The following is a 72089-nucleotide window of genomic DNA, read 5'->3' on the forward strand; positions in this document are numbered from 1 at the left end:
CAAGGAACGTCAGCAGTCTCTGAGAGATATGGGCCTCAGTTTTACAACTATGAGAACATGAATTCTGCCAACTTAAATAAGCTTAGTAGAGGACCCCAAGATTCAGATGAGAATGCATTCTAGACAACACCTGGATTTCGGCCTTGTGAGATCAAGCAGTCAATCCAGCTACATACCATGTCTAGATTTCTGACCTACAGAAACTGTGAGGTAATAAATGGATGTTTTTAGCCACTAGATTTGTGGTAATTTGTTACACAGCAACAGAAAACTAGTATTAAAATTGTCAAGGTCATGAAAGACAGGAAAAAGTGAAAAACTTACAGACTGAAGGAGACTATGGAGACATGACAACTAAAAGTAGCTTGTATTCTTGGAACAGAAAACAGATGTTAATGGAAAAAACTGATGAGATCTGAATAAATCCTATAGTTAACATATTGTACCACGGCGAATTTCTTCATTTTGATAATTGCTCTATGATTATGTAAGATGTTAACATAAGGGGAAATCAGGTGAAGGGTATACAGGAATTCTCTATACTATTTTTTGCAACTTAATTATAAATCTAAATTTATCTCAGAAATTGTCTCTAAATATTATTTCCACTAGACGATAATAGAGCTCTTTGGTATGATGGCTGACTCCAGGTGTGAAGCAAGAAATTTACAAGATGAGCCTTGCATTAGCCAGAGAAAAAGAACAAATAGGATAATGAATCAGCTCAAGTGATTCCCAAGATCTGAAGGGTGAGTCAGAAAGCCAGAAGCCCAGGAGAGCCAGCGGCTTAGCTCCAGTCTAAGCACAAAGGCCTGAGAAACAAGAGAACCAATGGTGTAGAGTTCCTGTCCGAAGGCTGACAGGCTTGAGACTCAAAACAAGCCAATATTTCAGTTCAGATGTGAAGGCAGGAACAAAGCTGATGTCCCAAATTAGAAGGCAGTCAGGAAGGAGCAGTTTCCTTTCATTCAGCCATTTTGTTCTATTCAGGCCTTCATCACCCACATTAGAGAGGACAATCTGCTTTACTCAGTGTGCCAATTTAAATGTTAACCTCATCCCAAAACACCCAGGATAATGTCTGACAAACTATCTGGGCACCCCATGGCCCAGTCAAAGTCAACACACAAAATTAACCATCACTAGCCGGGAACATTTTGTTCTGACAGAAAGCAAGGAAGCTATCACAGATTAAGGGAATCTTGTCAGAAGGACACAGAACCAATAAAGGCATCCATTGGCCAAAGACGGGGCAACTTGAGCCTCAAAAAGGATAATAAATGCAATTAATTCAAGTATTAAAGACCCATGAGTCCATAAAGATTTTTTTAAAAAGGAAAAAGTCAAAAACTAAAGAAAATTTTAAAAAACAACATTGACAGACACCAGTGGAAGTGACCAGAGCACCAACTCTGAAAATTAAGTATATATCTCCCTTTCCAGTAATAACTATATTTCAGGGTACCAAATAACCCTAGTTGATGTAGGAAAGTTCTTTACAAAGGAATTTCAGCTAATTAAATGTGAAAGGAATAACAAAATTAGAAAATCAGTGTCTTGCAACCCCTAACAAAAGGAAAGATTCATTAGCAAAACCACAGATGAAAGGCTGATTCGTAATTTTACAACAGAGGAACCAGAATGCCTCGCCAGAGGTACCAGAATGTACATGTTTATCAACACTAGCATCACTACAAGTGGACCAAGCAGACATCATGTGCCTGCAGATGTGGTACAATATCAAGGATAGCATTTCCTATGGAGTGACTGCCAAAACACTGTACCTAAATCTAATCATGCCTTTAGGATTAACTTACATTTTGAGGAAATATAAAAATTAGGGAAACAAGCAAACAGGTAAATTCAGAATACAGGATATCCTATAAAACTGGCCTAATTTGACAAGTTAAAAACATGAAGTTAAAAAAATAAAGGATGTGGGGGCACCTGGGTGGCTCAATTGGTTAAGCATCTATCTGACTTGATTTTGGCTTGGGTCATGATCTCAGGGTTGTGAGATTGAGCCCCACATCAGCTCCATATTAGGCATGAGCCTGCTTAAGATTCTCTCTCACCTTCTCCTTCTGCCCCTCCCTCCAGCCTCTTTCTCCCACTCTTAAGAAGGAAAAAAAAAAAAAAAAAGGATGAAGGTGGGAGGGACTTTTTAGATTAAGAGGTACCGAACAGACATGACAACCAAATATACTGTATGAACCTTATATTTGGATCTTGATTAAAACAAACCAACTGTAAAAGCAGATTTTGACACAATCACGAAAACTTGATTATGGAATGGCATTAAATAATGCCTAGAATTTACTGTTAAATCTATTAGTTGAGACACTGGCATTATTCTACTACTATGTAAGAAAATGTCTACATTTTGTAAGATACATACTGAAGTATACAGAAAATAGGTGCCATGATATCTGGGATTTTCTTTAAAATTAAAGAAAAAATAAGAATAAAAAGAATGGGAAAAAAATCTAATCCCTATGATCTTATTGCTCAGAGTTGAAAAATCATGTCTAAGCCTTATGAATTTAGAACTCAGAGGGATGGACACCTCTTTTAAAAGTTGCTTTTGCCATTCCTCACAATATCCTACAAAATGATGAACATACAGCAGGAACTCAAATAATTTTGAAATATCAGAAAACCCTTTTCACATTTATGAGAACTCATTTCTTATTGGTTTCCCCTTTTTACTACCCTCATCCTTTAAAATATTTAGAAGTTTCCACAGAAAAATTATCACCATATTTTAGGAATATATACATACTGTACCTGAATTCTTCAAGGCATTTCAAAATCAAAACTATGAGTATATTCATACCTAATACATACATGTTCATTTTCTACCACTGAATAACATACATGTTTAATCTCAGTAAATTCAAAAAAGGTACACTTAAATTTTTGTCTTTCGAATTTTATGGAAAGCAACCTAATTTCACTGACATGAATAAAACTGTGGAAGTCAGTAATTACGGATTTCATATTTATGAAAACAAAACAAAACCCTGAGTCTTACTCTGTTACAGGCACTATTAAGTGCTTTTCATGTACTAACTCATTAATTATTAAAACTCCTACAAAGTGGGTACTATTAATAATTGCTATTTTATAGATGAGGCAGAAAAGTAAAATCAACTTACCCAGGGTTCCACAGCTTGCTTACATACAGCGGTACTAGGATTTAAAGTCATACAGTCTAACGCCAAAAATCCACCTCTTTACCACTACACTGGGCTGACTTATGATGAGACATCCTTTACCTGATGTTATTATCTATCTACTCAATTCCAGTATCAGCAGCTGGATCTCATTTCCAACGAGAAAATGAAGAAAAAAATGTCAGAATGAATAGTAAAATGTACCTTTTGAATGGCCTCTTCCATATCCAACTCAAATTGTTCATTCTGTAATAATCTGAGGAATCTCTTGCGCTCCACGAGGTCATTATTTTCATTCTGCACCATTTGGTCCCTGATTTGATTTTGTATCTTTCTTATTGATTGGACATGCAGTTGTTTGCAGTAATTTATATCAACTCGTTTCTGATGCCTTTCACTGAAGCTCAAAGTTCGCCTTTTAGAAGCCTATAATGAGAGAAAAAAAAAAGTACGCATACTTTGGTGTTCCAAAATTTAATTTTTAAAAGTATACCGCTGCAAGCCCCAGGTACAAAAATAGGTAACAGTAATAAACAAAGGGCTTTTGGCTTCCTTCCTAAATTCAGAGAACTGTAACATAATAAAAAAAAGTACACACGGTAGATAAATATATTAGTATATCAATAAATTACTTTTATTATTCCCCATCTTATAGATGAGACAAGAAAAGTAAAAGCAACTTTATCCAAGGTTCCTTGGCTTAAATAAATAGCAGTACTAGGATTCAAAGACCGGCAGACGAGCTCCAAAGACCTAGCTCTTAACCACAACACAGGTAATACCTCCTCTCCTCATTCCCTCCCCCCCACCCCTGCGCCTCGCTTACCCCTAGGCCAAAAAGTGCCATTCTGAAAAAAGCTGGTCAGGTTTTCCTAATACAGATTTAATAGGTCAATCCGCTGCTACTTAATTTATTTGCTCTCTCCTGGACTCTTTTCCCCATTTATTTTTTCAACGTTCTTAATCTTTTCCCAAATTTCCAGAAATATGGCAAACAAAATTTTCGCCAGGCAGAACTAATAGAGTCTGGGGAGAATTTGAAAACGGCTGGAAGCCACCGTGAGCGTTGCTTCAACAGCACATGAGGCCTCTGAAAGCAAATTGAACGAGTCTCCCACTTAATTCTCAGATTAGGCACTCCAAATACTTTTTTTTTTTTTTTTTTTGATGCAGGGTGGCTCCAAACTACAATTAAATCAATAGATAAACAAGTAGTTTGGAGACCGCCGATGGACTCACCATCTTGGCAGAGGAAAATCCCCCTCTCGGGATCCAGCGGCCACCACCTCCCGCTGCAAAACCAGTGGCGGGCTGAGAGCTCCGATGTTTACGCGGTTTCCTGGCAACTGCTGCTGCCCTAGCGGGTTCAAGACCCGCCGGCGCATCTCATTGGGCGCAGCAAGAGCCAATCGGCACTGAGCTTCTTGGGAGGCTGGCAGGGAGGCGGCTTCTCCGGATCTAAGAGATTAGGCGGCACGTTCAGATCCCGTATCCTGGCGCGAGGTCTTTGCAGTCCTTTAGGGCGCTCGCGATTTCCCACAAGCTGCTGAATTCTGTGATTTGGGTGGGGTTGGGAGTCAAGGGAAGGTCTGCGGAAACGGTTTACACAGAAATACGCAAACTCCTGGGGCGCCTGGGTGGCTCAGTCGTTGAGGGTCGGCCTTGGCTCAGGTCACGATCGCAGGGTCTCGGAATCGAGCCCCGCATCGGGCTCCCTGCTCAGCGGGAGGCCTGCTTCTCCCTCTCCCACGCCTCCTGCTTGTGTTCCCTCTCTCACTGTCTCTCTGTCAAATAAATAAATAAAATCTTTAAAAAAAAAATACGCAAATTCCTGTCTAGTACATGGGGCCAAAGTCACTTTCCACTCACAGAACATCCTGTGCCCTCAATGCTGGTTCTGCATGAGTTCCAGACTGGTTTCATGTTTAGCTGTAGGAGGCACGGTCATCGTCCCCCTAACTGGGTAACTGGGAGGCTTTTTGGGTAGTGGGTGCTTGCAGCCGCCTTCACCTCTACCCCTAACAGATGCTGTTGGTAAACTCTGGTAATAAAATGTATGGGTCACCGGATCTTCTGCTGTGGAATACATGGTCCAGGTACCAATGAGAGGGCAGACAGATGGTGGCAGGATGTGATCAGGTTTATTTTATTGGCAGGTAGATGCTAAAGTCCATTTTAAATGGGAGTATTTAAGAATAGGAATGGGTCAGAGAAATTAGTCAAATACGTTGATTTTAGAGATGACAGAGAAATCCTTTAAAAACAACAAAATTAAAGATAGTGTGACAGGGGCGCCTGGGTGGCTCAGTTGGTTAAGCAACTGCCTTCGGCTCAGGTCATGATCTCAGGGTCCTGGGATGGAGCCCTCCATCGGGCTCCCTGCTCGGGAGGAAGCCTGCTTCTCCCTTTCCCACTCCCCCTGCTTGTGTTCCCTCTCTCACTGTCTCTCTGTCAAATAAGTAAATAAAATCTTAAAAAAAAAAAAAGTGTGACAACTTGACTTAGTTCGTGTTACCTAATTTGAAGTCCATATGCAGCAATATGTCTGCTTAAAGATTAATAACCAAGAGGACTTCCAGTTTTAGCTCTAAAATGTAAAAGCTTGAAGTTATCACTTCCATCCTCACTACCAGAAGAAGCTGAACAAACTAAAAACTACTGATTTTTCTTGGAGTCATTGTTGAACTGAAGTCACAGGACACACCACAACCCCGAAATCTGGAGAAGTGAATCCAGGGAGTCACATCCGGGACCTACTAACCTAGAGCAGAAGCCTCTGAAGCCAGAAAGGAGGAATACCTGAATGGTAAATTTGATGAACTCCTGGAGATTGAGTGAGGCAGTGTGAGTGAAGCTACCGGGGGCTGCAGTCGTGGGGGGCTGCAGTCGTGGGGGGCTCCAGTCGTGGGGGGCTGCAACACTTCCGTGGGTTTTGTTTCCAGGAACTCCAGCAAGTTCTCACCATGAAAAACCAAGAAAGATCTCTTGTGGCTCTAGTAAGGGGATAAGATTAATAATTATTGTCAAATATATCCAGAGCCTTCGCCTTAATAAAGGCCTACTTTCCAGAAGAAAAGACTTCAGCAAAACTATATCCCACCCAGGGCAAGGACAGTTCTCTGACCACAGCCTCCTCCAGCCTTCCCGTCTCTCCTAAGTAGAGAGGAGGGAGCGAAGAAACACTTGTGAAGGTCACAGCCCAAGGACACTAACAGAGGTTTAATGATAAAATTATAGAACACTTTTCTTCCCCCACTTTCCCACTGCACCAACAGTGCTTCCGTATAGTAACAGTGGAGGACAGCTGCAAGCCCTGCAGACACACACTAACAAGGAATGCTTGGGGAAATCCAAAGACAACAGGAGGCAAAAACACAAACACTAGAGGAATTTAAAGCTTCTAGAATGAACAGCTACAGCAAATATTAAACACAACCCAACTCCTAGTTGCAGAATAAAAACCCTCACATTAAAGCACTATTTACCTCAATCCCTGCCACCCAAGATACTGCAGCCAGTTTTCAACAAAAAACAGCAAGGCTAAAGGCAAGAAAAAAACTCAGTCTGAAAGGCGAAGTAAAGCATTAGATCTAGACTGAGCTATGACACAGATTGGAGGATTATTAAACAGTAATATAAAATAACTATACTTAATTTGCTAAAGGATCTGATGGAAAATGGGGACACAGATGGATAATGTATGCAGGGAAATGGAAACTGAAAGAATCCAAAGGAAATTCTAAAACTAAGAAATACTGTAACAAATGAAGAATGCCCTTGCCGGCTTATAGGAGACTGGACAACACTGTGGAGAGAATCAGTGAGCTTGAAGCTATGTCAAGAGAAACTTCCCAAACTGAAATGCAAGGAAATTAGCAATAAATAGATAATCCTATTGGGTTTGTGGACTTCACCTTAGAATCAAATTGTTTTCTACATTAGAAGAGAATGTGTGTGTGTGTGTGTGTGTGTGTGTGTGTGTGTGTGTGTGTGTGTGTGTGTGTTGGGGGCCATGGTAATTGTCAAGGTTTCTGTCCTGGGAGATCATATAAATCCAGTTACCACAAAAGTCAAATTGATCATATGGATACAGTGCAAAACATTTTGAAAGCATTTACTCCCATTTGGCTAGCAATTTTGACAAGAACTCTACAAAAAACATGATTTATGTATAGCTTCTTATAAAGTAGCCTCTAATTGAAATTTTGCTAGTTGAGCTGTTAGCAGGAATTTTTGTTTTGGTTTGAACACTGATTAGTGCCTAGTATATCATAAGTGATAAATATTTGTTAAATGAACAAATGATTAAAATTATATTACTGTTATGCACATAGGAAAAAGCTCTACCCAGAAGTCTCTTTGAAGAAGTATTGTTTTTCATCATTTAGAGTTTTATCAAATTTACTTATATTTTCAAAGAGCAAACTTTTGGTTTTATTAGTTTTTTTCTATATATATTTTTTTGTTTCCAATTCCACTGTTTGCTGCTCTTACCATCATTATTTTCTTCCCTGTTTGCTTTGGGTTTAATTTGCTCTTCTCTTTATAGTTTCATAATGCGGAAGCTTAAATCTTCATTTAAGACAATTCTTCTTTTCAAATATAAATGTTTAATATAAATTTCCCTCTAAGCCCTGCTTTAGCTGCCTCCCACAGATTTTAATATATTGTCCTTTCTCATTCATTCAATTCAAAATATCAAAGACTTGTTCTTTGACCCATGAATTATTTAGAAGCATTTGTTAATTTTCCAACTATTTCACATTTCCAGGTGTCTTTTGTTACTGATTTCTAGTTAATTCCATTATGGTCAAAAAACATACTCTGTATGACTTCAAATCTTTTAAGTTGTAGAGGTTTGTTTTAATCTGCAGAATATGGTCTGTCTTGGTAAATGTTTCACATGTCCTTGAAAAGAATATGTATTCAGGTACTTTGGGTGAGGTATCCTCTAAAGATCACTAAGGTCAAATTGTTTGAGAATGCCATTCAGGTGGGCGCCTGGGTGGCTCCATCAGTTAAGCGTCTGCCTTTGGCTCAGGTCATCGTTCTGGGGTCCTGGGATCAAGTCCCACTTCGGGCGCCTTGCTCAGAGGGGAGCCTGCTTCTCTCTCTCCCTCTGCTGCCCCCCCTACTTGTGTTCTCTCTCTCTGTCAAATAAATAAATAAAATATTTTAAAAAAAAAGAGAATGAGAGAGAATGCTATTCAGGTATTCCATGTCCTTAAAGTACTTCTATTTGCTTTGTCAATACTGAGAAAAGTGTTGAGGTCATCAAGCATCATTGTGGATTTGCTTATTTCTTTTCAGTTCTTTTTTTGCTGCATCTTTTAAAGTACTACTGTTAGGTATATACACCTGTAGGATTATTATGTCCTGATAACGTTTTGACATTAACATTTGAAACACCGCCTCTTTTTCCCTGGTACTATTCTTAGTTCTGAAGTCTATTTGATATCAATGTAACCACCCCAGCTTTCTCTTAACTAATGTTTACATGGCATATATTTCTCTATGCTTTTACTTCTCTATCTAATTATCTTTCTATTTAAATTATCTGCATCTTTACATTTAAAATGGCTTTCCTATAGATAGCATATAGTTGGGTATTGTTTTCTTATTTGATCTGATAATCTCCATCTTTTTAAAGTATAATTAGCATGCAGTGTTATATTAGTTTCAGGTTTAGAATATAGTGACTCAACAATTCCATACATTTCTCAGTGCTCATCAAGATAAGTGTACTCCCCCCTTTATCTAGTTCACCCATGCCCCACCCACCTCCCTTCTGGCAACCACTAGTTTGTTCTGTGTATTTAAGAGTCTGGTGTTTGGGGTTTTTTTTTCTTTGTTCATTTGTTTTGTTTCATCACTAATCATCAGGGAAATGCAAATCAAAACCACAATGAGATATCACTTTACACCTGTCAGAATAGCTAACATTAAAAAAAACCACAAGAAATAACAAGTGTTGGTGAGGATGTGGAGAAAAAGGAAACTTGTTGGTGGACTGTTGGTGGGAATGCAATTGGTGCAGCCACTATGGAAAACGGTATGGAGTTTTCTCAATGCATGTTCTGGGTGGAAGAAAAATAGAAGTAACCTCAGTTTTTCATGACTACAGAGCTACCACCCCAGCCCTGGACTGCATAACTCCTGACCTCACGCTGTATGAAAGAAGAATAAGTTCCTAATTTACCTAAACCTCTGTGTCCTCTTCTTTACTCAGGTTTCTATTATTATTATTAGCCAAGTACAATTCCTAACAAACCACCATCTCTGTTTAATCTCATGGGTGAAAATGATTAAGAATAACAGGAGCACCTGGGTGGCTCAGTTGGTTTAAGCGGCTGCCTTCGGCTCAGGTCATGATCCCAGGGTCCCAGGATTGAGCCCCAAATTGGGCTTCTTGCTCAGCAGGGAGTATGAGTCTCCCTCTGCCCCTCCCCCTGCTTGTGCTCGCTCTCTTTATCAAATAAATAAAATCTTTAAAAAAAAAAAACCAAAGCTTTTTGTAGCATTAATTGCCTTTTTAAATCAGTATTTGATTTTATAGATTAGAAGGTAGAGTAGAAAACCTCTGATTTCCTTTCTCACACTTTCCTCTCTCTCTTCTTTAATTTCTAGAAGCTTCTAGCCAGTTCCCTTTCCATAATCCCTGTGCTCTCAGAGTCTTATCACAACTTTTAATTCTTAGTTTTGATTTCCAAAATACCCATGTAACATGTGTAATAACTCCCAGAGTCATGTCTTTTACACATTGGATAATCGTGGCTTCTGTATTTTCAAATACTTCAAGGATAAAAATGTAGACAAGGCTACAAGAACACAAAACCTGACATACACCACTGAAGCAGCTTTCTGAGTGAAACTAGATCAGCAAACTTTGAGTATGATCAACTAGTTCCCAATGCATCAAGTTTACTAATATGCTACCAATATTTCCATACCTTTCTGTAAGATTTTACTGGGAGAATTCTCCAAAAAGACTCCACTAAAGTGTAGATACATTATGATTTCTTCATTTCCCTTATCTAACACAATCCAATGGACTGATTAGCAAATAAATGATTTTTTGGTTGCATAGATAGATTCAGGTTAACATTATTTATGTGAACTGCTTACAGATCAATAAATATAAATGTCTTAAAAACATTATCAGGGTACAAAGCTGATCATTAAATGTTTAGTTACGTGGTAAAACTAAATATAAACTCTCTCATATGCAATGGACTTCTAAATCACACCAATATGTTAGTTTTTGCAAGGAAATATTTGTAAGTTAAAGACTACTTCATTAACCAATACACAAAGTATTTCATTCATCAATACACAGATTATCTGTTTAGTTAGGCAGCTAAATAAATCAATGAATCCCATTTACTTCTTAAAACATACAATTAATATTTCAGAACACCAAACACACGTAAGCAATAGTTTAAGTGCATTACTAATTGTCTAAATTTACCTCAATGTGGCTAGCACAGAGCCCTGAACATATGGGTTAATAAATATACATTGAAGGGTGGACAATATTTTTAGAATGCAGTATATTTTGAGTGTTAGAATTTTCAAAAGGATAATTCAGATGGGGAATCTAGTGTGTCAGAGGAGGGAAAAGCTTTGCATTTAGTCAGCAGAAATAAACTAAGGTGAAACCATATAGGTGACCAAAAGTTATGAGATGAGAGACAAAAGAAGAATTTTGTGGAATGGTTGGCGGGTTTTAATTAAAAGAGGGGGGGGTGGGGATGCTGAAAAACCAACAGGATTCTGAACTGGAAGAATCCAAGTTCTTGGTCTAAGAGTATTCACACTGCACTCCCTGTTGCCCTGGCAAAGGGATCCCCTACCTTAAAGTATGGCATTATAGTAAGAACACTGTGTGCTGATGAAGAAAACAGTGATGAAAGGTAGGGCCATACACAAACAAACTAAAATATGCAAGATTCATGGGGTTTTTTTGTAGTTTTTTGTTTGTGGGGTTTTTGTTTTGTTTTGTTTTGTTACGACATTCATGTTGAAGGAAATTCTGGTGAGGAGTTTAAGAAAGATATGTATGTGGTAAAGACGGAGATGGTGAGGAAAAGAATACGAAACTCAAGTAAAAAGGTTCACTTGAGCCTTGAAAGAACTTCTGGGAACTGCAAACCTTTTTCTCCTCTCACTGTCCTTGGGTTATTGATCACATGGTTGCATATCAATATTATCTCTCCTGCTCTACTGGTTGGCAATATTGTCCGAGGTACAGAAGACACAAGTTCTTCCTCTTGGTGTTCTGTGTGAATTGACCTGGAAGGAAGAAAGCAGACAGCCTGCTGCACATTTCTAGATATAACCACTTCCCCAAAAGGTTAGGCTTCCCAGAGTGTGAGGGTATAACAGATTTATCAGAGTAGAATTTGCTAATTCCTAATAGCAAAATGTCATGTGGCATTGGAAAGTATTTTAGCAAATGTGCGCTTTTCATTATTTTTGCTTCTCTGAGGACTATTGGTTCTAAGGGGAATTTTAGTTATAACTTCTTATTTCCAGTCCACACATGGGTATTGTAGAAAGATTCTACAATAATTTATGTAATTTAGTCAGAGAGAAAGATTTTTGGCCCGAATGTTCATCTAAATTAAAGACAAATTTAATAAATTGCAACAATTAGCTGGTTTTACCTGAAAAATTAGACTGTTTTTTCAATTAATACTTTGCTTTTTAGAACAGTTTTAGATTTACAGAAAAGTTGATAGACTACAGAGAGTTGCAATATGTCCTCTCCCCACTGCACACTCAGGCAGTCTCTATCGTTAACATCATACAGAAGTGCAGTACATTTGTTACAACTGATGAACCAATATTGATACATTAACTGAAGTCCATAGTTGACATTCAGGTTCCCTCTATTTGTACAGGTCTATGGGTTTTGACAAATGCACAATGTCATGTATTCACCATTACAGTTTCATACAGAATATTTACATTGCTCAAAAACTCCCCCGTGGTCCACCTATTTATCCCTCCCTCCCTCCTCCCAAGGCCCTGGAAACCACTAATCTTTTCACTGTCTCTACAGCTCTTTTTTTCTTTTCCAGAATGTCATACAGTTGAAATCACACAGTATGTAGCCTTTTCAGACTGACTTCTTTCCCTTAATCTAAGCATTTAAGATTCCTTCATGTATTTTTGTATACTTTATATATTTTGATAGCTCATTTATTTTTATCACTAAATATTCCATTGTATGGCTTAAAAAATCATTATATTTAAAGATTATTTTTCCTGATAAATTATTATCATAAATGCTATTTTATTGTTGAGGAAGGATTTATGCCCTCCCAGCATTATTTCCCCTTGGAATATAGCTTTTCACCCACAGGTCTAGACTAAGGTCTAGTGTATGGAAGGGAAAGAGCTTTTCCTAATAATAAATGATGGGTTATATGATTAATATTTCCTAATAGTTATAACAGGATTGAACATAACATAGTTCCTGATCTGAAAGAAGGCATGTTGAAAGGTATACACTATAAGTTCAAACTGTACAGGAGAAATTATTTACAAAATTGTATTGCTTTATAAAACGAAGCAATTAAAACAAAGCAATTTTTCTTTCATTCAGAAAAATGCCCAAATCTAATCTAATTTGCTGCAGCTGGACACCACCTGCAGATGACTGTTTAAGTACTCTGAACATTACACACTTATCTTTTAAATATTGATAATGCCATTTTTCATTTCCTTGACATGAAATCCCACAGGGAATAATTATGCTAATAAACCATAATGATTCTTGCAAATAAATGATCAAACCAAATTGCTACTGTTGATTTATATTAATGGATGCCTTTAGGATGAGATTTGCCAGTACGGTGCTGCCTCTTGAATCTCAATTCATCTTATTTAGTTGAAGAGTGTACATAGTTTGTTAAATAGATGAAGTGTTTAAAATATAATGTGTTTGTGCAGTTTTCGCACTTCATAATGTTCAAGCATTACCATCTTGCCTTGTGGCAAATCTGCATTTAATGGTTTCATTGTATATAACTTCCTTTCTTACTTTGTCTCTCTGTGATATGCAGTTAGGAAGTGACTATTTCGGGTTGATTCAGAATAAGCCAGTTTCCATATGTTGAGTCTGATTGTTTCATTAAGACAGTAAAATCTGTTTCTGGATATTGTAGCCACCATAATCTGGGAATCACATTGACTAGGTGATGATGGGATCCAGAGCTAAATAATTGTTTGTGGGGGAGGAAAAGGACATGGTTAAATGCCTTATTTGTCACCCCATTTAAACCTAGATCAGTGGGTCCCTTCCTTCCCTGCTCTCTCACTTTTCATCCTTGCTCTTGCATCCTCACCAATTCCATTGGAAATAGGAAATTGCTGACTTGGTGAATTCGAAAGTAACTATAGACATGTTATATATGCATTTCCAAGGCTGGGGAACACCTCACAGAAGGAATGCTTATTCATTGTGGATATGAATAAAATTTTATCTGGGTAATTTTTTTAAAAGCCACTTTTATTTAAAATACCATGTAGTTCAGGGGCACCTGGCTGACTCAGTTGGTAAGGCCTGTGACTCCTGATCTCAGGGTCCTGAGTTTGAGCCCCATATTCAGCAGAGTGATTACTTAAAAAAATGAAATAAAATACTGTGTATTTGAAAAAAATTATAACCTTCATCTAGATAATTGTCTCAATCGCCCATTCTTGTGCATTTTGTCACATTCTAAGCATAGGAGAAAAACAGTTCAGACACAACAGGAACAGAACTGAATGAGAAGTGATACAAATTAGTATTAAAACAGGGGGTTGGCACATACATATCATGTATATATAAACAGGATATGCAACAGCAAGTAATAATTGCTTAGGGGTTTGTCATTTGGTGCAGAGAGACTGTAATTTGGTTAGTGGTGAAGCAAGGATGACCACGTTCAATTCATTGTAAAGAACAGAGGAGTCTCTTTCTGAATTATAAAGTTCTTACTGATTTTAGAAAATATGTATGTGCGTATTAATACATAAGTATATATATGTAAACTACATTTAGAAAGGTTTTTTTTTTCACTTCTTAACTTTGGAAAAACTACCTAATTTGACCAAATTTGGTATATTTGTGTCATTTTTTTCTAATGGAAAATTAATTAAACCAAAAATTGTAAACCACAAAATGCATTATTTTATTCATTGTGGAATTTTCCAATTTAGCAAAAAAAAAGGTGGGGGAGCAATGCAAATATGCAATGATAAGGAAATGATTAAATAAATAATAACAAATCAGCTATGTACCTAGAGAAATGTGTGTATGTCTGGAGGGCTAGAGGAGCAGCCCCAGAAGTGGTGATTTGCAGAGAGCCTGAGCAAGCTGGTAGGAAAGGAGAATGACTAGGCACTCGGAACCTGAGCACCCACTCTAGATCCTGGAGACAAAGAGGCACACAATAAACTTCAGGAGGAATGGCAGATGAAGACGACAGTTACTTTAGCAGGGAGAGCAGAGAACCCGAGCTGGCTGTGAACACTTGAAGCAAGGCAAAGCGTATTGGTGCAAGGCTATTTAGATTGTCTTAAGACCCAGCCCTGTTTGGTCCATTGCCAGAAAACAGAGAGGAATTATGGGGCCGTAGGAAGAGGAAGACAGGGAATAAGGGAGAAGAGGAAGGTGGGGGGAGAGAGACAGAAAGAGAGGCTTTATCAATTAACTAATAGAGCTAACAGGCAAGAATGGTCCAGAAATCTTGTAACAACCTTACCTTGACATGACAGATGACAAAGGGTAGAAAGGAAATACAGTGCAAACCATTTAGAAAGCATTTTCCTGCTGCCTTGTATCTATTTAGCATCTACCATATGCCAGTAACTTCATATATAATATAATCATCAGGACAAACCAGTTCATTTTACGTATGAAGAAAACAAGATTCAAAAGAAGCAACTTGCCAAATTCATGGAAGGGGTCAGTCGTGGGACAGAATTTCATATCAAGTCTGCCTCCCCAGCTCATGGTCTTTCATAAAGTCCAGTATTTTTCAAATTGTGGATCACAAATAAGATAAGAAAGATAGAAAAATGGAAGGAAGGAAGCAAGGAAGCAAGGAAGGAAGGAAGGGGAGAAGAAATTATTGAAATCATGATGAAAATGTGTTTCTTACTATGGGTCAAGGTCAAAAAACTTAAAAACTACTGAATTAATCACATTGCCTCTCTTTCCCAATCTTAGGGAGATGCTTCTAACTTCTGAATTACAGCAAATTTCTCATTTTATGGAATATTTTCCACAATGTCTAGGGCATCATTCCATACAAAAATCTTTTTTTTTCCAAATAATCACTGAATCTAAGATGTTTGAAGTATTTTCCATAAACTATACCCATCCTTCCAATAATTATGGTGTAGTATATCAAAGTGATCCCCATTTATTCTTTCCTAGGATTTTGGAAATATGGGGAATTTGGGAAATATGGGGAATGTTAGGGGAAACTGATCCAAGCATAAAGTCTACATGGAGAGAGAAAGGAAACAAAGGTTTCAATCCTAACTTTGGAGGCAGTCAGTGCCAGAGAATCCAGTTTTAGGTAAGCGGATACATTTATGGGGAACCCAGACTACAGATCCTTACATCTAACCTCTCTCCCTGGAGACTGTTGGTAAGCTTATTGAATTTGCTTGGTCCTTCACTTGGGATCTCTGACCATGTGTCAATGCGGGGTTCAACACATTGAGTGTCGAACACATAGGTCTCATTATACAAGACACTACTGGGAGAATGACAGAATAACCACAAGTCAGCTCTGGCCTGTAATGTTTCCTGTAAGGGAACATCAGTTGTAAAAGTAGCCGGAAGAACGAAAGAAAGAAAAAGAAAGAAAGAAAGAAAAGAAAGAAAAGAAAGAAAAGAAAGAAAGAAAGAAAGAAAGAAAGAAAGAAAGAAAGAAAGAAAGAAAGAAAGAAGGAAAGAAAGAAACGAAGGAAGGGGAAGAGTAAAATAGTAAATAGAGCCACAAGTGACAAGAGCATATATTCTTGTGTCCTCTGACTTTTTTTTTTTTTTAAGATTTATTTATTCACTTTGAGAGAGTGTGTGTGTGCAAGCAGGGGGCTGGGCAGAGGGAGAGAAGCAGACTCCCCACTGAGCGGCAGCCCAACTTTGGGGCTTGATCTCATGACCCTGACATCATGACCTGAGCCAAAATCAAGAGTTGGATGTTTAAGCGACTGAGCCACCCAGGCGCCCCTCCCCTGACATTTTTTTATCCCTCTTTGGATCTCTAGTTATTTCTGTAGTGATTTACCCATAACAATAGTTATCTACAGTGTACCTCTCCATCACATAATTCTGTTCCTTAGAATTTTCTTTCCTTTCCTAGTAGATGTATCTAAGAAATAGCCAAATAATAACCCACAAAAGCTAATCTAGCCCCTTAGACCTTTAGGATCTATAGTATCTGATGGCCTGAATTGAGCTAATGTTTCTTATTGAATCTATCACACCATCAGTAGTAGGATGCCCAAGTATTTCATTCATCAGTAAAGGGGGAAAAAAAAGCCCTTCAATTTAACTGTGGCACATTATCTATTTTAAGACCCATCCCAACCTCAGAAAGACTAAAATAAAATTTAAAAAAAGTATATTTTAGAGTCTATGAAACCTGGATTTTCCCCCCCGGAAGTAAATTTCCCTACAGTACATATAGCCTAAGGCGTGCCATCATAAAGGAGCACAGTGAAGAAATTGTAGTAATGATCACAACAACCAAACAGAAACCATTGCTATTAAACCACCCCTCAGCAAAGCAGGAGACGAATTTTTTTCTCAAGTCATTTTTTAATCCCTCCCAGACGTCAAGCAGGGCGATTGCTATACTCTACATCAGCTAGGGTCTTGTGTGACACAGATGCCAAGACCAAACCGGCTGGTCAACAGGTTTATTTGGGGAAAGGTCTCTAAAGGAGAAAGGGGGAGGGAGAAGTAGAGGGAGGCATGGAGAGCCTTTGGAACTGACACTGGTCTGACACCTTTAAAGTGAGAGAGGAAAAGAGGAAGAGCCCCAAACTGCAGCACAACTGAGGAAGTCTCTGCCAGGCCAGTGGGGAGTCTCCAGCAAAGCCTTCGCATTAGAGATGTCCCATGTGGGGCCCAAAAGTCCTGGCTCTAATCCCCTGGTCATGTTCAGGCATTGGCTTGGAGCAGCTCTGGCGGAGTATGGCCTCTGCACAAAGAGGGCCGCAGACCCCAATGTGCAGCTACTGGAGGTTCTCGCACCATTGCTTTCCTTGAAGCAGCTTCCCTGAAAGAGAGAGGGAGCAGAGCACCCCCATGACTGCTGCATTGACACGTGGAGGGCCACTCTGCTTCCCACAGTTACAGCGGCTGTCTCGTGTCCTCTGATCTTCTCATGTGTCACCTTTGTTATCACTGACGTCTGCTGCTGACATCTTCTCTAAAAAGACTCTACGTGCCCACTTTTTCTACTTACATCTTGGAACCAGGCACATTGATTCCTAAGAGATGATATAGCCTGCATGGTACCACCAGCATTCCGGGTCACTCCTAACCTGCCAAACTGGGACTTCTAGTTTTTCCACAAGTCCACACAAGGCTGCTCCTTTGTTTCCAGAGTGGCCCTGTTGAGTGTGCAGACTAGGACACTGCCCTCCCCACTCCCCCTTGGCTGCATAATCATTATGGAACAAGCTCCAAATTTTAAAAACTTTGAGGCTTAGAAACCTTTGCAAGGAGACATTCATGAGATGAGTTCCCAGGTATTTTATGAAATAAAAAAAACCTGTGTTCAAATAATATTTCACGATCCAATGCAAAGAAGCCCATAAAAGCTTAAAGGATGCAATTCTGAACCTATTTACAAGATGCACTGGCAAAGACAGAATCTTTGACCTTGAACAAGTTATTCGACCTCCCTGATATCTGTTTCTTCCTCTATAAAATGAAGAGGGTGGACTAGATAATCCTTGAGGCCTTTGAAGTACTAACATTCTATGAAATAAAAGTCAACTTAGAGATTAATTGGGTTTCTGAGCCTCGAGCAATTAATTACACTGTCGCTGCCCTTTAACAGACCCATCACAGAAGAAAATTAGATTCAACCGACAGATTTTAATCTTCACCAACTCATGTTGAATTGAAGTCCAACATTATTTTTTATGATTTGCAAAGTAATGCTTTCACAAAAGTTTCAATAGCTTTCTGGGCAAGGATTTTGACCTGATAGATGTATTATAATACCAAAACCATTCTTTTCCATTTAAAACATAGTCATTGTGCTGACTTTTTTCTATATTCAGAACCTCAGCAAGGCACTCTACCAGAATTTTATAAAATGATCAAGAGTGGTTTTGTGAAATTCTTTACCCATTTCTGAAGTGCTCAAGGGCATTTGTGACCAGGGACTCTAGTTTTGCCCACACCTACATCATCTAATTCCATTATGTTTTTCTTACTTTTGTTTTCCTGCTACATTGCCTTATTTTGGGTCAACATTGAATTATTAGTAGAAGAACATCTTGGTTAATTTTCTATCCAAAAAAAAATCTGTTTTGATTTCCAGTTAATAAGGAAGTATTTTACATTATCTTCTTTTAAAAATGCCTATTCATTTCAACAATGCTGATATTTTCCTATTTTTTCCTTAAATATAGCCATTTATATCTAGCTTAGATTTTAAAAATTAAATCCCACAATTTTGGGTTATTGGACTTTGATTTCTGATGTCTAGTTTCTACTTTTGTGTTCTGTCCACTTGCATTGGTACTATCTCGAATATAAAGGTATAGAGAATAATATGAACACCCATGTTTCCATAAGAAAACTGATCTAAGAAAAACTGCGGAAGCTATTTTTGTGCACACTGTACATATTCTGGTCTCATTTCTCCCTCTTGAGATAACACTATTCTATATTTAATAGCATTTCTCATTCCCATGCTTGTCTTTATACTTTTAATATCTCTAAAAATGTGATATTTTGCATATTTAGTAGGACTGAACCATACTTCCTAAATTGCTTTTCAATCCACATGTTTGTGAGATCACCACATGCTATTACATGTACACCTACTTTGTCTTCTCCAAGCTATGGCTTATATGTTTACTTTCTCTAAAATGACTTTTAATGCATGGAATTTTAAAATCCAATGTAGTCAAATTCATCAAATATTTCCTTTACATCTAATGTGGGGGTTTTGGGCCTTATTTAAATACTCTTTTAGAAATGTGAGATCATAAAGCTTTTCGTGATCCAACTATAATTCACCTGAGATTTATCTATTCTGTATAATGTGAGATAGGTGTATAATTTTATTATCCTTTTGCCCATATGAATAATCGTTGTCCCAGTACCATTATCTTTCCCTATTGATCTGTAATGTACCAATTTCAGTTTTAATTATTACATGTTTATAGTAATACTCACTACCTGCTAGAGCAAGGCTTTACCTGATTTATTGTTCTTCAGATTTTTCTTGGCTACTCTTTGCCCTCTATTCTTCTATATAAATTTAGATTACTGTTGCCAAATCCCATGAGAAAAAAGTATTGGGAATTTGATTGGCATTTCATCAAATCTATGGATCAATTTGGAGAAAAAACAATGTCTGCATGTACACGGTACATCTCAATAGCTTTTCTAAAATGTCCTTGAATTAAGCTTTAAATTTTTGTCTATAAATATCTTGTGCCTCCTTTCATTTATTTCCAGTTAAATTCTTTGTTGCTGTCATAAATAATATCTATATCTTGATGGTCCAAGTAGGAAACGCACCCTCATATTAGGTCATTTACAAAGACGTAGGCAGGGTTTAAGCAAACTACCAGGGATTATCCAGTACCTAGGGGACCGTAAGGTTAGAGAACCATTACTACTCCTAAACTTAAAGGGATGGGAAGAAGGCAATTTTCTAGAACGCAAAGACAGAAATAGCTATGTGGAGAGAGCCCTCTATGGGAGCTGTGACCTTTGATAGAGGGATATAGCCAACCAAGAACAACCCCACAGGGAGAGAGATGAGGTAATATAATCCCATCATCTTTTCCTCCTCCCTTGGATCTCCTGCTGGTGCTACCACTTACTGAACCTAATGAGAAATGGGAGAATAAGGGAGCCTGTTACAGCAGGTCAGTATCCCAAGGTACTGCCAGTGTAGAGAAAGGTGAAGAGTGAATCTGGAGAGGCAAATAGATGTCCAACACTGTGTCTTTTTCACAATTTTCTGTTTATTGCTGCTATATAGAAATGAAAATTATTTCTGTATATTGACTTTATATCCACTAGTCTTGCTGAATTCCATTTTAAATTTTAATCACTTATCTGTACATCTTCTTGAGTTTTCTATGTTCATAAACATCCTTTTCTTTCCTTATGCCATTTTTAAAAAGATTATTCATTTATTTGAGAGTGAGAACGAGAGCAAGAGAGAGCATGAAGAGGGGGAGGGGTAGAGGGAGAGAGAGAAGCACTGAGCCTGACATGAGGCTTGATTCCAGAACCCTGAGATCATGACCTGAGCTGAAGGCAGACGCTTAACCCACTGAGCCACCCAGGCGCCCCTCTTTCCCTATACCATTTAAAAAATTTTCTTCCCTGGGGCGCCTGGGTGGCTCAGTTGGCTAAACGTCTGACTTCAGCTCGGGTCATGATCTTGGGGTCCTGGATGGAGCCCCTTGTTGGGCTCTGTGCTGTAGATGTCTTATTCCCTTGTTTGTAAATTTTCATACTGAATGGAAATTTAAATATTATCAGTTAATTTCTACATTCAGAGAAAAAGCGTTTTTTCCTCATTAATCAGTTAGTTTCATCACAATATTTCTAATAATATTCTTACTTCATTGTTTTGTGGAAGTGGGTGTGGGTGGGCCTGTAACCTGAACAGAAAACTTTCTAGTTTAATTAACCTTGGGTACACCGATTCAAAACATATGGTGTTAAAATCAAAAACACTTTATCTTATTTTTCTTATTAAAGAAACAAAAGATGGAATTAAAATCATGAGTTTAAACAAAATGTATTGTATTTGATAATTTTATTATATAAAGTATACTAGATTAGATTTTTCTGCCACCACTTATACTTGATGAGTATTTCCTTGAATATTTATAATTTTGGATTGTGAGCTTATCTTTAAAGAAACTTCATTTGTGGGCATACTGTGGGACCTAGGTTACAGATCTGTCTCCCAATAGGAGGCTTAATTTTTGTTCCAGAGATGCAGCTATGAAACTAAGAACCACTTTTTATTTTTTTAAAGATTTTATTTATTTACTTGCCAGGGAGAGAGAGCATGAGCAGGGGGAGCAGAAGACAGAGGGAGAGGGAGAAGCATACTCCCTGCTGAGCAGGGAGCCCAACACGGGACTTGATCCCAGGACCCATGACCTGAGCCGAAGGCAGACACTTAACTGACTGAACCACCCAGGCGTCCCTCAGAAGCACTTTTTAAATGCTTATTTCTAGGCTTGATTTGGGGAAGGGGTTGGGGTACCTGGAACAATAGATGTGAAAGAAGAAAAAATAGGAAAATATAATCATTGTGGGTAGCAGTCATTTCACATTTTAAATTACCCCAAATAGTAAGCATAATCTTATTAGTGTATGTAAATTTTGTACAAGTATTTGTCTCTGTGCTTGCCCTTTTAATTTTTTTTTGCCACAAATGGATGACCTGATATTTAGAGAAGGGGTGAATTAGCTGGATATCACTGGCATAACACAGTGGTTCACAAACACCAGAAACATTTCTGGAACTTTAAGTACAGCTGCTACATGTCAAAGATTGAAGTTATATCCTTACTTCAAGTCATATATACCATATACAAAAATTAATCCAAGATGAAACAAAGACCTAAATCTAAGAGCTAAAACTATAAAACTCTTAGAAGAAAACATAGGAGGAAAAAAGTTTCAAGACACTGGGACATGACAATGACTTCTTGGAAAGGACACCAAAAGCCCAGGCTACAAAAGAAAAAAAGACAAACTAGACTGCATCAAAATAAAAATGTTCTGTGCAAAGGACAAATGCAAATCAAAACCACAATGTCACCTCACACTCATTATGATCACTCTATTTAAAAAAAAAAAATCCAAGCCAGAAAACAAGTGTTGGCAAAAATATATAGAAATCAGAACTTTGTGCACTCTTGATGGTAAGGTGAGATGGTACAGCCACTGTGAAAGAGTTTGGTGCTTTCTTAAAAATTAAAAATAGAATTATCATATGACCCCACAATCCCCTTCTAAGTATATACCCAAAATAATTAAAAGCAAGGTCTTCAAGAGATATCTGTACACCCAAGTTCATAGCAGCATTAGTCACAATAACCAAAAAGTAGAAGTGTCCATTGATGAATGAATGGATAAACAAAATATAGTATATACACACAATGGATATTATTGAGTCTTATAAAAAAAAAGGAATGAAACTGACAAATGTCACAACATGGATGAACCTTGAAAACATTATGCTAAGTGAAATAAGCCAGTCACAAAAGGACAAATACTATATGATTCCACTTATATAAGGCACCTAGAGTAACCAAAATCATAAAGACAAGGTAGAATGGTGGTTGCCAGGGGCTGGGGAGAGGGGAGGTGGGAGGAGTGGGGAGCTGTTGTCTAACAGGCACAGACTTTCAGTTCTGCAAGATGAAAAGAGTTCTGAAGGTAGATGGTAGTGATGGCTACATAACAATGTGAATATAGTTAATGCCACTGAACTGGACACTTAAAAATGGTTAAGATGGTCAATTTTGTTTATTTTATACCTCTTTTTAAAAATGTGTAGATGAATGAGAAATAATGTTTAACTCCTCAAAATTTGTTAAAGCTTGACGGCTGGAAAAAATATCCATGAATTGTATCATTTATTCAGACTGAGTTTATATCTGTTACTAACTTTCTTCAAATAAGAGAAACTACGTCATGGTAATCACATTGCCCTTGGGAGTCATTATCTCCACTACTGACTATAAAAATCTTCTAGCATCAATTGACAAATGTGTCAAGTGGATGTATGATACCGTGTCAGAGGTAGTGGAAATTTTACTAAACACCATAGAGATGTGTTCCCAACACTAAGGAAACAGAGTTGAGATCATTTGGACTCATGAATGCAAAGTAGAAAAAAATACACATATTTGATAGATTTTAAAGACATTTGCCTATTAACTTTTTTTTTTAAATCATCCTCCTTTTATCTTCACTCAGAATATCCACCTACTATATAGCTGGTTCATAGTGAGCATTCAATATATATTTGTTGAATAAATATGGAGCATAGTCAACTAGAAAAAGCAATATGGTATATAAGAAACTCCTCTCTAGTACATAAAAAAAAAATCAATAGGCATTCTAACATAGAAGCTTAAGATTTCCAAATTAAATACCTAAAATATGGAAGAGGAATGCTAGAAGCAGTCCAGAGACACATTCCTTCTGACCAATTATTAATACCTCAGTGGAGCAGAACCTCACTAAGCTGGCTTCCAGATCAAAATTTGAAATTCTGTTGAGTTTTTTGACAAATAAGGGAATTATTACTTACATAATTAATACTTTCTTGTGAGAAAAACATGTTGTTGAGTTTGGTGAGTCCACATCTTGTTCTGCTCAGCCAGGGAAGGTTTTTTGGTGTAGGGAAGTCCAATTCCTTGACTGATGTGTGTCTTCTGTGATTGACAGAAATAGCAATTCCTAGACTTCCATTGACAGCAACAGCCACTCCTACCTTAACATTTATTACCTTTGCCATGCTAAGTTGTCTAATACAGCTCCCAGGGACATCAAACTTTAAAGAGGGAATCTATCTCATTGGTTTCAACTCTGTATGGAAACCATTCTTTATTGCTATTTACTTAATTGTACATATTCAGAGACTTCTCAGCTCAACCAGGGCTAGCCGTCACTCTCTTTGTTCCAGAAATGTCCAAGTAATTCTTAACCTCATCTTATACCCATGAACTTATTCCTAGCAAATAATAACACCTAATGTTGATTATTTTTTTACTATGCACCATCAACACTTCACATGTATTATCTAATGTGATGATTTTAACAACTCTAGGAGTAGGAACTATGGTCCTTGTTAATTTAGAGAGGAAGAACCTAAGGACCAGAGGAGATAATTTGGGATGCCTAAGATAAAAAAAAAAAAAAACTTAAATGATGAAGCCAGGATTTGAGAGTTACATGCCAAGCCATTGGACCATATTGCCATCCAAATGAAACATTGAACATAGCCTCTTCAGCAATAAACTGGAGCTGCAAGGAAGCAGTAAACGTTCCTCATCATCCACAGGTGCTGGAAGTAGTGCAGGGAGAGGGAGAGGAGCCTAAGGCCTTACCAATTGGCACCAACTCTGAGTCCCAACCACAATGTCGGAGCTCCAGACAAGTACATCAGTTCTGATAAGAATCTATTATTTGCTTAATGTTTGCTCAGACCTATGCAGAATATACTAAGCGTAACTTCCTTGCTCTTTCATGTCCACGTTTTTTGCAGAGAGATGAATAAGATAAGGTGTAATTTAGTCCTATTTCAGAGACTAATCTTGCCAGCGTGAAGACCACCATAGAAAGAGGATTCTTTTGTTTGTATCTGCTGGCTAGGCCTGAGCAATAAAGCCTACAATCACGGATCTTATTGTCTCACTTACACAATAAAAATCTTTTTTTTTCCCTCATGTGGGCCATTTCAGTTTTATTTCCCACCTCTGAGGCACAGAACACATTAATTCTCAATTATGCTTACTCAGGACCCCAATCCACAGTCCTTACATAGACAAAACTGTAATGAGAAGCCTGAATAATTAGTTCCTTTGACATCATCCAGGCTGAGGGATTTATTTTGTTTGCTTGTTTGTTTATTTATTTTAAGGAAAACTCCTGGGACTTGGATTCAGTGGAGTATGCAGGATTAATGAGAGTGGAATTTTACCTTTCTAATCAGCCAGACTGGACACTGCAGATGGCTAAGAAATAATCCCGGGACCCTGGTGCATCCTGTGAATGCTTCACAAAATGTTAAATAAGAATGACATTGACAAACAACAATCTTATCTACATATGATTATAACATATGTTAGGAACAGAAAAGTTAAAGTATTTCAGAAGTACTGCATTAACAAGAAAAGACTTCTCAGTAGTAAAGCCAATTCAGTAGAGACTCTCAGTACATAATTTATCCAGCTGTCTTTCAATAGATACTAAGAATAATGTTAGCAACCAAAAAGTGATATCAACATGAAAGCACTAGGTGTAATGGATTCTGTGTGGTGTTGCCCAGACCTGTCTTCAGGTAGTCCTGTCAGCGGGCAGCACTCAGTGGTCAGGCTGGTCCAGAAATTGCCCTTGGCTCCAGAGCACCCTCTCCACCCAGGATCAGCTTGCATCCACTGTCTGGTTGATGTGAGAATATGAAAGCCTAGCCTCCTCACTGCAAGGGGGGTTGACTGTAAAGGGCCATTTCAGCTCCTCTGAAGAGCTCCCCAAAGGGTGAGCTGAGGCCTTCATTGAGACTGCACTGAGCTCAGCTTCTCTGGCTGCTCAGTTCTGCCTCCTTCCCTTCCCAAAATGTTGATCCCAAGGGTACCTACTTTCTAAAGCATACTCCGCATGCTAATCTCCATCTCTGAGTTTCCTTCCCAGAGAACCCAAATTTTAACACTAGGGAAATCAAATTCTTTGTTTCTAACATGTTATTAAAATATAAGTATTATAACAGGGAAATAGGTTTTTAATCAGCATTTAGTAACATATATTTTAGGCATTTTAAAATCCCTGGTACAGAACTACTTTCCTGCGGCTCTAGGTCGAGCTGGTTGTTTCACTGTGATAGAAAGACAAATCAGATGGGAGAAGAGCATTAGAGGTAGACTACCAAATTGTCAAGTCCCCACACTCGGGGAAGTAACACTGGGGATTGGGAATGGAACTGGAAGTACACAGGGGAGAGAGAAATTAGGAGGTTGCTAGTCCCAACAGAATCCAACAGGAAGTTTCTTGTTAAGGCTGATAGCCATTCAGCTTTCTAAAGGACCAGTTTCCTCAAATATCACTGTCAAATGTGTTACAGCATGGTGAAGAAAATTTAGTATGACAATCATCTGCCTTCCCTTTGTTCTTTGTCCCCTCAGCTCTTGGTCTGGTCTCTCAGAAAAATCTTCTCTCTCTCATCTTTTATTAGTCAATAGGCACATGCTGAGTATATTTGAATTTTAGTAGAGAATTCTATGGCAGGTGAACACCTTTCAATTCAATGAATCTGAATTGCCAATGGGAGAGTTTCAGACTCCAGGAAGAAAGGAAGTTTGAGGGGGTGGGGTGGGGGTGGGGGACAGTCTGCCCAAAGACTAAGCCAGATACTCTCCTAAAACACCTTTAATCGAGTCTTGAATTCATCATCCCTTGTGCTGAGATTATTCATCCACCTCACAGTGACTATTTGGTAGGACAATCTGCTTCACTAGCAGTTTGAATTTCAACTCTGGATTTAACAATTCACTCAGCAGATAATTATTGAGAACCTACCAAGTGCCGGAGAACCAGCAGACAAACAAAACAGCAACAAAACAGACAAGGTCCCCACTTTCTATGGGGGGGCAGAGAAATGAACACAAATAAATATTTCAGCTAATAAGAGAATAAAGCAAGGTTAAGATAGGGGACCATGGTGATCATTTTTGCCTTGAGGGGCTAGGTCAGTAAAAACCTTTCTGAAGAGGTAACATATGAGCACAGGCTTGAATGATCATCATCAAACTATGTGAAGATTTAGGTGAAGAGCATCCTAGGCAAAAGCTGTGTTCCACAAACAGCAAAAATGGTGTGTAGCAGGAGCAGAGCAAATGAAGGGAGAATGAGAAAAGGGTAAGAGTAGCAGCAAGGGAGATCATGAAGAACTTTGGAAGCCAAACTCAAGAGTTTGAATTTTGTTTTAAATGTAATAGGAAACCACAAGGCACATTTTTATGGATGAAGAACTAGAATATGATGTATATTCTTAAAGATCCCTCCAAGAGCTGTGTGAGGAGAAGCCTGTAAGGAAGCAAGTGTGAAATCAGGAACGGCTGGGAAGCCACAGCAGTAGAGCAGGCAATGGTTAAGAAAGGTGGCGGGAAGTGGGAAGTGGTTGGGTCTAGAATGTATTCTAGAAATAAAACTAGCTGGATTCGGTTGTGGATTAGATGTGGGGAGTGGCAGAAAGAAAGGAGGGGCGCCTGGGTGGCTCAGTTGGTTAAGCGACTGCCTTCGGCTCAGGTCATGATCCTGGAGTCCCGGGATCGAGTCCCGCGTCGGGCTCCCTGCTCAGCAGGGAGTCTGCTTCTCCCTCTGACCCTCTTCCCTCTCATGCTCTCTCTCTATCTCATTCTCTCTCTCAAATAGATAAATAAAATCTTTAAAAAAAAAAAAAAAGAAAAGAAAGAAAGGAGCTAAAGATGGCTGCCAAGTTGTCTTTGCCAGGACAACTGGACAGGATACTCTCAACTGAGATGGAGGAGACTGGGGAGGGATAGATTGGGAAGTGAGGACAAAAGTCAGGATTTCCATTTGCACCTGTTAAATTTGAGATGTCTGTACCCTAGTGGAGATCTCGAATAGGCAGTTATATATGTGAGTTTATAGTTCAGAGGACAAGTTGGGGCTAGAAGTATAGGTCAACATAATAAGGGTGCTCTTGAAACCCATCGGCCGAGGGGTATAACCAAAGACGGGAAGAGATTTAAGACTAAGCTCCGTGGAACACTAATACTTGGAACAGTGGTTTACAACACCACTGGAATCATTAAGAGAGCTTTAAATAAATATTGAACCTGGACCCACCCCTCAAAGATTCTAATTTAATTGGTATGGGGTGCAACTTGAGTATCAAGAGATTTTAAAAAGCTTCCCGTGATTCTAATGTGCGGCTAAGGCTGAGAATCATTGACTTAAAAATTGGGAGGAGGAGGCTGAGCCAGAATGACTAGAATAAACTGAGCCATCAGCAAGATAGGAAGAAATTCAAGTCTTGGAAGTGAAGGGAATATTCCAAGAATGAATTGGGGAGCTGTGTCAAATCCTGATGAGAAGTGAAACAAGAGAGGGGAGACAAGGGCAGAAGGGTGGAAATGATGCAAACATGATGAGGTTGTGATGATGTGGGCCTGCCCACATGAGTTACAGGGACTGCATAGTGAGGAAGTAGAAGCAGCTGCTATCTCCTGAGTTCCCTCTGCCCCAGGACAAGGACCACCCAAGTCCTGGGTTCAGAGACTCCGGCTGCCCCTTGTCCAGCAGCTGAGATATCCAGTACCCCTCAAGTAATACCATCACAACTATCTACTCATAAAGCTGCTCAACATTTACTGCACAAATGCATTTAAAACAAGCTGAGCACTTACATATGCTAGTCATTGTTAAGCAGTGGGGATATAAGGCCAACTAAGGTATGCTTCTTGCTTTCACAGGATTTTCAATCTATCGAGGAGGGTCACAAATAAATTACAACAAAATAGTGACCTTGATTCAACATCCACATTGTCAATCTACTTTCCATTCCCATTTCCACTAACCTGGTGTAGGCCTTGAAAATGATAATGGTGTTCTAGCCAGTCTCCCTGTGTGCAGTCTCTCCCTTGCCACTCTTGTTTAAAACTTGCCGCCAAGTTCCTCTTCCTAAAGCACAAGTATGTTCATGTCATTTGTTGGTTGAGGAAGCATTAATTGAGCACTTACTAAGCATAAAAAGAAATACAGGCTTGTCTTCTAGAACATAGGGCCAGTTTCTGGTTCAAAAATCCCAGGTGGGTAATCTCAATTCAAAGTGACCTTAGCAATTATCCAGTCCATGCATGAGACCTCTGTACAAATTTACTCAGAAATCATAAGTAGATGGCTAGATAAAAGCACATTGTGTACTTCAACACCTTCAAGGATGGAGAATTCACTTTTTAAAAAGGAGTTCAATACATGTTCAAGAAGTTAGATATTTTTCTAAGTTCTTCCTTCAGTAGGGCTTCCTGCTCACCCATTAGAGGGCAAGCTTCCCGGCTGGCATTCAAGGCCTGCTGTCAGAGGAACCTAAGGAATCCACTCAGCTTCTGATGTTCTTCTTCAAGCTTCCTTCCCCAAATGTGCTTTCACAACACTATACATTTCATCTATTCAAATCCTTGAAGATTGGGTTCAAGTGCTACCTTCTCCATAAAACCATCCTGAATCCCCCAGCTCACACACTACCTCCCTCACCTGAGATCCCTCAGACTTACCTTTACCTTCTTTATGGTTTCCACTTTTGGTGTTGGGAGCACAGGTCGTTTTTCACGCCTCACTGACAGGTGCATGAGAGATGGGCCCATCTGGTCAGCACCTCTGAGTCCTCCACAGCGCCCAGCACGGGGACTTAAAAGTTTCTGTAGACACTTGTGGAATGAATAATGCAGCTATTCTCTGGATCTCTTTCCCATTTTTCGAAAGGGGGGAAACTATATTAGCTTTGCTACGGAATCTAATATGCTGATTCCCCAATTTAAAGTATTAGGCACCTATTGTGTGCCTGATGTTATAGGTTTCCCATTTTCTTTTTTTTTTTTTTAAAGATTTTATTTATTTATTTGACAGAGAAAGAGAGAGAGAGTTCACAAGCAGGGGGAGAGGCAGAGGAAGAGGGAGAAGCAGGCTCCTGGCTGAGCAGGGAGCCCAATGCGGGGCTCGATCCCAGGACCCTGGGATCATGACCTGAGCCGAAGGCAGCCGCTTAACCGACTGAGCCACCCAGGCGCCCCATATAGATTTCCCATTTCAAAGACACAACTATATTTGCAACAGCATGGGTGGATCTAGAGGGTCTAATGCTAAGTGAAATAAACCAGCAGAGAAGGACAAACACCAGATGATTTCACTCATATGTGGAATTGAAGAAACAGAGCAAACAAACAAAGAGAAAAAGAGAAAAAAAAATAAACTCTTAAATACAGAGAACTGCTGGTTGCCAGAAGGGATGTGGGTGGGGGGATGGATGAAAGAGGTGAAGGGGAGTAAAGGTACACTTATCTTGGCACCTGAAACTAATTTTACACCTGAAACTAATACAATGTTAACTATACAGGAATCTTTATACAGAAATCTTTAAAAAATAAATTTAAAAAAAGAATTGTGATGGGGGCAGGGAAAACAATACATATGAAACAATTATCTTATAAACTGAATATAATAAAATGTCAGTTGTAAGCAACAGAAGATAACAGAGCTCATAGAGGGAGAAGTATGTGATCAACAGTTACCCTGGAGGGTAGAAGGAAGAGAACTAGTTGAACTGGGCTTTGAATCCTCATTTAATAGAGATGGTAGGTCCCAGACATTTTAAGGCTGAAACAAAGGTGGAGTCAGAGACACTAGAGGGAGCCAAGGCTTAAATCTGGAGAAAGCTTCCTGACAATCAGCCTTGGTTCTCAGATTCTAAAGCATTTGCTTAGTAGACGGAGAATATGCTTTCTCACACATTCAAATGCTTGCATTGGACAATTTTCAAAATTAAAACTATTTTGTGTCTATTTTCAATTTTTTACTGGTGTTAAACCTCTTTTGAGGAAATAAATATGAAGTACTTATTGTCTGTGCATTTTGTGTCATTTTTGCCAGTGATTATCTCCTGAATCTTAACTGTGAGCTTATCTAAGACATTTCACAACCCCTAACGGGGTCTTGAAAGTAGAAGTAGAGAAGGATTCTGTGGAACCACGTTCCAATGACCTCCCTGCCACCTCAGACTGGCCAGTGCTGGGTTGTCATGGGACTACTGGTTCTCAGAGCTCTGGGCTGTCCCATCATCAGAACAGGGGTCTAGAGGTTGTGGTATATATTCCCCAATACCAGGCCTCTGGGACCTATTCTGGCACTGAGGTCACCCCTCTAGCCTCTACACTCAGTCCAAATCCTCAAAAAGTCCTAAGCAAGGTGTGTTTTAAAATACTTGGAAGTCCTGGGGCAGCTGTGTGAGCTCAGGCTGGCCGCATCAGCCCTGTTAATGCTGGCCTGATGGATGGGCGGCTGAGGCCAAGGCCCCAACCATCGGCCCTTGACAAGAGGGAGGAGGAGTTGGAAGGTAGGAGAAAGTAAATTGGGCACAGCCCTGATTTGCCGCCCTACCTCAAACAGGGTGACATTAAACAATATGGAATCGCACATCTACCAAAGGGTTAGAACTGGACCATATATTTTGCTGCATATAAATGTTTATTGCACTAAATTTTGGGATACAGGAACTTAAATAAGAAGTGAAAAGGATATTACAATTCTAAAGCAATAGTGAATTAGAACTCGCCACGCCTAAGAGAGAAGCCTGAGGGCCAAGAGAGAACACTCTGGGAAACCCTGACTTGGAAGTTGTTCTCACATACCTACCCCTGGTGCCGTCAGACAGAAGTCTAAGGAATCAGAAGGCATGAGGCCCTCACCAGCTGCTGGAGTGTCCAAGAAGCTCCCTTTTCATCCAGATGCCACTTTCAGAATTCCTCTTGATGTGGCTTTCACCCAAGAGCCATCTGAAGGAAGAATGAGGGGGCTGGGCAGGGGCTGATTGGCAGAGAGGACTCAGAAGATTCTTGCCTGTGTGGTCTGAGTTTGCTTAGCCACCTGCAGCTTTTCCCAGAAATAGCCTGGCTTCCCTCGGTGGAAAATGCCAAGCCCAGAGGCAGAAAGAGAAGTGGGCAGCCCTCTGTTGTGTCTCCAGGGAAACCTTTTGAACCCTGTGATAACCAGGGCCAGGCCCAAGGCAGGGTGCTCAATGTGCAGCACGTGGGGGCAGTGGGGAGCTGGGCCCACAGGAGTGCCTTGGTCTATTGTGCTGGGGCTGGGACAAGACAAGGGCAGAGCCCCTGCCAACTGCCAAAGGTTAAGGGGTACTGCAAATTTCCCTGCACTTGGGGGTGGGGAGGGGGAAGTGAAACTGAGAAAGGAGAGGAAAGAGACAACCCTCTTCATGAGCCAGGAGCTGAGACAGTCACATCAAGAGGCGTTCCCATTCTGGTGGATGAAAGTGTTCCCTTCAGCAAACCCTCAGGGGGCTCAGCATGGATGGTAGCCACCATGACAGTGTTCTCAGCTGACTCCTGCAGGCTGTTTTTGAGCTGGATGTGAAGTTTGGTAAAGGCCAAAATACATTGCCACTTGTATACTCTTCCCCATTCCCACACAGCGAATCCTTCATCAGGTTCAGGGTCCACTGACTCCCCAAACCAGCCTTCAGTTCCTCAGCTGACCCATTACCTCCCTCCCGTGAGATCCCTCAGGCTCATTTTGCCTTCTTAATGGATTCCACTTGTGCTAATTAGGCCACACATCCTCTTTCTCACGCGTCACTGGCAGGTGCGTGAGAACTGAGCCCTTCTCTGTCTCCTCCACCGGGCCCAGCATGGTGACTCGAAAGTTTCATGAGACGCTTGTGGAGTAAATAAAGCAGCAATTCTCCAGATCTGTTTCCTAGTCTGTTAGAGGAAGTTTTCTACAAGCTCTTCTTTTCAGATTCCCAGTTTAGATTAAGTATGAGCCACCTGCTGCCTGTCTGATACTGTGTGTCTCTCATTTCAAAGAAGACACAAATGTGATCTTGTTGCGGTCACACAACATACGAAGAGTAATTACATTATGAGACTGAATATAATAAAATGTTAAATTGTAAATCACAAGAGGAGCTCAGAGATAGACGGGCGTGGTCCAGCGAGAACTTGGAGGGCTGACAGGAAGAGTAGTTAGTTGAACCAAGCTTGGAGGAAGATGGCTTTGCATGGGTCAGCAGCCCATGCATGTTTCGGCCCTTGCCCTTGACGTCTTGCCCGTGGAGCTCTTCATTGCTGGTTTTATCACTGAGTAAATTAGAGGCAAGACGGGAGCCAGGAGCGGCCCCTGGCAGAACAGGACACCATCTGCCTGGCCGTCCAGTCTTCGTGCTGATATTCTGCCTCCCAGGCAGAAGTTGCAGTCATTGTTGAGGAGGATCTTCAATTTCTGCTACCCAGACCTTGGGAAAACTGGGGTGTGGGGTGGGTGGGAGTCCTCCTTGACTTCATCCCCCTTCTCAGCTAAGAGGGAGTGAGCTTCCCTGTAACACTTTCCACATAGATCTTGCCCCGATCACCCAGGATGGAAGTTTCCACCTTCTTTTGGGGCTGTCCATCCCTTTACCCTTGCCACAATATGTGGGGTGTCTTTTACATGGTTCCAGCATCCAAGTATTGGGGAGTGACTGTGGTGCTCAGCTGGTGGCCATCTGAACTCAAATGTCCTCAGCTTAGGAACTCAAGATGACTCGAAACCCCCTGCCTGAGATATGAGACTGGCCTTCTCCACAGTCCGGTCTGTGTCTGGTTTGTCAGGTAGGAAGGACAGTTGTGGCCCCTCCAGGCAGGTGTAACTTGTTGCTTTATCTGTCAGCATGAGTCAGGGGAGGAACAGAGTTGCCTAGAGACCAGTCTCAGGCCCCAGCATTGCTTTTTCATCGAGATATAACAATTGCTCTGGCACAGCACGGCCTGTGAGTCCAGCAAACAGGCACCCACTAATCTGAGCACACGGGCTGGCCACATCATGGCGGCATGCTTTATGGTTTCCCAGGGAGCTTCACTCCAGCGCCCACCACCGCCACTACTTTCCCTCCCTGTGTGTATCTCTAGGTCTCTAATGCCCAGCAGAGAGGCTGGCACACAGAAGACGTCCTATAATTGATGCTAAATCCTGAGGGAGACACTTGGCAGACGAATGACACTAGCTAATGCAGCCTTAAAGGTATGGTATTACACAATGAAAAAAAATCTTTGCTATCTCATTTTACAACAGTAAATCTGAAACCCCATCTTTCAGAAAACATTGTCTCCACCATGATGCTCACGTCAATGGCCCTGCTTATCAAATTCTGTTGAGCCAGTGTGGAAGGAGCAGCTCTCTCTAATCTATTTACCTGAAGGAGCTCAGTCACGTGCTCAGCTCACAGCCCATTTATCAGGATGAAGGATGCTCTCTGGAGAGAGCAGACAGCAGGACAGGCCGAGCTCAGATGACAGTCTGCCCTGTGGAGACTGACTTTAATGAAGCACAGAATAAACAGGAAGATTAAGAGGGTGCAAAAATCAGTGACAAGTTCTGAGTTCACCTCTGCGTAGGAAATGAAATATTCTCTGTATGGCTGAGAGCTGTCTCTGGGTTATAGATGGGGGCGTCTGTTTGGTCACTAATGATCCCGTGCTATCTAGATCAGCCTCTGGGCAAGGAAAGAAAAGTTTTCTGTTAACTTACAGACCCACTTCTGTGCAATTTAAATTTACCCACAGTGTGATGGAATTTAGAGCAAGTAGAAAGATGGGGTTATTAAAGGGTTTGAGAAATTATTTAACAGGAAAAAATGTTAGCCTGATAGACAGGGGCTAAATATTTTTTTTTTTAAAGATTTTATCTATTTCTTTGACAGAGAAAGACACAGTGAGAGAGGGAACACAAGCTGGGGGAGTGGGAGAGGGAGAAGCAGGCCTCCCGCCGAGCAGGGAGCCTGATGCGGGCGGGGCTCGATTCCAGGACCCTGGGATCATGACCTAAGCCGAGGTCAGACGCCCAAGGACTGAGCCACCCAGATGCCCCAAGGGGCTAAATATTTTTAATATTGCTTTTTTTTCCCCTACAGTCCCTCTACTTTGTGCCAAGAGACCATGCTAACTCAGAGGTTTAGGACTCAGAGGTGTGCTCAGTCCTCCAGGGGTGGCTCACCATATGGAAGGGTTGAGTTCTTGGAATAAAACAAAAACAAAAACTAGTCTTCCTCCTAAAACAGTGCCATCTCCATAGGCCTTAATGGATTCTGACATTGTACTCTATATTGTTGCAGCTTATCATTTCATATGTGATTTTTCTTCAATAAACAAAAAGCAAAGTTTACAAAACAGCCAGAGGACACAGTCTAGAATTCACACTCATCTTTTGGAGATGAGGGTTTTATTATTTGGAGGATCCAAACGCAGATCTTTTCTTGTTTCATTGCCATTTCTTCTTTGAAAACATAGATGTTACAAAGTACTGCTTTGAGGTAGCACATTCCTTATTCTTTAATCAAACTGTGAGAACTGGTGTGTGTCACACGCATGGAATATATTCACGGGGCAGAATGTAAGCATGTTGATAGTATTGTAACATTTATACCAGTAGATGGCACTCTGGGTCAAATGGAAACTCGAACCCTCCCGCGGTCCTACAGGAACATGGACCGGGAAGAAGACCCTGTGCTAGTCAGCCAGGATGTGCCCAAGTGAAAATGTGTGACAATCCAAAAGTAACTCAAAATCATGTTTGCACGCTACTTTTGGGAAAGCGGACGTGTGCAAGGATATAGAGTGATCAGAATACTGGAGTCAGAGGGATTAGTTAGGAACTCCTTGATGGAAGCGCTTCCTTAAGGAGAGTGTTCAGAATGGAGGGGAAGGGGCAGAGGCAGCAAGCCCCAGAAAACCCAGGTAGACGTGGCCCGGAGCAGTCCGAGAAGTGGTATGAGAAATAGACCACTTCGGTCTACTGTGAGAACGTTATCTGATACGGGCTTAAAGTCAATAGCGAATCTTCGAAGAAAGGGTGAGACACGGCTCAGGGGAGGTTGTTGAGAGCAAGAGAAACACTGAGCTTTGCAAAAATAAAACAGGCAAATGAAACATAGCCAAAGTTATGGATTGTATTTGATTTTCACTTTTGATTGTTTATCACAGTAGATACAATTCAAAGCAGCCAACTGAGACAACATCTTTAACCTCTGATTTTATGTAAGTTAAGAACTTGTGTTTCTATTTTATGTTATGTAATTTTGGAGACGGTAGAACTCGTACTAGTCAGCTGTAAATGCTGAGTTTTCCACCTAGATGTGGTGGAAGACTCCGTGTGTCTCCAGTACTTCCCAAAAGCCACCCTTCAGACTTCAATTTTTTCTTACCTTTGTCATTTCCTAACCTTCTGGCTTATCTCTTTCTGCAAAGTTGCGTGTATCGTTTCTGTATTTTGCTTAAGCTTAGGACAACAAGGTCAGAGTGCAAAGAGAAAAATGTATTTGTGGTTGGGATTTAGCTTGTATTTATTTTTAGAGTGTTTGAGGCAATGCAGGAATCTTAATGGGCATTGTACTCTCTAATGCAAATGCATAGTTAAAGCAGTAAGGAGGTGTTTTAAATAATTCAGCAGAAACTGCACCAAATGAACAATGAGTTAAAATCTCTTTACGGTCTCAAGTTTAGAAAACCATTAATGGGAACTATGTTGCTTAATCTACAGAAAGTGCTTTCCATTCACCATATGTTACCAGGACTGTAACTAAAATAGTAATTTATTATGAGGATGAGTCTTTAAAATGCTGCGCTGAGGCCCAGGGTTCTGGAGCCACAGGCTGGGTCAGCGCTTTGTGATTTTAAGCAGTGATATGCCTTGGGTAAGAGAAAGAGAATGAGGTCCATTCATTCTTGATGTGCTTTAAACACAGAAACACTGTACTTTTTTTTTTTCCTAGATGGGGAAAACCATCCTTAAACAAATAGGCTAACTACTCTGATTGGTTAGCTCTCTTCCAGATTAATAATAATGTCTCCCTCTCGATGTGAGCGAATGGATGTTCCGGACAAGCTGTCATTGGGACAGGGCTTTGTAGTTTGCTGAAGAGAGAGGTTTCCATGGGGTCCTTGCTGCAGTCACCATTCTAACCAATAGACCCAGTCTGCAAGAAGACTAGGTGAAGTTTAGCGTGCGTGCAGTCTGGTGGAAAGGAGTGGAGGAAATATAGCTTTCATGCTGGAGGTCATGACCTAACCCTTGGTAGCCCGTGGCTCTCTCTAGCTCAGCTGGTCGGTCTCTGGTCTCTGCCTGGCTGAGGTTCTCAGGGTCGCCGCCATTATACTGCTTATGTGCTGGCCTCGGGATCTGAAGATAGTCTTTGGGCCATATTCCTTGACGTGAAAATGTGTGTCCTGTTCAAGTAAGTTTGTGCAACTGGAAGGAGGTGTGGAGCTGAATTAAGTGGGGTGAGTGGTAAAAGGCTAATCTAGAAAGATAGGAGGAAAGAGCGTTGCGTTGGCCTTGAACACCTAGGACTTGAGTTTTTTAGAAGCACCTTTGGGGGTGGAGGACACACACACACACACACACACACACACACACACACACACATACACACACTTACATTTAGTCCCAGTCGTTTATGACGTATTTTCCAAAGCAGTTGCAACTTAAATTTTTTATTTCTAACCATAAGCCATGAAAAGAATCTTATGGCCCCTAAAATATTCATGTGATTGCTGCTGCGTGTTCATGCTAGAATTGGAGGGCTTGCCTTCAGCTATACCTTAGCATAAAAGAAATCGTAGTAAAAATAATTGGCATAAAGCCATCAACTTGCTCATTTGCTCTCTTTCACTATAAGACAATAAAGGAATTAAATGATGTCTCATTTGGCTTTACACATTTGCATACTTAAATGTTTGGATACTTCCCTGCTAAGTAAATTGAGCCTGATCAGACAAGCTAGTAGTGGGTGAATACCTAGAATTTTCAAATGGATTAATTCTTTCTGACTGCGGATTACTAGTAATATTTTTAATTACTATACTATATCAATGGCATATTGTTGAATGGATGAAGCAGGTTAACCAAGCTATATACTACCTGTGAGGAAAAAAAATTATATATATGCCACATATTTTTTTTCTAGATACTTGTGATATGGTAATACACACACAGAGATACACACACATCTAAAAACCGGGTTGTCACTATTTGTAAATACAAATTAAGTAATTTTAACATTTAAATGACCAAACTACAATGGCCCTGAGTCCTTTTCCTGCTTGATTATCCAGTCTTTTTAAAAAAGTCCACTTCCCAAAATATTTCTAAGGGCCCCAGGGGAGTTCACATGCATTAAAAAGTATTAGTCTCAGGCCCAATGACTCCATTAATGTGGAATCCCCATCTACATTTCTGGTAAATTTGAGATTTACTCACACAAATCAAAAACTATAAAAAAAGTGATTCCAATAAAATTACTTATTCTTGCCAACCACAGTAGAGAGCTTTCTTGTTTTGTTCAGGAAGCAGCAGTTTGGAGGTGATAGTAAAGTCTTCTCTCTTCTTTGTGTTTTTCCACCATCCAAGATGTCCCAAAGCAAAGCAGTTTGGTGCCCAAGTGTGGCAATTTATGAACTGTATGCGTGCATGTACACACACACACACACACACACACATACTCCCACTTACATGTACATATACATATTACCTTTCTCTGGGTTATAGGCTATCCACTGGGCCTAAACTGGAGAAATTTTCTTTAATTTTCCTTCCACTGGGAGGAGGCATTCAGCCAAACCTCAAGCGTTTTCCTCCTTCATTCTCTGCTTCTACTTGTCTCACAACTGTAAATAAAATACATGTCTCTATAAAAATAAGTTATCAGCACAATATAGTCATATTGGATACAGAAGGAAAACAATTCTCTCCCCCATCACTCAACTCATGCCCAATCTTCCTTTACTGACAATTCTGGATTAAGAGATTTTAAGTCCATATGGCGAACTTTTGTTCAGATTTTTAAAAAATCAAATGTAAAGAAGATTTAAATAATAAAACTAAGAACTTGAGTCTATCTACCTATCTATCATGTACCTATGATCTTTAAAAGAGAATATACTACTTCTTTTTCAAATCCATATGAAACATATATATACCAATAACAATGTAATAGGACACAGAGGAAGCCACAAGAAATTCTAAAGAATTAAATAAACAATATTACCTGACTGTATGCAAAAAAAATCAGTATAGAAAGAAATCAGTAATAAGAAAAAAATTTTTTAAATGTACATGTCTGAAAACGAAAAGATGTACCAAATCCTTTATTTAAAAAGGAAACTTAGGGGTCCCTGGCTGGCTCAGTCAGAAGAGTATGTGACTCTTGATCTTAGGGTCATGAGTTTGAGGCCCACAGTGGGTCTACATAGACATTACTTAAATAAATAAACTTAAAAAAAAGGAAACTTAATAAAAGAGAGAGGGGGGCAAACCATAAAACAGACTCTTAAGAATAGAGAACAAACTGAGGGTTGCTGGAGGGGAGGTGGTTGCTGGAGGGCTAAATGAGTGATGGGTATTGAGAAGGGCACTTGTGATGAGCACTGGGTGTTATATGTAAGTGATGAATCACTAAATTGTACCTCTGAAACTAATATTACACTATATGTTGACTAACTGGAATTTAAATAAAAACTTGAAACAAAAAAAACTCTTAAAATTAAATGGTTTTAAAAATATACCAGTTAAAATAACTACTTAGAAAGAAATTTATAGATTTAATAAGCTTATATCTATCAGAAAACAAGAAAGACTTAAAACTAATGAGTTAAGTGCTTACCTCAGCAAGTTGGAAATGAACAACTGAGAAAGCCCAAAGAAATATGAAGGAAGGAAGTCATAAACATGAGAAATCAATAAAATACTGAACAATAGCAACCCTCCAAAATAGAGAAATTTAGCTAACACAAGACTTGAATTTTTTTAAGATCAATAAAATAGACAAGCTTCAGGCAAGAATGATAAAGAAGAAAAAAAATGAGAGAGAGAAATTACAAATAAGCAAAATGCAGAAAGAAATTAGAAATTTAAAATTACATACACGCATATACACACATACCAATGTATTTGAAAACCTAGGCAAAATGAATAAATGTCTATAAAAGTATACAAATGCCAAAATTGATGCAAGATGAAATCTAAAATGTGACTAGACTAAAACCACTACTCAAATCAGAAAAATAATGAAAGAATTCACCTTTGCATAAAAAGAATAAAAATCCTCCAACCCCAGACAATTATACAAGTAAATTCTACCAGATTCTTAGAAATATATGATTCCTACCATATGCAAGCTGTTACAGAAAGTAGAAAAAGTGAGAAAGTTACTCAATTTACTTTATGAAGTCAGTATAACCTGGATTACAATACAAAATATAGTAATAGAAGAAAATTATACCCATTTCATTGTGAAAATAGATATAGAATCCTAAAAAAAAATAGCTAACTAAACCTAGCAGTGTTTTTTAAAAATAATATAATAAAATAAGATTTATCCTAGGAATGGAGAATGGTTTTATAACAAAAAATCTGTCATATAAATCACCATATTGATGAACTAAAAAGGAAAAAATTATACAGCTATCTCATAGAAGCCTAAAAAGAATTTGAAACAATTCAACAAATATTTGTAATATAAAAATACAAACTCTCAGATAACTAAGAACAGAAGGGACCTTCTGAAATGTGTTAAGGCTCTGCATTGCCACCTACAGCAAACACCATACTTACAAGAGAAACTTTAAATGCAGCCATTGTGAGATTAAAAAACAAGGCAAGAAAATAGTTATCACCACTATTGTGCAGTATAATATTGGAAGTTGTGGCCAGTGGAATAACAAAGAAAAAGAAAGTAGAAGTAAAAGTATTGAAAGGGAAGAGACTTTCTTGTATAATTATTTGCTACAACATGATTACCTACATGGAAAATCTTCAGAATCAACAACCTGTCAGAACAAGAGAGCTGGCACTTTCATTACACTAACAATTACAGAGAAAATATAATTTGCAAATGACACAACTCACACTAACAACAACAACTATATAAAGTCTAAGAATGAAATAATAAAGCATGCATAAGACTTCTATGGAGAAAAATCTAAAGCTTTATACCCTTAAAAGGGTATTAAAAAGAATCTGAATAAATGTAGAGATTTTTTATGTTAATGGATGAAATGACTTACTTGTTTTAAAATAACAGCGCTCCCCAAATTAATTCATAAATGCAAGGCATTTACCCTGTTAGAAATAAGAGCTATCCTAAAGCACTGTGGTAATGGTGGAGAAATAGGCAAAGAGAACAATGAAACAAAATAGAGTCCTCCAAAATACACTCACTGACATATGGGTACTTGATAAATGAAAAAGGTGACATCTCATGTCAGTGGGAAGAAACGGATTCTTTAGTAGATAGAGTTGGGGTAACTTTCTTGATATTTGGAGAAAAACAAATGTAGATCCCTCCCTTACACCATACACAAAAGTGAATTTCCGATCAACAAGTCCTAAATATAAAAGATTAAAATTATACAGCCAAAAGAAGAAAATGTAAAAGAGTATCTTTGCCTACTTGGGGGTTGGAGTGAATTTCTTAAACAAGATCTAAAAGGTATATGTCATAAGGTAAGAAAAAAAAACTTTATGGTTTTGACTTTATCAAAATTGAGTATTTCTGTTCAATGAAGAATACTATGGATAAAATTAACAAGTGACACCCTGGGAAAAGATGTTTGCAATGATTAAACAAGCCAAGGGATTTATATCTTAATACACAAGGAATACCTACAAACAAATAAGAAAAAGAAAGAAAACCCGGCAGAAAAATAAAGAATATAAATGAAAAATTCACATAAAGAGAAATCTGAAGTTATCAAATCACTGAACCACATTAGCAGAGAAATAGATATTAAAATGAGATGCCATATGATATACATAAGTTTGAAAAGTCAGAAAATACCATATTTGGTGAGGATAAAGGGACATGTATTTTCATGTATTATGAGTGGGAGTGTAAACTATATAGCTGTTCTGGAGAGCAATCTGCCAGTAATTGGTAAACCAAGGATTTATAAAGCTCATATTCATAACTCCAGTCTTGATTACATATCCTAAAGAAAATCCTACCCAGATCCGCAAGGGGATATATTCAAGGATGTTTATTGGGGCATTGTCTTTTCAAAAGAGCAGTGAACTACGAATTGTTCAACTTTAGGGGAAAGGATCAGAAAATGTGAATAGATTCTATGGGATATTACACAGGAGTAAGAAGCTATAAATTAAATATACATAGAACCACGAGATGGAACATAAAACACAGTGTTGAATGAGAAAAAGTTACATCACAACACCCTTTGTGTGAATTAACACATACACCTACAAAGGAGCACAGCGTAAGTTATAAGCATGCATAAATATCTGAGGACATCTGCCAAATCCATCAGAGCGGACTGTCATCTGTGGGGAGGAAGGAACGGGTGTGTGGGAATCATGGTTGAAGGGGGAAAATGAAATAAAATAAAAATAAAATATAATGAAATAAACGGGGGCTGTGCACAGACCCATGTCAACAGCAAGAGTGTCATGAACCAGAAGTGTGATTAACTCAGCCCTTGGCACCTGAGGAGAAGGGGGTCCTAAAAAGAAAGAATGGGAGGGGGCAGAGCCCTGACCTGGCCTGAGACAAATCTTCATTGCTTCAAGGTGTCAGGAATTCCTCAATCTCCCCATAACTTACAAATAAAACCCAAGGTCTTCAGCAATACATTCAAATATTTTCACCGTCTGACTGCCTGCCTCCTTCAACCCCGTTGAACTTTTCTATCCATTTGTCCCCTAAGAAGGCACTAGACTGTTTCATTCTCCTGGGTCTTTGCACCTGCTACTGCCACTGCTTGGGTGTTTTTTTCCCCAAGTATCTAGTCACAAACTCCTCCTCATTCAACATGGCCCCCTCTACGAACACCTTCCTTGACCTTTCTCCTCCTTCACCTGCTCTTCCCCCATATATACAGCTATCAGGGCACTCATCACATGGCACTGCAATTACTTGTCCACATATCTCTCTCCTGGATTAAATCGCAAGCTCCTTGAGGACATGACTCTGTCTTATTTTGGCACCCAGAACATGCCTAGAATATACAGCCTTCCTATAACTGTTAATTGAATAAATGAGAGCATACTCAGTCATGAGAATTTGTAGAGATTTTTAATAAGTATCCATCTGTGTCCAGAGAAGCTCTTATTCAAGAGGCGTTGGGAAAACACCAATGTGTCGTGTTGTGGAGACTAGAGCAGTGAGAGAGGATGGACTGTGAAGCTAAAGATGTAAGGAATTCCGAGTTATGTCAATGATCCTGCCGCTGCCCCCCTCCTTTTTGCAGGATTCAGCCCTACCACTATAAACAGCAGCGGGCCCTGGGTAAGGACCCTGGGTAAGGGCCCTTCCTTGCATCTCTGACCTTTTGATTTTCCCTTACTGGACCGCTGAGATTCCCATCAGCCTTTTTTTTTCACTGATGTGACAAGACATATGAACTTAAGATTTAGGGTAAAACCAAGAGCACGACTAAGCTTTTTGAAGAATCGTGAGGTGGATGCAAGCTGGCTTGTGCACTGGGCATGTGAAAGGTGTGGCCGCACTCACTCCTCGTCTCAGACCTCATCCAAGACATGTGGGTTCAGGGAAGTCACCTTTTTGAAAGATATTCACAGATTTCCTTAAGAACCAATCCTAATGTCAGTTCCTACAGCAGCTTTGGGAATATATCCTTGTTGAGTTCCAGCCTAGAATTTTGATTCACTACCTATTTTGCAGGTTTGTGGGAAAGATTAACTGGGACGATATTTACAAAGCTTCTGTCCAGTTCCTGGTGCACAGTGAGTACTTGGCAAGTTAGTCTGTCCCCAGTCGCTGCCCATGAAAAAATAAATTAACTAATGGGAAAAATTATTCGAAGCCCCAAGTGCATTATAGATTCTGATCATATTTTTTTATATGCTCACCACCTTCCCTCAGTCTTGCATCTTTATCTTCATCAAACTTAAACTTGATATTCTAATATGAATGTTTTGAGCTGGCTCATTGCTTAGATGAAGCAGGTATGACTCAAGGGACTCTGGTCTCTCAGCGCAGCTTCCAGTCCATAATGATCTTCCCCAATGTCCTGCTTTCAAGACTGATGTTCTCTCCATTAGAATCAGTCAAGCCCCAGGCTACCCAAACCCTTGTTTTATTTTTTTACTTTTTTAAAGATTTATTTATTTATTTATTTGACAGAAAGAGAGACAGTGAGAGAGGAAACACAAGCAGGGGGAGTGGGAGAGGGAGAAGCAGGCTTCCCCGCGGAGCAGGGAGCCCGATGCGGGGCTCGATCCCAGGACCCTGGGATCATGACCTGAGCCGAAGGCAGATGCTTAATGACTGAGCCACCCAGGTGCCCCCAAACCCTTGTTTTAGACTTTAAAGACAGTGGCTTGCAGAGCCAACATATTTATACCCATTATGAGGGCATCACATTAGCAATACCATCACCTAGGCCAGAGATCCAGAAGTACATCCTAATGAGGACTAAGGGTATAGCAGATAGGAAGGGGAGGTTAGAGAAGGTGTTCCTGGGCCAAACACAGAGAGCCAGGAGAGGACATAGAGCAGTAGAGGAAATGCTCGCTGAATGGGCATAGGATGGTACCAAAGATGCACTATCCATTTCTCAAATTTATTTCCTGTCTTCCACAGTTCTTCCATTCTTATTGCGAAATTCTTACCCAATCTTTGTGGGTATAATTTTTTCTTCTCTTTGGTCTATTTCTTCATTTTCATTGACAAAGTATCTCCCCAAAAGACACATTTTCACCTCTATGCATGAGTTTTCATCATGAAACTCACACTTCTCACCTCCACTATCCCCAATATGCTCTCCACATAAAGTTAAACTGTTTGGGCCAAAGGTCAGTCATATTATATTTACATAAGCATAGGGAATATCAAGAACATCAGGAAACACTGTGCAGATGTCTACAGCTACACTTTGATAGGCCCGGCGGCTGTGGCCATTTGAACTCTCTCGTGGGAAGTAAGAAACTAAAATCCATAAAACAATCTTCAGGCAATAACACTGAGTTTGTCCACAGAGACTAGAAATCAGTGGAATAAGACTCAGCATGAGTGAGCTTCATACTGAATCTCATTATTTTCTGGTGTGAATTTGTTGTGGGAAATGTAACAATTTGGTGCTGACTTTCAAATAGTTCTGAACCTATTTAAAATTTGACCTCACTTTAAAAAAAATTTTTTTAAAGATTTTATTTATTTGACAGAGACACAGCGAGAGAGGGAACACAAGCAGGGGGAGCGGGAGAGGGAGAAGCAGGCTTCCCGCTGAGCAGGGAGCCTGACGCGGGGCTCGATCCCAGGACCCTGGGAACATGACCGGAGCCTAAGGCAGACGCCCAACAACTGAGCCACCCAGGTGCCTCCTCTATGTAATTCTTATCACAAATTGTACTTGATATCTAGTACCAACCAACCTACAACTGCTTTCTTCTGCTGGAGGCCACCTGTAAGGAGTGAAGAAACAGCATAAGGCAGCGGAGACTTAGTAGGCACTGTCCCATACAATCCAGGTGCAATTCAGCTTACTCAAAACCCTTTATAAGAACACAGAGTTTACAAAACAGAGTTGTGAGTATCCACTAATTTGACTGAATTAAAAACACTGTAGACCTACTGCTAATAGCTTTAGCTCTCAAAGTGCGTTCAGTGAGCATACTATTATCAGGCCCCATCGTAGGCAGCTGTATTTACCTTACCTATTGAGCCAAGTTTTAGAAATAAAGAACACGAGACTCAGAAACAGTAAGAACTAATCCATGATTTCATAGCAATTGAGGGGCAAAGCGGAGATGGGAATGTGGTTCTGTGGGACCCTAAAGCCTAAGTTCTTTCCTTTACTACTCACACCCCATCTCTGCAGAGGTGCCTCTGAGCCACCAGCATGTTTCATTTGGAGCCCATCTGTTAGGTAAGGTGAGTGATCAATTCCAACTTGAATAAAGGATAAAATGACTATTTAGGAATGCTTTTTTAGTGTATCTTATGCAGCTGCTTCATTTTGCTTCTCCTTTCTCTTGCAACAAGGGTAGTATTTAGAAAAAAATATTCATGTGCTTTTCTTGTTTGCTTTCTGAATCCAAGACTTTCCCCTATTCTTGTGCTTCCAGCAGAGGCACTTATGAGCATTTACTTGTAGTGGTGGCTCCAAAAGGCATACGTAAAGAGAGTGGAGGAATTCATGCTCAGCTTTTGATATTCAAAATAGAATTTTGCAGAAAAATATGTTAGTTCTCAAACAAGATTATTTTCTCAAGGTAAGAGTTTCAAAATGCTTTTGTTTCCCCTTGAACATATAAAAAAATAAGTCTAGAAGTATCAGCTCAAAGAGTTCTCTCATGCTACAGAGAAGATACTCCTTCCACTAGAGCAGCTAGACCATGAAGCTTATTGTTCTATGTTAAGAGTAAGAATATGGTAGAGAAGGAATAAAGGTCAGGAGAAAAAACTGATCCTTCTGACTCTAAGGGATAGAGAGAAGAAGAAAACAGACACAGTAGCCGCCAGAGTTCTTATTTTTCCTCTTTCTTCTTGGGCCAACACTCTAAGGGAGGGTGGCTATGGAAACACCAGCTAAGCTGAGGAGCAAACACAGTGCAGGGAGGGGTGCCATAGAAAGAGACTAGAGCCTTTGTTCCCATGTGCCCTGGTTCTGAGCAGGGTCCTTGAAGGCTTACCTTGGAATCAGGGAGGTGACCTCATGGCAGAGGCTTGGAGTGGACCCCTCAGACCTGGGTTCCAGAGGGAGCCAGTTGGAGTCCTGTATGGTAAGGATGCAAGGGGGCAGGATCTACATGAGTGAGAGTGAGGGGAAGCCAAGTAGGCCAAGGAACCTCTAGAGTAGGAGTCAGAAAACTATTGTCCATGGGTCAAATCCAACCCAGTGGCCTATTTTATAAATAAAATAAACACCCATTTGTTTACACACTGTCTATGGCTGCTTTTGACTGCGGAGTTGGACAACTGTAACAGAAACTATAGGGTCCACAAAGCCTAAAATTTTTATTACCTGGCCTTTTATTGAAAAAGTTTGCCAACCTCTGCCCTAGACCTTATGAAAGGCTGAAGGACACGCTGCAATGAGGCCAATAAGAGATGGTGCTTTGAAGCTCAGAGGAGCCAGAGGATACCAATACCAAGCTGGACTCCTTTCCTTAGTCATGAGATCATATAGCATAAGCCCGTTCTTCCATACACAAGCTATCCTGGAAAGAAGCTGGAAAAGGGAACGAATACTGAACTAAGAAATTCAGGAGGCTGAGCTTTTTACCCAGAGAGACTGAGTATTATCTAAAGGGATAGCTCTATTATTTCAGTAGATTGGCCTGAATATAGTTTTTCCAACATGAAAGGGTTGAGATTCATGAGGAAGTCTGAATCAGGAAATTGCATTTCCTTTGAACATCTCAAAATGTGAGTTTTACAACCCACCTACTGATTTATAGATTATGAGCCCTGATAGAAACCTTAGAGATACTTTAAAACTCTTCTCTCATAGTGAAGATAAAGAAAGAGTGTCCCAGAAAGACCATGTTCCGTAGTTATGTAGAAGATGGACTGAGACTGGAATCTAAGTCCCCTGACCCAGTGGTTCCACCTACCAAATTTTCAAAGGGATTATTAGTGCTATATCTTTCTGTCTTGGCAGGAAAGAACACAGTCAAACATCAAAGAAATGAAAGGAGTTTGATAAGGAAACTGTTTACAAAGGTGTGGTCAGGGTTTAAGTACACCACAAGGGAGGGTGCATTATGCCGGGACTAGCAGTGGGGAACTCTTCCCGTCCAGGGGTGGAGCAAGAGAGGGGGCTACTCTGAGAGAGGGTAGCTTAGGAGACAGACACCAACAAGAGTGGAGGAACGCAGCTAGCTCAAAGTAACCCAAAGGGGAAAAATCCAGGGAAGTAAGTTTCCTGACTTCTGTTATTCCATTAGCTGAATCCAGAAAATTAACCTCTCAAGATAAAAAGAATGGTGGATGTAGTATCTAGAGGAGAAAATAGAAAAATTGGTACCAAGATATAAAATAATCATATAAAACAGTGCCTGGAAGCATCCCTGGCTTGTGGTAGGTGCTCAGATATTTTTGAATGAATAAATTGATGAATTTAATTAACTTTACTGTTGATAAAGCCATCCTTATGAACTTTTAAGTGATTCTTACCAAGTACCACATCCAGTCAACGGATCATCCATCCAAGCAGGAAAGTTCTAAAAAGAGACATCTCTTCCCCACAACAGAATATGGAGCTCTCATAGCTATAAGAGGTAGGCTTTGGGTTTGTGATTATAATAGTTGCGTATCTATTGCTGCATAACAAGTCATCACAAACTTAGCAGCTTAGAACAACACAGATGTATTATCTTACAGTTCTTATGGATTAGGAGTCCAGGCATTGGTAAACTGAGTTCTTTGCTCAGGATCTCATTGGGCTGAAATCAAGGTGTTGGCTGGGGTTAGGGTCTCATCTGAAGGCTGGGGGAATCTTCATGCTCATTCGGGTTATTGCCAGGATTCACTTCCTTGCAGCTGTAGGACTGAGGCCCCTCTTTGTTGCAGGCTGGTGGGAAGGGGTTGCTCTCAGCTCCTAGAGGCTGCCCTCAGGTGTAGCTACATGGCTCCCTCTGTAAGCCCCTTCATACATCCAATCTCTTAGGCCCACCCACATAATCCCCCTTTGGATTAAGTAAAGTCAATTCACTTATCAGTAACCTGATACCTGATATCTCATCATATTCACAGGTACTGTCTATACTCAAGGGAGAGGATATATAGGTTGTATGCTCCAGGGGGTGGGTGTCTTGGGGGCTATTGTAGAATACTGCCTTTCACAGTGATGAAACGTCTAGTGCTCTTCGGATTTCGTAGATTTTTTTTTCAAGTAAATAGTTTGTTTACATTTGTCATCCTGACTCAGAATCTTAAAACTCTAGAGTGCTTTTTGTTTTGTCTTGTTTTGTTTTAATTTGGGAATATTTCCAGTCCATTTGTATTTTCAGAGATGCATGTTGAGGAGGCTATGCTTGGATTTTAGAGCCATTTCTGATAAGGGGATTTGGTGGATCTGATGTTATTCACAAAAGAAGGGAGAGGAAAGAAGTTTTGATTTAAATTGTGGAAATATGATTATTTGAAGCACCAAGGACCTTATAGATTCTAATTATATTTCTACAAAATTTTGCAAGTATGGTAGTTAGTGTCTACAATAATTTGTAGACAGAACCATGAAAAGTTAAGTAAACTGCAGACCATTTACAACCAAATCAAAATAGCATTAATAGACCAATCAATGTTTGATCTTAATGCTAAAAGCAAAAGTATTTTTTATGATTTTATGCTTTTCAGAATATCTGTGAGATAGAAGAATTCATACAAATGGCCACATTTAAAAAGGAAGAAAAGTTCCTACCAGTAAATATTTATAGGAGTTCAACTCCCGAACTTGATCCTCTTTGTATCTTAAAAATCAATATGGGTCTTACACAAAGTGAGATCATATTTGAGTGTAGATTTTTTAGGACTGTGAGGAGGAAAGTATCAGATACATTATCATCCATAAAATCTTTGACTGCATGTTCTCTTTGGATTTTGTGAGAAAAGATCAGGAATTTCAATGTCTTATTTAAGGTTTTCTGTCAGAGTCTTTGCTGTCCTACTGAGGCCCAGGGAAGGAAGCAGAGGGGGCTGTGGAATGGTTTTGGTAGTATCCCCCCCTGAAGCCACCATTTTGGCATGAACCCACTTTGTTACTGCAATGGTTACATTTTGAGAAAAGTCCATCCATGGATCAGGTTGAGCAGGGTATCATGATGTGAGCGAGGAAACTGCACTGATTATTTTGTGGACTGCGTGCGCATCCCACTACCTCACTCCCTGCCATACGAAACATGGGACTGGCAGCAGAGAGAGGAGAGAGGAGAGCAGGGAAAAGGGAGAGAAGCACTGCGGGAAGAGTGGCAGAAATCATTCCGAAATGGTTTTTGCCTCTTCATAAATAGAATAAAAAGAAAGTCTTCAAACAGAGAACTAGAGTGTATTCCACCTGGTTCCACCTTTTCTCACATATTAAATTCAGTCGTGTTTACCTGCTCAGTCTGAGAGTTACCACCATCATGTAATGCTGCTATTGACCACTGGGCGTGGCTAATATATTTAGGGAGGAAAATACCACAAAAATGGATGACTTTTAAGGAAGAGATTCAGGGAACTCTCCCCTTACAATTTAGGCAAACACTAGTTTTCCTGGAGGCCCCACCAGTTTACTTTCTCTTGCATCTCATTGGCAGAACTAGATCACATGGCCATCCCTAGGCGCAAGAAAGTGATTTTGGGGGGGGTGGAGGGGGGACACGTGGGTGGTGCAGTGGGGTAAGCACCCGAGTCTTGGTTTCAGCTCAGGTTGTGATCTCAGGGTCATGATCTCAGGGTCTTGAGACCTCTGGGACTCATCGCTCAGCAGGAGTCTGCTTCTCGCCTTCTCCCTCTGCCCCTCCCCCTTCTCACGTGAACATTCTCTTTCTCTCTCTGTCTCTAAAACAAATAAATCTTTTTTTTAAAGATTTTATTTATTTATTTGAGAGAGAGAATGAGAGAGAGAGAGCACATGAGGGGGGGGGAGGGTCAGAGGAAGAAGCAGACTCCCTGCCGAGCAGGGAGCCCGATGCGGGACTCAATCCCAGGACTCCAGGATCATGACCCGAGCCGAAGGCAGTCGCCCAACCAACTGAGCCACCCAGGCGCCCTAAAATAAATAAATCTTAAAAAAAAAAGTCAAATTTTTTTTAAACTGGCATGTATGGAAGTGTTGAATCCCTATATTATACACCTGAAACTAATATTACATTGCTTGTTAAATAAGTTGAATTTAAATAAAAACAAAAAATAAAAATAAAAACTGCATGTAGACGCTGTGATGAAAATGGGGTTCTGTTAACATAAGACAGATATCAGCAAACTTTCTGTAAAGCGCCGTGGTTTCATCTTTTGGGTCTGAATGTGTCTGTTGCACCTGCTCAGTTCTGTCCTGGCCGTGTGAAATCAGTCATAGGCAATACATGGTGAGACTATGTTCCAAAAAAACTTTGTTATAAAAAAGCTGGATTTTGCCTAAGGACTGCAGTTTGCCTAATCTTGACATAGGAGAAAGATGTTAAGTAAGAAATGAGGGTCTCCCAACCCACCTGTCTGTTTTTAAGACTCACTCCCCAAACCCTTTTCCCACCCTGCATTCTAGGACTTGAACACATCAAGAAAATAAGGATATCAAACATGGCATTTCACATTTGGAAGGGGTTCAGCTTCTGGGCTGTCACAAGACTTGGTTTCTAATCCTCTCCGGATATAGGTATTTGTGATTCTAGGCAACATGGAGCCTAGCTACTCTGGTACCTTAGTCATATCGTTTCTCCAAGTGCAGGAGCCCCCTAGGGCCAGAGTCTAGAAGTCACAAACAAAAGTGAAGATGTGGCTGTCACAAGATGATGAATGGCTGCCCTCTGAAGTTTTGATTTGGCTCCTAAATGACGAAACTGGACTGACCAAGAAAACTTGGTTATTTTCTCTGCTGCAAGAGCGGCCACCTGGTGAATATCACATTGCAACCACCAACCCTTGGCAGAGGTTGGAACAGCAGCTATAATTATAAAGAGCAGAGAGGAGACTCTAAAAAACCTCTTCTGAGTGGCAAAAATTCTGAAAATCAAGATAATTACAACACTAGCTCATCCTGATTTGCTTGGTTATTTATAGATGAGGAGAAGCTGATGCACTGAGAGCTTTTTCTTTTCTTTCTTTTTTTTCTTTTCTATTTGCATTAAATCCTGTGTGGCTCCTCTCTGAAATGTGTGCATATGCTGAGTCCATGTGAGATGCCACCACTGGCACTTGTCATAAGAATTAAATCCCTCTCAAGCTTGTTTACAGCTCAGCACTTGTCATACTGCTCCCTTGAGCTTCATGGCTGGTTGGGTTCTTTTTTTCCCCAGCTCTGCGGAAGATTTAATTTCTTTTTTGTTTATGTGTGTACTTACCCTTGCAGGTGCAGGAAAAAAAATTGCTGTGCCCAGATGTTTTGAAGCTGCCGTAGCATACATACAACTCAGATTAAACAGAAAAATTGCATAAGATAAGGCAGGCACTTCAAGTACATTATTCTATAGGGTATTTAATAAACCTATCATGTTTTCTCGACAATAAGACTCTTGAATATAACTTTAGGAACAGAGGAATATTTTAAGGCATCACCAGCTCAATTCATTTATAGACGACTTTACAATGAGATTTGTCATTTTTGAGTGGGACCCATTACATTTACCCCATTTTCAACTTAGGAAATATCTTCCCAGAACAGAACAGTCTGGGAATTGGGTGGGAACATTGCCTATCAAACTGTCTCAGTTCATTACTGGATTAATTAGACCTCAGGGATCTGAGGCCAGATTTCACCTTAGTTTTGAAACACAGCAAACATAAGCCAAGCACAAACAACCCTCTTGCTGCTCGTTGAGCTCTGTACTAATATGCAAAAGCCCTGCCCAAGTTGCAGATGGATAAAGCTTCTGTGGACCCTCAGTTTGGATTTTCCTTTACCCAAGGCACTGGGTTAACCTGTTTTGTACATAGCAACTGTCAAATAGCGGGAAGGAGTTCAGCTCAGGAGAGGAGCTAATGCTCAAAGTTCTCCAGACTCTATTTCACCAGCCTCCAACAATTGTTTCCCGTGACTGCATGGAGGTAGCTCATCACCTTTGGCAATGAGTCTTTTAAAATAATCCCTCACAGCCAAAGCCTAGCTCACGATGCTTGTCAAGAAGGCCTATACAATATGCCCACCCCTGCTTTGTGACATCCTCCCCTGGGGGCCCCCGGGAGCATGTTACTGTTTTTACCTTTCCCAAGGTGTAGAAGAGTTCCCAGCTGACTTGCTTAGGATGTTGGTTTAAAAGAAAACCTCTGTCTCCCTTTGCTCACAAAGCTAAAGACCCTCAGTAGAATTAGTAAGGTCTTTAGCTAGTAGAAAAGAGTGCTGTAGACCTGTTTCCTTGTAGGGAAGAAAAGAGGTCTTGCAAAAAAAAGAAAAAAGGAGAAGCTCTCACATTTTAATTTAAGCGCCAGTGTTGGATCCCCAGTTGGCAAAATCGTTTATAGTCAGTTTTTGGCCCAGCATTTTGCATCTGCAAGATCAGAACTTATCAGTATCATCTCTTACTCGTGCCTCCCAACACTGCCACCAGAGACCATAAAAGGCTTGGACCATACACACTGCAGGGCGAATGGCTGTTTCTTAACTACCACAAGGCAGGTTTTTGCTTACACTGAAAGACTTATATTCCCCTGGCCATACTGATGATATGAAACACTCTCTTCATCCCAGTATCTTCTAGAACCCCCACTTGGAACATGAGGACTCTATTAGAAATCAGTATCTCCTGTAATGGGCTGTGTGTGAAAGACAGAATAGTAGGCTGCAGGAAGCATCTGTGGTTTCATAGACGATCACTGTTCGTAAGTCATTGATCAGTTCCGGAAACAAAACCATCATATAATTTGTAGTCTTGTCTATTTATGTTTTCTCTCTTTAATTTGTTCAAAGCATCCCATTAAACACCGATTATTCTTATGGCAGGAAGCCTATGGACTCATCAAGGTATGGTGGGACTTCATGAATGAGGTCGCTTGCGGGGGTGGATTTGCTAGTGTAAATAAATTATTACATCTCTCGCAGGTAATGATTATAAATATTTTAAACATATGAAGCTTGTACACTGAAACTCCAATCAAGCATAGCCACCCACCACCGACTATGGGTGATAGAACCACAACCACAACAACCAATGAGATGAAAGTGGTTAGATATGGCCAGCTCCTCACTCTCAGGGAAATGTGAATCCAGGTGATGACTTCAGCAGCCCAAACACATCTGCTTCCCTGCTCCCCCCAAATCTTCATAAGCACATAGACAAAAGCACATGCATGTACTTGCCAGATCCAAAAATTAATTTGTGTAAAACCCTGATCACTTCTGCTAAGAGTCAGGTGTATTGTGTTAAGAAGTAGCACAGGGAAGCTACTTTTTAATGTGTTTGTCAGGTTCATTGGAGCCCTAAGCAAAGCCACAAGGAAGGGAGCCTCCGGCTGGCAGTCTCTGTTAGATCACCAGAATCAAAGAAGCTAGAAAGAAGTCGGGAGGCAGAGGGTACTCTTTGGAAGGATGGAGGGGAAGAGAAAGGGAGACAGAGAGACATTGCATATGCACTTTTCCTGCTTCAAAACTGTGTTCGAAATGACCGGGCTAATATACAACAGGCAGAAGCCAAGCAAAGGTCAACTAGAGCCAGCTCCATTATCTCTCAACTCACAAGTTCAGAGGGGCTAAAGCTTTAATGCAATTAGTTGTTTCCTCTTTTCTTTTCTATATAGCTGTCCCAGTCTATCTTCCCAGCTCATCTCCTGCCACTATAATCTTTACCTAAAGCTGGTCACCTTTCTTGAACATTTCATGCAGCTCTGTGCCTTCATATCTTAGTTCAGACTATTTGCTCTCTTTGGAAACGTTTTTGCCACCTTTCTCCTTTTGAAAACTCCTGCCCATTTTTTAGAACCTAGCTCAGAGGTGTCGAATACTGTGACAGCTTTCTTGGGCAGATCAGTCAGTTCCTCCACTGTGTTTCCAGTGTACATTTTACATCTATTGCCTCCTATGGGATTGTTTGAGTGCTGCCCTCCTATCAAGATTCAACGCCCAGAGAGCAGTGATGGCATTTGATTATCTGTGTGTCCTTAATGTTTAGCCTATGGTAAGTGCTCAATATATGATTAATGAATGGGTGAATGGATGGATAGATGGATGGATGGATGGGGCATTGCAATTTTTAAGGGAAGAAGAAAAGAGTATGAGGAATTAGCAGGTGAGAAAGTTCCAAAAGAGGTGCTAATCAAAACTCCAGCCACTTTCTCACAAAGGTTCATCTTTCACCTCCAAACGTTGGACTCTCAACACTGCTCTCCTTTCCAAATTAGAGCTACAACCAATGCAAGTATTAAGGCTTAGAAAAACCATAGGAAAAGTCATGGGATCCTGCTAATTTGAAGATGGATTCAAACTTTAGTGAGGTACCAACATTGCCAGCTTGTGTTATTTCTTTATGCATTTAATAGAGCATTTACCTCTCAAAACCTGGCTGCGGCTTGATCTCACATTTTCTTCATACTTGCTTCAACACCTGTTAACCACAACACTGAGGCTGCCAGTCCTGGCTTCATCTTGCTCTCCGACTGTTACTACGACGTTGTAACCACAGCTCTGCAGCTGCTACATTGGCAGCCATTCTAGGGACCGGGGCTGGCCTCTGGCCCCCGGGGTGCTTTAACAGTCACATAGGTTTTTGGTGTAATAGATGCCTCTCTCTCTCTCTCCCTTCTGGCCCTCACAGCCCCTTGCTCATCCTGCCCTTGTAAAGCCCATTGCTTCAGTGTCATTAGCGTACGGGTGTCTCTCACTCTCACTGGACTGCAAGTTCTGTGAGGGAAGGACTATGTCCTACTCATTATTGTTTCTCTCATACTTACCAGAGCCTGGCAATGGAAGGTAAGAGCGAAGAATGAATGAATAAATGAATAAATGAATGAATGAATGAAAATGTTCTCATTAAAATTCTTTGCTGCAACTTCAATTAAGTCACTCCTCACTCCTATCAGTTATTATTTCCCCCAAAATTATACTTGTGATTTCGTGTGATTGTTTTTTTTTCCTTCACCCCAGAAGTGGGTAATCTTTCTTGATTATCAACAGCTATGCTGTAATACCAAAGTAGAAAAGAAAAATCTAGACATGATATAAACCTGCTAATGGCTTCCTCTCAGAGCTATCTTTATACATCTCTAAATCACATTTAGTAATATTTGATTTCCTCTCGGGCCAGTTGGACATGGTGTGCCCTGCTTAGGGAGCTAAGTGTATCTAATTCCATGAGCACCAGAGACATAATGACTCTGCATTTTAACAATACAACTCGTAATTTTTTCATTTAAAGAATTGAATGTTTCTGATTTTTTGGGTCTTAAGAGATAAGGGTCTCTTTGGAATCTTTGGGAAATTAGGCAATATCTTGAAGCTTTATCACACCTTTCAGTAATAATGACGCCAAACAGATGATTCCTCCCACTTGACGTATCTGTCTTGACTCACCTAAATTCAATTTCCATTTCCAAGTCAGAGGGCACTTCTGGGTGTGGTGAAGTGCAAAACGAGGGCCTGGGCTCAGAGCTGACTGAAGCTGACCGACCAGCTTGGCCATTCGTCCCTCTTTATGTCTGTGAAACAGGGATCATAATGTTGACTACACGAGGCTCTTGTGAAAATTAAAAGAAAATATGGCATGCATAATGCTTTTAGCCAAATTCTGTGAAGCAGAATTTCCTCTATTATATTAGTACCCTCCCCCTTCAGACAATCCAGGGTACACTGTGGTGTCAATATACAGACACAACTTCCTGTGGTGGAGGGACACGGGGGGGCGGGTGTTCTTCATAGAGTTAGACAGTTGGGGCAAATGGTAAGAATAATTTTACAATGTTTTGATATAAAGCATCCTGAGACATTTTGCCTCTTCCCTAGTGATAGTGACTTTTTTTTTTCAACCCAGAAATTCCTCTTATAGGCCTCGGCCTTTGCGATTACTGATTTTCCCACTTCACCCTCCTAATCCTCCAAATCTAAGGAGCAAGTTTTCTCCACCAGTCGTGTTGGCAGTTACCTTTGTTATCAGGTTAGCCAGAGTCCTCTGTCGGTTCTCCTCACAGGAAAATGCTCCAGCGTTCCTGGTCTAAGCTCACTTCTCTGACCTGGGGCCTTCACACCAATGATGCCATTCCCATCAGTGCAACCCAAGCAAACATTCTTGCCTTCAGATGTTAAGGTTTCTCTTGACAGGGTATTCCTTCAACTCTGCCACTGGATCATTTTGTTTCATTCATTGTCAGACCCTCAGTGATCCTAAAAATACATCTTAGCTCATCATAGTCACTCCCATTCACCATTTTAATCTTCTCAGACTCATGTGGAAAATTCCTGTCCTGTCCTGGAAAATTCCTGAAAACCCCTGTCACAGGGGTTATAGTGATAACCACAGTCAAAGGCACATTTACAGCTAAAGAATGCTTCATCTTTCTTTAAAACAAAAGTAAAACAAGTTCAGAATGCATACTTATGTTTTGCTATATCTACTACTCCCACCTTCAACTAACTAGTTTCCTTTCAACTAACAATCAGTTTAAGAGAAGCAAGATTTTTAAATTTAAAATGTGAGTTTTTCTGACAGATGTTCGCGAGGATGCAGAGAAAGGAGAACCCTCCTACGCTGTTGGTGGGAATGCAAGCTAGTGCAGCCGCTCTGGAAAACAGTATGGAGGTTCCTCAAAAAGCTGAAAATAGAGCTACCCTACGACCCAGCAATTGCAATACTAGGTATTTACCCCAAAGACATAAATGTAGTGATCCGAAGGGACATGTGCACCCCAATGTTTATAGCAACAATGTCCACAATAGCCAAACTATGGAAAGAGCCTAGATGTCCATTAACAGATGAATGGATAAAGAAGATGTGGGGTATATATATATATAATGGAATATTATGCAGCCATCAAAAAAATGAAATCTTGCCATTTGCAATGATGTGGATGGAACTAGAGGGTATTTTGCTAAGCGAAATAAGTCAGAGAAAGACAAGTATCATATGATCTCACTGATATGAGGAATTTGAGAAACAAGGCAGAGGATCATAGGGGAAGGGAAGGAAAAATGGAACAAGACGAAACCAGAGCGGGAGACAAACCATAAGAGACTCTTAATCTCAGGAAACAAACTGAGGGTTGCTGGAGTGGAGGGGGGTGGGAGGGATGGGGTAGCTGGGTGATGGACACTGGGGAGGGTATGTGCTATGGTGAGCGCTGTGAATTGTGTAAGACTGATGAATCACAGACCTGTACCCCTGAAAGAGATAGTACATTATATGTTAATAAAAAATTTTTTTAAAAAATAAAATAAAATGTGAGTTTTTCTCCTCTTTAAAATTTTTTTAGGTCAAAAATGCAAAACAGGGCATCTGGGTGTTTCAGTCAGTTGAACATCCAGCTCTTGGTTTCAGCTCAGGTCATGATCTCAGGGTCATGGATCAGGTCCCACGTCAGGCTCCATGCTCAGTGCAGAGTCTGCCTGAGATTCTTTCCCCCTTCTTCTCCCTCCCATTCTGCTCTTCCCCCTGCTCATGCTCTCTCTCTTTCTCTAAAGCAAATAAATAAATAAAATCGTTAAAAATAAAAAAATTAAAAATGCGAAACATTTAAATAAACAAAAAGAAAATATAAGATACTACATAATCCCATAAACCAGACTTACCACTGCCAACTTTTTTGTTTTGTGTGTCTTTCATATATATGTATGTATCTATATCTGAACTACAAAATCTCTGTACAAATTTGTTGTTAAAAATCTTTAAGATACTGAAAATGTGCTGCCTTAAGTTCCACTAAGTTTATCACATGATCACCACTTGTCACCATGATTTCAAGAGATTTCTTTAAATAATGTGCTAATGTACATATAGTAGTTGCTTAATAAATATAATCTCATATTCATAAACTAGATTGGATTATATGACTTCATATAATTTCGATTGTGTTAAAGGTGCAACATCAATGCAATAGGTTTGGAGAAATGTAAATTCTACTTTTTTTTTTTTACTTTTTTAAAAAATTAAATTAAATTAGCCAACATATAGTACATCATTAGTTTCAGATGTGGAGTTCAAAAATTCATCCGTTGCATATAACACCCAGTGCTCATCACATCACATGCCCTCCTTAATGCCCGTCACCCAGTTACCCCATCCCCCCACCCACCTCCCCTCCAGCAACCTGTCAGTTTGTTTCCTAGAGTTAAGAGTCTCTCATGGTTTGTCTCCCTCTCTGTTTTCTTTCCATTCCATTTTCCCTCCCTCCCTCTATGATCCTCTGTGCTATTTCTGATATTCCACAAGAGTCCAATGCCAGATGGCTTTCCAGGGGAATTCTACCACTTAAAGAAGAACTAATACCTATTCTTCTGAAGCTGTTAAAAAAATAGAAATGGAAGGAAAACTTCCAAACTCATTCTATGAGGTCAGCATCACCTTGATCCTCAAACCAAAGATCTCACCAAAAAGAATTACAGACCAACATCGCTGATGAACATGGTTGCAAAAATTCTCACCAAGATAATAGCTAATAGGATCCAACAGTACATTAAGAGGATGATTCACCACGACCAAGTGGGAGTCATTCCTGGGATGCAAGGTGGTTCAACATTTGCAAATCAATCAATGTGATACATCACATTAATAAAAGAAAGGACAAGAACCATATGATCCTCTTAATTAATGCAGAAATCCTACTATTTAGAAACACTTAACAAAAGATTTCACTCTTTCCACTCATAGTGTTTGTTTTCATAGCATTTATCTCTAAACTGGCTCATATTCATCAGAAATTAACATAGCAGCAAATTGTGTTAGTTTAACTATTTCAAGCTTGAGGTTATGAATATACTCAGCCTTTTTAAAAAATAAGAAAAAGAGCTTCCCCAAGGAAGTTTCTGTCCGTGTCCTATATTGTCTCTTCAAGCACCCTATTCTTCTCTTGTGGTCTTTTGTATGGACAAATATCAATAAAGATTGTCCACATGGGCTGCCTTAACTTCCTTACTAATTCCCCCATAATGCTGGACACTCTGGATTCCTCCCACATTGCTTTACTGACATCAGGCTCCTGTATTTGCTAGGACAGAGGTTTGGCTACTATTAATCAAACTGTTCCTTTTCTATTGAGTTGTATGAGTTCTTTATATATATTGGATATTAACCCCTTATCAGATATATGATTTGCAAGTATTTTCTCCCATTCTGTAGGTGGACTTTTCATCTTGTTTTTGGTTTCCTTTGCTGTACAGAAGATTTTTTTTTTTTTTAAGATTTTATTTATTCATCCAACAGAGAGAGACACAGTGAGAGAGGGAACACAAGCAGGGGGAGAGGGAGAGGGAGAAGCAGGCCTCCCGTGGAGCAGGGAGCCCGAATGCAGGGCTTGATCCCAGGACCCCAGGATCATGACCCAAGCCAAAAGCAGATGGCCAAGAACTGAGCCACCTAGGCGCCCCAGTACAGAGGCTTTTTAGTTTGATGTAGTCCCACTTGTTTATTTTTGCTTTTGTTGCCTTTGCTTTGGTGCCAAATCCAAAAAAATCATTGTGAAGATCAGTGTCAAGGAGCTTAGGCTCTATGTTTTTTTCTAGGAGTTTTATGGCTTCACATCTTACATTCAAGTCTTTAATCCATTTTGAGTTGACTTTTGTGTATGGTGTACATATGTCCATTTTTAGATACATGATTTGCAAATATTTTTCCCACCCTGGGGTTTGTCTTTTCATTTTAAAATGGTGTGTTTTGAAGAGAAAAAGATTTTAATTTTGGCAAAGGCCAATATACCATTTGTTTTTAAAGATTTACTTATTTATTTTAGAGAGAGAGTGAAAGCATAAGCAGGAGGGGCAGAGAGAGACAGAAAATCTCAAGCAGACTATGCTGAGCACAGAGCCCAATGAGGGGCTTGATCTCAGGACCCCAAGATCAATACCTGAGCCAAAACCAAGAGTTGGAGGCTTAACCAATTGTGCCACCCAAGTGCTTCCAATACACCATTTTTAAAAATGCATTATGTTTTTGATGTCATATCTAAAAAAAATCTTTGTCTAACCCATAGTCACAAAAATTCTTGCTGATGTTTTCTTTTAGAAATTTTATAATTTTAGGTTTTACCCTTATATCTATGATCCATTTTGAGTTAATTTTTGTGCATGGTGTGAGATAAGGATCTATATTTGTTTATTTGTTTTAATGGATATACAATTATTCTAGCTCCATTTTTCTAAAAAAAAATATTCTTTGGTGAGCCTGGGTGGCTCAGTTTGTTGAAGGTCTGACTCTTGGTTTTGGATCAGGTTGTCACCTCGGGATCATGGGATTGAGCCCCATGTCGGGCTCTGGGTTCACCATGGAGGCTGCTTGAGATTCTCACCCTCTCTTTCTGCCCCTCCCCCAACTCATACCCTCTGCCACTCTCTTTAAAATAAAAATAAATAAATAAAATATTTTAAAAAGAATATTCTTCTCCTATTGAATTGTTTTGGAATCTTTGTCAAAAATTGACAGACGTAAATGTGTGCATTTATTTCTAGACCTGCTGCACTTTTACATTGCTTTTAATGTCTATCTTTATGCCAACACTACACTATGTTAATTTCTGAAATTTTGCAGTAAGTTTTGAGATCATCAGTATAAACCCTCGAGTTTTGCTCTTCTTTTCAACATTTGTTTGGCTATTCTAGGTGCTTTTCATTTTTATATAAATATTAGGATCAATTTGTCAATTTCTATGTCAACAATGTTTTATAGTTTTAGTGCATAGGTCTTGCCCTTCCAATGACTTTATTCCTAAGAATTTTATTATCTTGTACGCTATGGTGAATAGAAATGTTTTCTTAATTTCATTACTGGATTGCTGTACTGATCCTGCATCTTGTGGCCTCACTTCTCAATTCTAGTTTTTTGTTTTGCTTTGTTTAGTTTTTACTAGATTCCCTAGAGTTCTTGCAGGGTGGGAGGGAAGGAGACTCAGGGTTCTCCCTGGTAGAAAAGTCCCTCCCTATTCCAATGTCTGCCATAACAGCCCTAGTTCTATCTTATTGATATGTTGATGTTCAGCTTTAAAATATCATTTGAATACAAATAATCTAGTTTACTGTCATTGTGCAGATGAGGAAACTGATCTCAGAATCACTGAGTAATTTGATACACAGTTTAAAATTAAATGAAATATTACAAAGGCAAAATAAGGTATGACATGGACATACAAAAGAAGTAAATGAATCAGTAAAATTGCAGCTAGTCTTGTTCTTAATGATACATTTTATTCTCTCATTATAAATATTAATTCACAGTGGATACAACTCTTCGGCTTTATGTAAATTTCATAGAAAAAATATGTAGATTTGTCATTTTTCTAATCTCAAATTGAAGCTGCATTTGAAAAGGTTAAAAGGATGCATAATTACACCGTTATTAAATGTCATATGGACTTATATTGTGCAGGTTAGGCCAAGTGGCTCTGTAACTCGAGTGTTAATTATTTGCAAACCTGCGTATGGGAGGCCCCCAAGGATATTATTACTGAAGTATTGGCCTTTCCTGACTTCACTGCTGTTAGTGTCAGCAAAGCCAGTGAATCTGTCATGTCTTTCCTGTTTATTCATAGAGGGTGTAGTGGTATTTTAGTAATATTCTTGCTTTTCATGGATAATTGTTTCTACTTTTGAATTTATATCTCATGTAACATTTTAATAATCCTTTTCATATGCAGAGCTCACTTAAAATGTATAATAGCCAACTTGTTATTAACTCTTTTTGACAGAGAGAAATTAGTGAGAACTGAATATTAACAAGCAGAGAAAGAAAAGCCACCAGGACTTTTAATTATTAATAGAAGTAGGAGTTATACCCAGAGACTTTTTGACACAAGATACCAGGTAGTGAACAGTCTTATTTTAAAAAATAGCATGGCAAAAATACTCTGAAAAGCCCAAGTAAAATAATGGAAACAAGAAAAGAGAATAATATATATACATATATATTTTTTAAATATTTGAAAACTCTGCACTTAACCGTGGTAGAAAAACTAATCATAACTGTTACACAGTAATTAGAAGCCATTTAGTTTTTGTCATTTACTTAACTATGCTTATATATTGTAGACATTAAGGGTCTTCAGTTGGGTAAGAACGGAACAGAAGAGCTACTTGTTAAAGTATAAGATAAAGGTTGCTGTGTTTAAATCTACCTTTTTTGTTGTTGTTATGATATCAGGAAGGTATCAGGGAGCTGTTGAAAATGAGAAATTGGGTCATTGCTATACTAGAGATACTAGGAGGAGATACTAGAAATTTTGATACAGCATGAATATTTTCACTTAGAAACAGCTTTATGATTGGAGATTTGTGTGTGATAATAGGTACAACTATAACCCTCCATTAGATCTTAAAATGGAAAACTTAGCTCTAAGATCCAAATGTATTTTTATAAACATATTGCTCATATAGAGAATCATGAATTACAAACGTAACACATGAGGAATATACACACAACTAACATATTTTATCTTTTTATAACTAATATATTTTAAATTGATTTCAAAAAATAATTTTACCAGTTATTTTAGAACTTAGAAGCATTTTGGTAGCATTTTGGTAGACCAGAGATCATTTAAAATCTGTCAAGATCATGTGCACTGATGCCTTCTTTTTCTTTTGACCAACTTCCCTACAACAAGAAAAAGTATACAAGATGCTTCCCTTGACTCTAAAGCTGTCTATGTTCAAAATTTATTTTATGCCAGTGGTGCTCTTCTTATTAATAAGCATTTTTATTATTTATTTATTTATTTATTTATTAAAGATTTTATTTATTTATTTGAGAGAGAGAGTGAGAGTGAGAGAGAGAGCACATGAGGCGGGGAGGGTCAGAGGGAGAAGCAGACTCCCTGCTGAGCAGGGAACCTGATGTGGGACTCGATGCTGGGACTCCGGGATCATGACCTGAGCCGAAGGCAGTCGGCCAACCAACTGAGCCACCCAGGCACCCATTAATAAGCATTTTTAAAAAGTATCTACTATCTTTCAGTGCCTGCCATGGGAGAAGATCACTGCCAAGCATTACACATTCATACTAGGGCCAGCTCTATATCTATATCGTGTATCAGGGAGGTCAGATGTCTGGGACTGGGGCTCAAATTCTGGCTCTGCCCCTTATAAACATGTGAAATTGGGCACTTAATTCAATTTCCCCTAAACTTAGTTTTTCATTAGTTTCACAACACCAACTTTATGGGATTGTTATGAGAATTAACATGGTTGTATATAAACAAAGACATGGCTCCTAATAGGCACTAAATAAATGGTAGATATGTAGTAACAATGTTTTGTTCATCACTATCTCAGGATCAGGGAGTAAAACTTTTGGTGGGAAAAGTGAAGAAATGATGAAAACCATCTTCTGTTCTATTTCCTGCTTGCCCTCTGTCTTCTGTATTTCTCCACTGCAATAAGTAGTAGTAAGCGGTGAAGGAGGCTCTACAATGTTGAGGAAAGCTGCAGCCCAGCTCCAGACCTACCTCAGTGTTGGTCCAGGATTTCAGTGAAAAAAATAAAGCAATTCATTGAGTTTACTATCCAGGCCAGCTCACTAGGGTTGTCAAGCAGACAAAGATGGAGTCAGGGGGCGCCTGGGTGGCTCAGTTGGTTAAGGGACAGACTCTTGGTTTCAGCTTGGGTCATGATCTCAGGGTTGTGAGATCAAGCCCAGTGTGGGGCTCTGCTCTCAATGGGGAGTCTGCTTCTTTCCCTCTCTCTCTCTACCTCTCCCTCTGCCCTTCCCCCCTGCTCATGCTCTCTTTTTCTAAAATAAATAAACAAATCCTTTTTAAAGGGTGGAGTCTTTACTTAGGATTATAGACTATGCACTGGACTGGAGAGTCTTTGTGTTATATTTCTTAAGGAGTCAGAAAAGCCATCTCTGACAAGATGGGCTACAGGTCAAAAACCCTTAAATTAAACAAACCTTGTACCCATTAAATTAGTAAAGGTAATTTTTAAAAATTCCAAAACTATGTGTGGGTGGGCAATGGGGATGTAGGCTGACTCATACATTGCTGGTGCTACTGTAAGAGTAGATTTTCGGGACAGTAAATTGAATGAGATTTAAGGGGAAAAGAATCATAAAACTAATCATATTAGTCAAGACTTCCTTATTTAAGAAAATGCATTCTTCCATAACTTTGAAGGACTAGAGTTGCTAACCTTCTTGAAGATTGAGCTGTTGACCATCCAAGATGTAGATCCTACATCTCAAGATGTGCAAGAAAGAGTGGACTATCTTTTACTTTCCAGTTTGAACACTCATTGAACAGACTTGGGTCATATGTCTTCCCACCAACAAACCAGTCACTGCCCAGTCACTGCTTTCCTGCTCATACATTCTCCAAAGGAAAGGGGGTGAATGTACGAGACAACAGAGGATAGGAAAATATCCTAGATAAAATAACTGTCACCACATCCAATATTCTAATCATGCCCATTGCTGTGATATTATTATTCCTGAAAATATATTCCAAGAAGTAAATTGAAATGGTGATGGGGGAGGGTTTGTGCAATTACTGTGCCAACATATCATAGCTATGTCCATTTTAACAGGAAAAGAAAAACAAAACCAAACCTAACCTGGCAATGGCCCAAATGCTCAAATGCTGAGGAATGGTAAAGGTACTTCAGCATATTATAATAATAAGCCATCTTATCCAATTCAATTTATTAAAGATTGAGAATGTATGTACTTTAACAGTTAGTGGGAATATAAGGATGAATAAGGCATGATGATCCCTTCCTCCCCTTAAGTGGTTACTATGTGGTGTTAGTGATAATGGTAATGGGCATTTTTGAGCACTTACTAGTTGATAGGCAGTATGTCAAGTACTGCATTATTACATTCAATCCTCTGAACAATGAGACTTCATCCAAGGCCTTCTAACTCCAAAACTGACATTGTAGTAGGCGTTTAAAACAAAAGTCTGTAGGATCACAGAAAGAATGGTTATTTTTTTACATTGAGTTATAATTTGACATGCAATAAGTTGCACACATTTAAGGTATACAATTTAATAAACATTGAGATGCAACTGTGAAGCCATCTGATCTCTTCTCTGTGACTATAGATTAATATGCATTTCTAGAATTTTATATTTGTTTGACTCAGCCTAATTATATTGAGACTCATCCATATTGTTGCATGTATCAAAAGTTCAGTTCTTTTTTTTTTGCTGAGTAATATTCCACTGTTTGAATATACCACAATATGTTTACCCATTCACCTGTTGTAGGACATCTGAGTTGTTCCCAGTTTTAGACTATTACAAATAAGGCTGTTATGAATAGTCATGTACAAGTCTTTGTATAGTCAGTGTTTTCATTTCTCTTGGGTAAATAACTAGGAATGGAAAGGCTGAATTATATGATAAGTATATATTTAACTTTTTTTTAATTAAAAATTTTTATTTTCAGATAATTGAAGATTCAAATGCAGTTGCAAAAAATAATACAGAGAGCCTGTGTGCCCTTTACCCATTTTTTCTCCAATAGTAACATCTTGCATTACTAATAATATCAAAACTGGGATATTGACATTAATAAAGTGAAAATACAGAATATTTCTATCACCACAAGGATTCCTCATGTTCCTCTTCTATAGCCACATCTACTTCCTTCCTATGCCTCCCCACCAAGAACCAAATACTAATTAGTTCTCCATTTCTAAAATTCATTTAAAGAATATTATATAAATGGAATCATTTAGTAGGTAATCTTTAGGGGTTATCTTATTTTTAAGTTTTTTAAAATTTAATTCCAGTATAGTTAACATACAGTGTTACATTAGTTTCAGGTATACAACATAGTGATTCAACAATTCTATACATTACTCAGTGCTCATCATAAGTGTACTCTTAACCCCCTTCATTTATTTCACCTACTCTCCTACCCCCACCCCCACCTCTGGTAACCATCAGTTTGTTTTCTATAGTTAAGAGTCTGGGGGCGCCTGGGTGGCTCAGTCGTTAAGGGTCTGCCTTCGGCTCAGGTCATGATCTCAGGGTCCTGGGATGGAGCCCTGCATCAGGCTCCTTGCTTAGCGGGAGGCCTGTTTCTCCCTCTCCCACTCCCCCTGCTTGTGTTCCCTCTCTCACTGTGTCTCTCTCTGTCAAATAAATAAAATCTTTAAAAAAAAAAAAGAGTCTGTTTCTTGATTTTCTTCTCTCTTTTTTTCCTTTGTTCATTTGTTTTGTTTTTTAAATTCAACATGAGTGAAATCATATGGCCTTTGTCTTTCTCTGATTTATTTTGCTTAACACTATAACTTCAGTTCCATCCATGTTGTTACAGATGGCAAGATTTCATTCTTTTTTTATGGCCAAATACTATTTCATTGTATGTATACACCACATCTTTATCCATTCAGCTACCAGATGCATATTTGGGCTGCTTCCATAATTTGGTTATTGTAAATAATGCTGCAATAAACATAGGGGTGCATGTATCCCTTTGAATTAGTGTTTTCTTATTTTTTTTTTTTTTGGTAAATACCTAGTAGTGGAATTACTGGATCATATTGCAGTTCTCTTAACTTTTTGAGGACCTTCCATACTGTTTTCCACAGTGGCAGCACCAGTTTGCATTCCCACCAACAGTGCAAGAGGGTTCCCTTCTCTCCACATCCTCGCCAACACTTGTTGTTCTTGTGGGGATTAGCTTTTTTCACTCAAATAATTCCCTGGAGATTCACTCAGGGTGTTGTGTGTATCAGTTTGTTCATTCCTTTTATTGCTGAGCAGCATTCCATGGTATGGATTTATCACATTTGTTTAATCATTCACTCACTGAAGTACATTTATGTTGTTTCCAGTTTTTGGCTATTACAAAGAAGCTCCTATAAACATTCACGTGCAGGTATTGATATAAATGTAATTCTTCATTTTTTCCAGGATAAATGCCCAGGAATGCAATTGCATGGTAATATGGTATTCGCATGTTCAGTTTATTTAAACATGGCCAAACTGCTTTTCAGAGTGGCTATGCCATGTTACCATCCTACTGGAAACATATGAGTGATCCAGTTTATTCATGTTGCCAACATTTGGTATTATCACTATGTTTTATTTTAACCATTCTGATAGATATGTAGTAATATCTCATTGTGGTTTTAATTTGCATTTCTCTAATGGTTAATGGATAAACATCTTTTCATGTGCTTTTCTGCCATCTGTATATCCTCTTCAGTGAAATATCTCCGTGTTTTTTTTCCCATTTTCTAATTGGATTATTTTATTGTTGACATTTGAGAGTTCCTTATGTATTTTAGATAGTGCATTGTTAGATATGTGGCTGACAAATAATTTTTCACATTCATTGCTTGTTACGTTATCTTCTTAATGTGTTCTTAGAGTTTTAATTTTGAGGAAGCTCGGTTCATCAGTTTTCCTTTATGGACTGTGCTTTGGTGACAAGTCTAAGAACTCTTGGCCTGGTCCTAGATGTTAAAGATTTTTTTCTTTTTCTCCTCCCTTAAAAGTGTTATAGCTTTAAATTTAAATTTATGTATGAAATCCACTATGAGTTAACTTATATGTAAAGTATAAAATGTAGGTCAAGGTCTGTTTTTTAACCTATGGGTGTCCATTTCTCCAACACCATTTGTTTAAAGGCTAACTTTCCTACATTGAATTGCATCTGCATTTGCCAAAATTCAGGCATATTTGTGTAGGAATTGCGGGGGGGGGGTCTCTTTTCTGTTCCATTAATCAGTGTGTTTATTCCTCAATAATACCAATCTCTCTTGATTTTTTTAACTATTCTAGTTTGTCTTCCATAGAAAGTTTAGAAGTGGGGGGCGGAGCAAGATGGCAGAGGAGTAGGAGACCTGGATTTCGTCTGGTCTCAGGAATTCAGCTGAATAGGGATCAAACCACTCTGAACACCTACGAACTCAACAAGAGACTGAAGAAGAGAGTAGCAACAACTCTCTGAACAGACAAGCGACCACTTTCTGGAAGGTAGGACACGCGGAGAAGTGAATCCAAGGTGATATTCGGGAGGATAGACGGCGGGAGAGGGGGCCTCCGTTAGCCGCTTCTGGCAAGTGATAGAGCCCCGGAGCACAAAATCGGAACGTTTAGAAGCTGGCTCCGCAGAGGGACGTTGCTCCAGTGGCTAAGTGGGGGGTGGAACCTTCGCGGGACAGTGTGGTCTCAGGACCCTGGGGGTCACAGAAAGACCGGGGGTGCCTGAGTGCAGCAGAGCTCCCAGGTATTGGAGCGGGGAAGCCAGCTGCAGAGACGGAGCTGAGGCATGGGCTCTTAGCACCGGGTTGCCATAAACTGTGATCCGCAGGGACCCAACAAGCGGCAGATTCGGGGAGACTCCCCTCCCTCCCCCAGGAGGAGCGCTGCGGGAGTGCACAGCAGGGATCTACTGGGTTTGGAGACTCCATACGGGGTCGGGTGCCAGAGATAGAAATGCTCAGTCACAGGCCGGGTGAGCACGGAGTGCGGCCGGAGACCGGGGAGACGGGAGTGACTGCTTTTCTCGAGGGACGCACTGAGGAGCGGGGCCCTGAGTTCTCAGCTCCTTCGAGGGGAGATTGGGAGGCCACCATTTTCACCTTGGTCCTCCAAAGCTGTACCAGAGCTTGCAGGGAACAAAAGCCCCTGAGAGCAAACCCGAGCAGCTTGCTTAGCCCGGACGGACAAGGGGGGGCAATTCTGCCTCCGGCAAAGACATTTGGGAACCACGGCAACAAGTCCCTCCCCCAGAAGATCAGCACAAACAGCCAGCAAGCCAAGACCAAGTTTACCGATCAAGGAGAACGGGAGAACTCCAGCACTAGGGGAATATTGCACATAGAATTCATGGCTTTTTTTTACGATGATACATTAGTTTTTCAAAGTTAATTTTTTAAACGGTTTTTTTAATTTTTCTTTTTCCCTTTTTCAACCAACATTTTATCAATCCCTTTTTTAAAAAAAACATTTTTTATTTTTCACTTTTAGAGTCATATTTTATCCCTTCATAGTAGTTACCCTTATTTTTGGCATATATATGTAAGTTGTTCTCTCTTTAAAACTTTGAGATACAGTTTCTTCTAACAGATCAAAATATACCCTAAATCACTAGTGTATGGCTTTGTTCTAGTCTCCTGCCTGATCACATTCTCTCCCTTTTTTTTTTTCTGCTTTTTTAAAAATATTATTCTTTCTTTTTTCAAACAACTTCTTATCGTATCAATTCCTTTTATAAAATCTTTTATAATTTTCATCTTTACAGTCATCTTCCATCCCTTCATTGTATCAACCCTTATTTTGTACATATATGTCTTTCTCCCTTTAAAATTTTAGGAGGCACTTTTTTCTAACAGACCAAAATACGCCCAAAATCTTGTGTGTGGCACTGATCTATGCACTAGCCTGATCATATTTGATCATATTCTGTTTTTTTTTGTATTGTTCTGTTTTTGTTTTTATCTTTTTGGTTTTTTTCCTCTTTCTTTTTTCTTTCTTTCCCTTTCTTTTCCCCTGGTTTCAGGTCTTTTCTGATTTCTATAGAGTATATTTGCTGGGGACGTTTTTAACCTCTTAGCGTTTTGTTCTCTCATTCATCTATTCTCTTCTGGACAAAATGACAAGATGAAAAAAATCACCTCAGCAAAAAGAACAAGAGGTAGTACCGTCAGCCAGGGATCTACTCAATACGGACATTAGTGCGATGTCGGACCTAGAGTTCAGAATAATGACTTTAAAGATACTAGCTGGGTTTGAAAAAAGCATGGAAGTTATTAGAGAAACCCTTTCTGGAGAAATAAAAGAACTAAAATCTAACCAAGTTGAAATCAAAAAGGCTATTAATGAGGTGCAATAAAAATTGGGGGCACTGACTGCTAGGATAAATGAGGCAGAAGAGAGAATCAGCGATATAGAAGACCAAATGATGGAAAATAAAGAGGCTGAGAAAAAGAGAGAGAAACAACTATAGGATCACGAGGGCAGAATTCGAGAGATAAGCAATACGATAAGATGAAACAACATTAGAATAATTGGGATCCAGAAGAAGAAGAAAGAAAGAGAGGGGCAGAAGGTATATTGGAGCAAATTATAGCAGAGAACTTCCCTAATGTGGGGAAGGAAACAGGCATCAAAATCCAGGAGGCACAGAGAACCCCTCTCAAAAATCAATAAAAATAGGTCAACAGCCCGACACCTAATAGTAAAACTTATGAGTCTCAGAGACAAAGAGAAAATCCTGAAAGCAGCTCGGGAGAAGAGATATGTAACCTACAATGGTAGAAATATTAGATTGGCAACAGACCTATCCACAGAGACCTGGCAGGCCAGAAAGGACTGGCATGATATCTTCAGAGCACTAAATGAGAAAAATATGCGGCCAAGAATACTATATCCAGCTAGGCTCTCTTTGAAAATTGAAGGAGAGATAAAAAGATTCCAGGACAAACAAAAACTAAAGGAATTTGCAAACACGAAACCAGCCCTCCAAGAAATATTGAAAGGGGTCCTCTAAGCAAAGAGAGAGCCTAAAAGCAGCATAGATCAGAAAGGAACACAGACAATATACAGTAACAGTCACCTTACAGGCAATACAATGACACTAAATTCATACCTTTCAATAGTTACCCTGAATGTAAATGGGCTAAATGCCCCAATCAAAAGACACAGGCTATCAGATTGGATTAAAATACAAGACCCATCGATATGCTGTCTGCAAGAGACTCATTTTAGACCCAAAGACACCCCCAGATTGAAAGTGAGGGAGTGGAAAACCATTTACCATGCTAATGGACACCAAAAGAAAGCTGGGGTGGCAATCCTTATATCAGACAAACTAGATTTTAAACCAAAGACTGTAATAAGAGAGGAGGAAGGACACTATATCCTACTTAAAGGGTCTATCCAACAAGAAGATCTAACAATTGTAAATATCTATGCCCCGAACAGGGAGCAGCCAATTATATAGAGCAAAGAAACACATTGACAACAATACAATAATAGTGGGGGACTTTAACACCCCCCTGACTGAAATGGACAGATCATCTAAGCAAAAGATCAACAAGGAAATAAAGACTTTAAATGACACACTGGACCAAATGGACTTCACAGATATATTCAGAACATTCCATCCCAAAGCAACGGAATACACATTCTTCTCTAGTGCCCATGGAACATTCTCCAGAATTGATCACATTCTAGGTCACAAATCAGAGCTCAACCGGTACCAAAAGATTGGGATCATTCCCTGCATATTTTCAGACCACAATGCTTTGAAACTAGAACTCAATCACAAGAGGAAAGTCGGAAAGAACTCAAATACATGGAGGCTAAAGAGCATCCTACTAAAGAATGAATGGGTCAACCAGGAAATTAAAGAAGAATTTAAAAAATTCATGGAAACCAATGAAAATGAAAACACAACTGTTCAAAATCTTTG

At 39.5% G+C, this 72089-nt stretch overlaps 1 protein-coding gene and 1 long non-coding RNA gene across 2 annotated transcripts in view; both read right to left on the minus strand.

Moving 5' to 3' along the window:
- MNS1 (meiosis specific nuclear structural 1) overlaps nucleotides 1-4514 on the minus strand; it is a 40999-nt gene extending 36485 nt beyond the window's left edge. The window contains exons 1-2 of the mRNA XM_025884177.2: nucleotides 4416-4514; nucleotides 3381-3602 (exon numbers count right to left, since the gene is read on the minus strand). Coding sequence (XP_025739962.1) covers nucleotides 3381-3602; nucleotides 4416-4418 — 225 coding nt within the window. The 5' untranslated portion in view covers nucleotides 4419-4514. The remainder of the gene's footprint in view (nucleotides 1-3380; nucleotides 3603-4415) is intronic.
- A 24244-nt stretch (nucleotides 4515-28758) lies between these two features.
- Nucleotides 28759-38566, minus strand: LOC141370058 (uncharacterized). The gene is made up of 3 exons (XR_012373751.1): nucleotides 38453-38566; nucleotides 29436-29579; nucleotides 28759-28842 (listed from the first exon to the last, which is right to left on the minus strand). It is a non-coding gene; the product is annotated as an uncharacterized lncRNA (long non-coding RNA).
- Nucleotides 38567-72089: the final 33523 nt, after the last annotated feature.

Source organism: Callorhinus ursinus, unplaced genomic scaffold, assembly GCF_003265705.2.
Source record: "Callorhinus ursinus isolate GAN/ISIS: 27379988/994484 unplaced genomic scaffold, GSC_fseal_2.0 scaffold25, whole genome shotgun sequence".
In the NCBI taxonomy this organism is placed as follows: Eukaryota; Metazoa; Chordata; class Mammalia; order Carnivora; family Otariidae; genus Callorhinus; species Callorhinus ursinus.